The 51,204-nt window shown below is 57.1% G+C and overlaps 3 protein-coding genes across 3 annotated transcripts; all 3 read left to right on the forward strand.

Annotated features, from left to right (window-relative positions):
• Positions 1-4,601: 4,601 nt before the first annotated feature.
• On the forward strand, positions 4,602-23,864 carry GGA1 (golgi associated, gamma adaptin ear containing, ARF binding protein 1). The gene is made up of 17 exons (XM_052639946.1): positions 4,602-4,958; positions 8,801-8,885; positions 10,152-10,227; positions 11,130-11,228; positions 12,227-12,350; positions 12,766-12,866; positions 13,709-13,789; positions 14,874-15,014; positions 15,095-15,176; positions 16,231-16,338; positions 16,984-17,136; positions 19,921-19,979; positions 20,417-20,583; positions 21,034-21,227; positions 22,264-22,433; positions 22,674-22,784; positions 22,881-23,864. The coding sequence occupies exons 1-17, from the start codon at positions 4,916-4,918 to the stop codon at positions 22,989-22,991; spliced, it is 1,905 nt and encodes a 634-aa protein (XP_052495906.1). The 5' UTR covers positions 4,602-4,915; the 3' UTR covers positions 22,992-23,864.
• Positions 23,865-29,679: 5,815 nt separating this feature from the next.
• SH3BP1 (SH3 domain binding protein 1) lies at positions 29,680-42,503 on the forward strand. Its single transcript, XM_052640495.1, has 18 exons — positions 29,680-29,865; positions 30,944-30,986; positions 31,219-31,323; positions 32,480-32,556; positions 33,002-33,113; positions 33,215-33,291; positions 33,789-33,927; positions 34,414-34,482; positions 34,637-34,727; positions 35,109-35,254; positions 36,024-36,135; positions 37,048-37,129; positions 37,215-37,295; positions 37,849-37,965; positions 38,515-38,612; positions 38,926-39,091; positions 40,289-40,383; positions 41,781-42,503. Exons 1-18 carry the CDS (start codon positions 29,807-29,809, stop codon positions 42,191-42,193), a joined length of 2,082 nt encoding a protein of 693 aa, XP_052496455.1. The 5' UTR covers positions 29,680-29,806; the 3' UTR covers positions 42,194-42,503.
• A 2,032-nt stretch (positions 42,504-44,535) lies between these two features.
• PDXP (pyridoxal phosphatase) lies at positions 44,536-50,267 on the forward strand. Its single transcript, XM_052640481.1, has 2 exons — positions 44,536-45,120; positions 48,950-50,267. The coding sequence occupies exons 1-2, from the start codon at positions 44,547-44,549 to the stop codon at positions 49,264-49,266; spliced, it is 891 nt and encodes a 296-aa protein (XP_052496441.1). The 5' UTR covers positions 44,536-44,546; the 3' UTR covers positions 49,267-50,267.
• The last annotated feature ends 937 nt before the right edge of the window (positions 50,268-51,204 follow it).

Raw genomic sequence — 51,204 nt, forward strand, 5'->3', positions numbered from 1 at the left:
AAAGCAGAAGTAGATGTTTTTCTGAAACTCTCTTGCTTTTTCCATGATCCAGCAGATGTTGGCAATTTGATCTCTGGTTCCTCTGCCTTTTCTAAATCCAACTTGGACATCTGGAAGTTCATGGTTCACATACTGTTGAAGCCTGGCTTGGAGAATTTTGAGCATTACTTTACTAGTGTGTGAGATGAGTGCAATTGTGCGGTAGTTTGAACATTGTTTGGCATTGCCTTTCTTTGGGATTAGAATGAAAACTGACCTTTTCCAGTCCTGTGGCCACTGTTGAGTTTTCCAAATTTGCTGGCATACTGAGTGCAGCACTTTCACAGCATCATCTTTTAGGATTTGAAATAGCTCCACTGGAATTCCATCACCTCCATGAGCTTTGTTTGTAGTGATGCTTTCTAGGGCCCACTTGACTTCACACTCCAGGATGTCTGGCTCTAGGTGAGTGATCACACCATTGTGATTATCTGGGTTGTGAAGATCTTTTTTGTACAGTTCTTCTGTGTATTCTTGCCACCTCTTCTTAATATCTTCTGCTTCTGTTAGGTCTATACCATTTCTGTCCTTTATTGTGGCCATCTTTGCCTTAAATTTTCCCAAGTTATCTCTAATTTTCTTGAAGAGATCTCTAGACTTTCCCATTCTATTTTTTCCCTCTATTTCTTTGCATTGATCACTGAGGAAGGCTTCTTATATCTCCTTGCTATTCTTTGGAACTCTGCATTCAAATGGGAATATCTTCTCTCCTTTGCCTTTCACTTCTCTTCTATTCACAGCTATTTTTAAGGCCTCCTCAGACAACCATTTTGCTTTATTGCATTTCTTTTCCTTGGGTATGATCTTGATCCTTGCCTCCTGTACAATGTCTTAAACCTCCGTCCATAGTTCTTCAGGCACTCTGTCTATCAGATCTAATGCCTTGAATCTATTTGTCACTTCTACTGCATAATCGTAAGGGATTTGATTTAGGTCATACCTGAATGGTCTAGCGGTTTTCCCTACTTTCTTCAATTTGAGTCTGAATTTGGCAATAAGGACTTCATGGTCTGTGCCACAGTCAGCTCCCAGTCTTGTTTTTGCTGACTGTATAGAACTTCTCCATCTTTGGCTGCAAAGAATATAATCAGTCTTATTTTGGTATTGACCATCTGGTGATGTCCATGTGTAGAGTCTTCTCTTGTGTTGTTGGAAGAGGGTGTTTACTCTGACCAGTGTGTTCTCTTGGCAAAACTCTATTAGCCTTTGCCCTGCTTCATTCTGTACTCCAAGGCCAAATTTGCCTATTATTCCAGGTATTTCTTGACTTCTTACTTTTGCATTCCAGCCCCCTATAATGAAAAGGCTATCTTTTCATTACTGGTTGGGGCATAGACTTGCCTTGGAAATGAACAGAGATCATTCTGTTGTTTTTGAGATTGCATCCAAGTACTGCATTTCAGACTCTTTTGTTGACTATGATGGCTACTCCATTTCTTCTAAGGGATTCTTGCCCACAGTAGTAAATATAATGGTCATTTGAGTTAAATTCACCCATTCTACACCCTCCTGTAAAAACCAGTTCTTTCTACCTGCTAGTAAAGGGTATGGGTTTAGAGGGATGAGAGCAGGGATGGGGCTGCTCAGACCTTTCAGTCCCCAGTCCCTTATTCTCCAATCTTGTTGGCACACAACTGAGTCACACAGCAAGTGTGACCCTATCTGGTATATCTGAGCTCTGAGCTGGGAGATGCTGATGTTACCAAGAGCTGGGGCAGGGGGCTGTAGGGAACCAGAGTCTCACTAAGTTGCAGCTGATTGTCCACACTGCAAAGTCAGACCATCGGGATGGGTCTGTGTTACCCTAGACAGGCACATCTTGGATCTAAGGTCCTTGAGGAACCAGAGCAGACAAAGGGGGTTCAGGGAATAGGAGGTGAACTGAGCATCAGTTCAGTTCAGTTCAGTCGCTCAGTCGTGTCCGACTCTTTGCGACCCCCATGAATCACAGCACGCCAGGCCTCCCTGTCCATCACCAACTCCTGGAGTTCACTCAGATTCATGTCCATCGAGTCAGTGATGCCATCCAGCCATCTCATCCTCTGTCGTCCCCTTCTCCTCCTGCCCCCAATCCCTCCCAACATCAAAGTCTTTTCCAATGAGTCAACTCTTCGCATGAGGTGGCCAAAGTACTGGAACTGGAACTGAGCATACGATAAGGCTAACTTTGGAGTGCAGATTCCTGGGCCACACACCCAGAGTCCTACTTAAACTGCCCAGGAGCCTGAATTCTGCATTAGCTCCTCAGGGGATTTTGACACAGGTAGTCACCTCAGGGAAAGCAACAGTTGGGTTAGTTATGGCTGCTTCATGGACAACTCAGGCCTACTTGTCCATCCACTCCTAGGGGTTCCCCAGGTCACTCAGAGGAACACATTTGCAAATGGCAAAGATGAGGACAGCTGCCAAAGGCCCAGTTCCTGCATTTCCTGTTTCCTGTGTTGGTCCTCCTTCCTTTCACCATCCTCAGATCCTTCCTTCCACACCTTCTATGCTGACTCCCCCTCCCCCAAGTCTGGGCCCAGGCCTTACCTTCACAGTCACTTCCTGTCTCCCTCCCCAACCCTTGCTCTCTAGGACTTAGTGAGGCAAGCCTAGAGCCTTCATTAAAGGTAGGATCTGTTTTCCCTCACACACACACACACACACACACACACACACAAGGCAACACACACTCCCTGGGCAATGTAGAGCACGTTCCTGCACCCTTCCATCCATAAAGCTTATGAATAATAGTTTCAACTCATTCACTTATTCAATGGGTGTTGATTGAACACCTATGTGTCAGCTACTCTTTCAAGCCTTGAGGATACACGGGTGAACCACATAGCTGAGATTCCTCATCCTCACAGAGCTTACATTCCAGTGGGGGGAAAAGACAGAAAACACAACGAGAAAAAGGAAATAGACAGTGGAAATAAATGCTAAGGAGAAAAGTTCAGCAGAGAAAGTGGTACTGGAGAGCATGTACTGGGGATTCACTTTGCAGACACCCATCCATTGAATTCTCACAACCAAGTTTCAGATGAGAAGCCTGAGATCTAGGGAGTCTATGTTACTTGTCCTAGGTTACACAGTTTAGAAAGCAATCAAGTCAGAATTTGAACCTTGATCAGATCTATGCCATCTTTAAAAAGTGAGTCTTGACAGCGTGTATATACCGTTAACTCAATGTGGTAAGTGCGGTTGCATTTTATTTCTGTAATAATTCATTTCAGTAATAAAAGAAACAAAGGAAAAGAGCTCTAAGCACATTTTATGTTACAGCTTTTATTGAGGAATGGAATAAACATACGTATCATTTTCCTGTACAATTTTAATGGCCTGTGGGGGAGAATCTTAAAAAACATCCCAGTCTGCTGAATGGTTGAGTTCAGGGGAAAAACTGACCCAGCACATGCCTCGCAACTCCCTGATGAGGTCACCGTGGTTCGGCAAGGTGAATCGAGGTCGCTTGCCAGGGCGACGGCCAAGCAGAACCGGAATCGCCAGATTCCGTTTCGATCTCCGCTTTAACCCTCCAAAGACCGGGAGGCTTGAGTGGATACCATGGGTCAGTTCCCCGACCGGCCGCCAGGGGGCGACGGACCCGGATGACCCTGGAAACCGGGCTCCCTCCGGCCGCGGGTGGGAAAAAACAGATGAATAGCGTCTGTGATGGAGAAACGGCGGAAAAGGCACCGAGCCTAGGAAGTCTATTCATTCCGCCCTCCTTGATTTCAGTCCAGCACCGGTCACTGTCTTTCTCTCACTGTTGCGCCTGGATCTCTCTAAAACAAAAGCCTGACTTTGTCATCACCACTCGTTGAAACTCTTTAACGACACCCCCAGCATAGTTTACAAGAAAAAAAGCTAAACGCAGGACCTGCGTGATCTTGCCCCAACCTATTTGCAGGCCAACAACTTCTGGAGCCGTATTAAACTATTCTGAATTATTTGACCTCATCATCCTCTTTCTATCCTGTGAGTCCTGAAATGTTTGGTTCCCCCCACCTGGGGTACCTTTCCACACCAGGTTTACTGGGAGAATTCTATCTTTCAGCTAAACATCACCTTCTCTGTGGAAACCTCCTGACAAGACACCCCCCAATCCCTTATCCCCGCCCCAGTTTGGGGTAGGGAGTCCCTCCTGTGTTGCCGTTATCCCTGGGCTTCCCCCATCTTGTTGTGTAATATCTGGCCTTGTCTTTCTGTTTCAGCGCCTGTCCCAGAGCAAGACGAATAGAGTGCATGAACTGACTGCAGAATGAATGCAGGAGATAGCACAGGGTTCAGTCTCGGCCACTTGTGTGATCTCAGACAAACTATCTGGTTCACGTTGTCAGAAATAGCAAATCATTAAACAGTACGTAAAAACAGTGCTTGGAACACTGTAAGCACTCAAACGTCATTTTCACAGCGGCCAAGCTGCCATTGCCCTTTTAAGGACCCCTTCCCCACTTTTGCAGCTAAGCGGAATATCCGCTCAGGGATCCGGAAGTGACCTCAGAGCCCCTCAGAAACATGGCCCCCGAACGTTCTTCCGGAAGCGGTCATAGGCATCTCCGTGACGCACAGCGATTTAGAGCGTCCCGCAGGGTTTCCATGGTGCAGCCCTCAGTCCCGAGTACCTCGGCTTTCTCTCGTTCCCGAGCGCTCTGAACAAGGCAGGAGGCGAGTCGCTCTCGCGACGTTGACGCCGCTTGGAGGGGTTGGGAGAACAGGTGACGCTCTAGGAAAGCCCGCCTTCATCTCTATGGTGCCGAATGCTCTTGCGCGCCGCTCCAGCTTGTCGGGACGGACGTTGCCCCTTTAATCGGCGGAGGGCGGTGCCAAGGAGGTCCCGCGAGAGCGGCGGGGGGCGGGGGGCGGTGCCGAGGCTGGGGGCCTGTGGCCGATGGAGCCCGCGATGGAGCCGGAGACTCTGGAGGCGCGAATCAGTGAGTGTCCGGGAGGGGCGCGGGCCGGACCGGAACCGGAACCGGGGGCATTAGGCGGTCCCCTTCCCGACGGGGGCGGGGTACAGGGCGCCCCCTCCTCACGCTCCGCCCCCGGCCCGGTAAGGGGCGGTGTCCCAAAACCCGTACCTCAGACCCTGGGGTGAAGGAGGGAAACCCTCACCAGCTGCATGGACCCGCAGTGGGAGCAAGTGCCTCCCATCCTTCCGATTCCTGGGCCTCGACCCCCGGGGCCGAGTGAGCTGCCCCCAGCTCGGTGCCCAGAACGCCCGGGATGGAGAGCGCAGCCTACAACCTCCTCGGGCCCAGAGTTATCCGCGGAGCGGACACCCAAGTCATTCCCTGGACGCTCGGCTAGCGTCCCCGAGGGCTGCACCACACACCCAGGAGGGAGGGACCCTGTTCCCATTAAAGCCCCGAATCCTCCACTTTCTGGCGGTGCCTGATGGGACTCCCTCCTGTCTGTTCCTTGAGCTTGCAACTCATATTCGGCTGTTTTCCCACCCAGGAAGGCAGGACCCATTAACTCATGGAACGCCCCCAAGTTCTGGCCACATAGAAACCCCTGAACTCCACAGGCTTGGGAGGGTCCCGTCTCAAACTCCAGAAGTAATTTCAAGTACTGTATCACTACCCTCAGTCCAGTCCCTCAGATTTCTGCACCCCCACCACAAACTCTTTTTCTGCCTCTCACCGAGTTTCCTCCAAAGGCCCGTGCATCCCTCCCTGTGTCACCTCAGACCCAGCTTCCCTCTCCTTCGGCTTCTGAGTGCTGGCCCCCCCATGGTCCATCTGACCTCCCTGTCTCACACTGCAGAAGACCCTCGCCTCTCATAACCCACTCTGGACTCGGCTTCTCAGAGCACGGCTTGCTTCTCCCTGGCCTAGTGACAGCTCTTCCTTTCCACTCACGTCTGCACCAGGGCTGCAGGGAAGCCTCTGGGTCCACCCTCAGCTCAGCACTTTGGTCCCAGGCACACCAGGGAGCCACCCAGGGTGATTTGGGATTATGGACAACCCCTTTTAAGCCAGTCTTGTGCAGCGTTGAATCTGGAGGTTGGTCTCAGAACCGCACCATCTCCAGGGATGTTTCACAGTCAGTCTGGCCAGTGGAGGGGGAGGGCATGGAAAGGAAGCACTCAGCGGCGATCGAGTCAGTTCTGGAATGCCACAAGTGTCAGGTCTCCACCATCACTTGGGGGTGGGGGATGGGCAGGGCCCTGACTGACAGATCTGACCAGAGGCAGGCCTTGAGCCATGGGTGATACAGAATTGTGTCAGGGTTAGCAACAGTGGACGTTCTCTGAGAGGCCAGGGAGTTTCGTCTCAGCAGGAGGCTGAACTCTGATTGGAGCTGAGGGTGTTTTCTCTTTTTCTTCCTGTTGGTACCCTGGCAAAATTGTAAGCTCTTTCCTTGCAGTGATTGGGGGTGAAGAGTAGCTTTTGTTGGGTAAAATATGACATTGTCACCACTGTAAAGTGACAAAGTGGAGTCACGTCCTGTTGTGAAACACCGCCTTCCCTGGGTGTTCTGCGCTGAGGCCTGATGGGGGAAGTGCTCCCCCCAGGTAGAGCTAAGAGGGCTGGGAGTTGAGGGCCAGGCCCAGACAGGTTGGTCAGATCTCCTTGGACCCAGAGGCCCTTGCTCTGAACCAGATACAGAGAAGATGTCCCGTGATGCCACTGCTTCATCCTCCCTGGCTTCTGACTTAGGAGCAGACTCTGGAACTCACTCAGACTCACGTGTCTCTTGACACTTTAAGAGACTTCCTGTTTTAGGTTCCCCCAGCTGGGTGTCACTGAGTAGGCAATATGCAGCCCCATGCCCCATGCTATCTTTCTAACTGCAGACTGATGTTACCCAGGCTCTGTCCGTGTTGCAGGACTGGGAGGCAGAGTTGATGGCTGGGGGGGTGGGGGGAGGGCAGCTATTTCTGGCATTCCTGAGTGGTCAGCAGGGGCTTCGTTTCTCCCAGGGACTGCAGGGCTCTGCAGGGCTCCAAGAACAGAGACGTGTGCACAGGGAAAATGCTTCATTCAGGTCTCCGCTCAGCTGGACCTCTGAGGGCCATCCCAGAGAGCAGCAACCCCCACAAACACACATATGCTGTCTGTACCGTCTCTCTGCTCTGAGTTTCTTTTCCTTTTTTTTTTTTTTTTAATGCTCTGTTTTTCTTAACAGCACTCTGCAGCAGTGTACAGCACCCTGTGTGGTGGCTTGTCTGAGCAGTCAGTGTTTCCTATGCTGAGCCGTTGAGTTCCAGGAGGATGGGGGTTTTGTTCACTGCCACAGCCCCACACTCAAAATATTTATTGAATAAATATGAATTGAATGATTGGTTGCCAGGCTCTGAGACCCTAGGGCACCAGGCCTCCCGCCACAGCACAGGACCCCAAATAGGCAGGCGCCACACGCCGAGTCCCCAACCTGCCCCTGGCCACAGCTCCTGTGTCCCACCTCCTGGGCTGTTCCCTCCACAGCCCCCGCTCAGTCCTCAGGCTGGGGTGGAACTGACCGGGATAGGCTGGGAAGTGACAGAGATCCAGCTCTGGCTGCCCCCACCGCTCCCCCGGGTAGAGTATGTTGTCATCCCAAATCATTCCTTATTTTGCCGCAACTTTACAAATGGGGAAATGGAGGTTCGGGAACGTTCTGACTGACTTAACAGGTTTTTTTTGTGTGTGTGTTTTTTCCTTTTATTGAAGGATAGCTGATTTACAGTGTTGTGATCATTTCTGCTGTTCGGCACAGTGACTCAGTTCTACACATACATACATTCTTTTTTATATTCCTTTTCATTATGGTTTATCCCAGGATATTGAATGTCCTTTCCTGTGCTCTACAGTAGGATCTTGTTTATCTTTAATTGTTGTTTGACCAACACTGGCGGGGGGGTGGTCAGGCGGTTCTGTCTGGCCTTGTTTACCACCCCTTCCTGTTGGCCCTTTCCTACCCACTACCCACTCTGGATGTGAATTGCCCCGGAACCTCTCCCTGCCAGCCTGCCACCGAGCCCGTGTCCATTCACTCGTTTACTGGGGGAGACCGATGGGACGCGACGCAGTAGCAGACTTGGGCCTGCAGCGAGGGTCAGGTCTGGGGGGACACAGGCGCACGCTGCCCCGGCAGTGCTGCCCCCGGGCAGGCATGACCTTGGATAAGGAGGAGGCATACCTGAGCTGTGCTCCTCACCACGCCCCTCCATGCCTTGCCCTGCGCTGTTATCCACAGCTTTTCTCACATGCAGCCCTTGAGCTGTTCCAAGCCATGTTATCCCCAGCCTGGTACTCCCTCTTGTGCTGCCCCTTCCGGGCAGCCTCCCCTGAGTCCCTTCCCCTGGTTCCCAGTTCCCATGACCCTTTTGCCTCCCTCTGTCACCTTGTACTAAGAACCTAGCTGCCCTTGGCCCACTTCCCAGCTGCGAAGCTCCTTGTGTTTGGAACCGTGGCTGTTTTTCCCATACCTCTAGATCTCCTCTGAGAGTGAATTCCGTGAGAATTACGGGGACATTTTAGGAGCAGAATCAGAGGAGGTGTGGTTGGATAGGCGGAGAGGCTTACAGCAGAAGTGACAGTAAGGGAACAGGCCCTGAGCACTCTCCCTCGACGTGGGGCCCTTTGCGGAGAAGCTGCGAGGGGATGCCAGAGGCCAGCAGGTCCTCTGTGCTGTGACCTGCTGGACGTCAGTGCTGGGTGCTTAGGGCCATTGGGTTAGGGAGTCAAGGATAGGCCTTTCCGTGTGCTCAGAGGTACCCCAGGGCAGGAACTGAAAGAGGCAGGGGTATCCTTTTGCCAGGTTGCACTAGCCCTCTGTTCTCCTCCAGACAGAGCCACAAACCCCCTGAACAAGGAGCTGAACTGGGCCAGCATCAACGGCTTCTGTGAGCAGCTCAACGAGGACTTTGAGGGGTAGGTGACTTCCCTGTCCTTTGCTCATGTGCTCAGCACCTGCCATGCACCCTCCAGACCTGGCCTTGGGCAGAGATGAGGGTGGGTTGAGACCCAGTTTGCATTCTTAATGAGCAGCAGGCACTCTCTACCACCCTCTGAGGTAGGCCTTACTGGACCCATTTTACAGGTGAAGAAACTGAGGCTCAGGGAACTCAGCAGTTGCCCTAAGATCTCACAGACCTGATGAGGCTCAAGGCTCCCTGACTCGTGCCCAGGCTTGTTTGGGGAGGACCTGCCAGAGAACTGCATGCTCCCCAGTTGGGGTACCCTCTGCTCAAGGCAGAGCCTGAACTGCCTGCATGAAACCCACACGGTGTACTTGTCAAAACTGTCCATTGGTGGTGCGTCCAGGCTTGGACTAGACCACTCGGCAGGGAGCTTGAGGGGGACGTTGTTAGTGGGCTCCCAGGTGGTGCTGAAGTTCGAGGAGCGCAGCCCAGCATGCTTCACCTCCGCTGCACCCCTCATAAGTGCAGGCGCTCCGCTCAGGATGCCGTGTGGACCATGACGTGCGTGGTCCCCAGACCAGCTGCTCGGGCCCGATCCCATCCCTTCAGTTAGGGGGTGGCCTGGGCGAGTACTGGATGCCTCTGACTCTCCATCTCTGCAACTGTAAAGTGGGCGTGATAGTGCTGCCTGCCTCAGGGGGCTCTTAGGAGCTTAGGCAGGAAAATGGAGGTGAGTTGCCTTGCACATGGAGCACTCAGTATGTGTTAGCTGTTGCTGTCACTGGTGACAGTTAGGATCTGGTAGGTGATGTCACCATTCTCCCAGCAGAATGTTCTGGGCACATTGTCGCGTTCTGCTCCCTGGCTGGGCCCCTGTAGACCGTGGGCATGTCTGTGTTAGGATCTGGTAGGTGATGTCACCATTCTCCCAGCAGAATGTTCTGGGCACATTGCCGCGTTCTGCGCCCTGGCTGGGCCCCTGTTTCGGTACTTGTCTCTATAGCCACCCAAGGGTACGCGAGTCATAGTTCTCAGTACAGCCAGCCAAGGAGCTGAGCTTGTGCCTTTCAGAGGCTGCCGCCCTGTGCACCCTGCCAGGACCTGCCCTGTTGTGCCAGAGTCTCTGCCCCCAGTCAGTCCGAAGAGGGAGCTGGGCCTTTGCACGTGCCCTGCAGGAGCCTCTGCAGACTTCAGGTCTCGGGGGAAGAGTGGCGGCACTCTCACGGTGCCTGGGGCTCTGTGACTAGTCTGGCTCTTTGCTCTTCCTCTCCCCCAGGCCTCCACTTGCCACCCGGCTGTTGGCCCACAAGATCCAGTCCCCGCAGGAGTGGGAGGCAGTCCAGGCCCTGACGGTGAGGAGAAGGAGAAACAGTGCCATCTGTCCCCTGACCATGTGGATGGCACCAGGGGTGGGGTGGGGGGGAGACTGAGGTTTTTTGGGTCCCGTCAGGCTCCTCCTTAGAGCCCAAGGGAATTGTGCCAAGATGGCCTAGAATAAGGGTGTGTGCCAGCCTTTGAGCACCCCATGGCAACCAGTGAACCAGCTGGCTGGCCTCCCATCCCAGACCCTGCACAGGTAGACCTCTTGCAGGAAGGAAGCCCTCGGTCATCTGGTCTGGGGATTCCCAGCTCCAGCTGTCCCTCAGATCTTCTGGAGGCTGACTCAGGGCCCCACTCCAGACCTGCTGACCAGCACACCTGCAGTGTGTGCATCCAGGAATCTTCGTGTTTATAGAGCTCCTGGATGCATTGTGGGGCCTGACAAGGCCAGCCTGTCGATGGCCTCCAGACACGGCAACACCAGGCACCCTGTTAATAGTTTGGTGTTTGTTTTAACATGTTAGGGTTTCGGTGTTTTTTTCCTCTCCTCACATGTTAGTTCTCTGATTTCACGTATGTATGGCTTAGGATAAGGCTGAGGTTGATGGTGCCTATTTACGTTTCCAAAAAACGTAAGGAAAATAGTAAGAAAATAATTTGCAAGTGGTACTCAGATGTGGCCAGGCCATGAAGGGACTAAGTTAGTGATGTGAGTTGGGTGTCACCAGGCTCTCAGAGTGGCCCAGCCCTGTCTTCCAGGGGTGGTGATCAATCTCAGGGGTCTCTGAACCTCAGAATCCCTTTTTTTTCTCAAATCATTTTCTCCCTTCTCACGGCTGGTCTCTGGACTTCTGGGCCCTGGCTGAGGTGTAGGAGAGAGGCTGCCTCCCCTGACCCACCCAGGGGCCCCCGTACCTCACACCTTCCCCCCCAGGTGCTGGAAACATGCATGAAGAGCTGCGGCAAAAGGTTCCACGACGAGGTGGGCAAGTTCCGCTTCCTCAACGAGCTCATCAAGGTTGTGTCTCCCAAGGTGGGTGTCTCTGCCACATGCTCAGACCTGTGCTGCCATGGGGGGGTTGAGCAGTGAGGATCCCAGATCGAAGGAGGAAGGTGACTGCCCTCCTCCTGACCTGGCACAAACACAGACCCTTTCTCGAGGGTCTTCACATAGCTGAATTCAGGACAGCTGGGCTTCTAGGAGGAATGTTCCAGGCTGCCCGGTGGCTGGCTGACTGGAGCAGCTCGGCACTTAGGGAGGAATGACCGCAATGAAAGACAGCTTCCCCAGTGTGGGCTGCTCAGGTCTGCGCTCTCTCCCTGCAGACCTAGCCATGGCAGGTCTGGGCACCAGGGCGGGGTGCCCTGGTGCCCCACCTAGGTGTGTAGTGGAGGGTCTCCCTGTCCCCACTTACAAGAGTGGCCTCCTGAGGCCTCGGATCTGAGGCCCCAGAGTCCTCCCGTAGGGCACGAACAGGTTTGGAGCCCCTTGTTGGGTAGGTGAGAGCCCACCCCTTTCGCCCGTCCTCACTCAGGCCCATCCCTTGGCCCGAGCAGCTGAATGACCCAGCAGCTGTTCTCAGGAGTAGATCAGTGTGAAAGCTAGTTCCCTCAGCCGAGTGTACTGCTGGGAAACTGAATGGGGCCTGGGGCCAAACGGTCTCACGCCTGCTCCTTCCCTGGTCAGCCAGGAGCCTGGTGGCTCCTCCTTCCTGAGGTCACAAGGTTAGGGCTTCCATGAGCCGACTGTGAGTAGATGCTGGGCTCTGGGCCTTTCAGCTCTGCATCCCCAGTGTGGTCCCGCTGCTGTCACCTTACTGAACAGGTGGGGGACTGGGACGCCCAGGGCCGGCTCAGCTTGGGAGCGGCAGGGCCTGGAGCTCTGCCAGGCTGGTCGGGTGGGACATGAGGGTCCTGCAGGCTGAGGTTTCAGAGGGAGTCCTGGGGAGGCAGCCAGGTTTGGGCTGGGGTTGGGGCTGCAGTGAGTGAGGCCAGCCAATGCAAAGCCTCCTCTCCCCTCCATCCCTGAAGTACCTAGGTTCTCGGACATCAGACAAGGTGAAGAACAAGATCCTGGAGCTTCTCTACAGCTGGACGGTTGGCCTCCCCGAGGAGGTGAAGATTGCAGAGGCCTACCAGATGCTGAAGAAGCAGGGTGAGGCCCCAGAGGTGGGGGTGACCGCCCCCTCTGCTCTGCCCTGAGGCTCCAGCGGCTTCAGGGCCCTGGCAGCAAGATCACGGGTGTGCCCTTTAACTGCTCAAGACCGCAGAGTCAGTGGTCTTTATGGCTCTGCCTGAGGCCAGATGGGCTGGAGGGAACATGGGTTTGAGTCAGCCTTCCCTTCAGAGAGTGGCCCCCCATGGAATGGTCTCAAAATAGAGGCTCCTAACTACGCCCTCTGTCGGCTGCTATTTGGCATGGTGGTTCAGGAGCAAGCCTTGAGCCCTCAAAGGCAGCACCAGAGCGCTGGAGAAAGCCTGTCCTCCACGCTCCCTCCTACCCTTGCCTGCCCCCCATACCCCGTCCCACCCCAGCCCCGAGACAGTCTCCCCACCACCCTCTGCTGCAGGGATCGTGAAGGCCGACCCCAAGCTGCCAGATGACGCCACCTTTCCTGTTCCTCCACCACGGCCAAAGAATGTGATCTTTGAAGATGAGGAGAAATCCAAGGTGAAGCTTCAGGGAGGGCCAGAGGAGGACCCCAGGCCCCTTGAGGGTCAGTGGATCCCAGCCCCTGGCGGTGCTGTCCCTGGATCGGAGGCTCACAGTGAGCGCGGCTGCGTGGCGAGTGCAGGCACCAGGTGTTAAGCCCTTACACGTGCTGATGCTGCCAGCGCGGTGCCGTCACTTGGTACACACAGGCCTGAGCCTGGTGGCCGGGGGGTTGGTCTGAGGGCATTTCATAGCTTGATCAGCAAGTTGCCTATCTTTATGTCTGTGACTCTCTCAGCAGTAATATTGCTAGCTTTTTGTTAAAGAAGCATGTGCTCATGGGCAAGAACTTAAAACAGCCCAGAGGTAAGATAAAAAAAAGCTCTTCTCTACCCAGTCTAGTCCCAGAGGATAACTGCTGTTGAGTTTCCTGTACTTCCTTCCAGAAGAATTCTCTAGCAATATTAATGTAATTTTTCACACCATTTGTGGAGAACCTATTTCTGCTGGGCACTGTGGAAAGCACTTATTTGCAGTGTGTCACTTGTTCATGGCTGCCACATAAGATTAAGATGTCAGTAGATTCTTTAAAAAAAAAATAGGATTCATTTATTTTATTTCATCAGCCTCTCGGCATGTGGCATCTTAGCTCCCTGACCAGGGATCGAACCCACACCCCATGCAGCGGAAGAGTGGAGTCTTAATCCCTGGACAGCCAGGGACGTCCCCACTCTGAGTAGATCCTTGCCACACGATGGAGAGCTTAGTGACTTATTCATGTCCCGCCTCCAGGAAAAGGAGCCAGCACAGGACCCCAGGCCCAGAGAGTGCCGTCCCAGCGTGTCCCTCTGTCTCCACAGATGCTGGCCCGCCTGCTGAAGAGCTCCCACCCCGAGGACCTCCGAGCAGCCAACAAACTCATCAAGGAGATGGTGCAGGAGGTGATAGCTGAGCCCAGGGCTCAGGGAGGTGGCGGGAGGGGATGTTGAGCTGGGCCACCGAGGGGAGCTGTGTGTATGTGTGGAACTCTGCGGTGACCCAGCTAAAGGGCTGTGACAGCACAGAAAGGGCTGACCGAGTCAGGGGACCCTGTGGGCAGAGCCAGGGTCAGTAAGCGCAGAAGAAAGCATTTCCCAGCACCCGAGCTGACCTGCGCTGGCTTCTGTGAGACTGACTACCTCTTCTATAAAAGTTAGAAGGAAATTAGCTCTTACTGTACTGAAGATAGAGTATGTATACAGGGAAGGAAGAATATACGTGTATTTCATAAGGACGTATACCTGTGTTGGGGGGCATGCTGAAATCTTTTTTATTGATAAGGGTAAGTCATTAAAAGTATGCAGTCCAGATACACAGAGGCAGACGTTCTGGGCTATTTTAGGGTAAGCTGTGTGCTCTGACAACCCAGAGAAAGTCAGGGCAGCCCCTTTCAAGGAGGGCGACTGTGTCAGACAGCACAGCACAAGCCCGCCTTTCATTCCACAAGGGAGTAACGTGCGGGGTGAGCAGAGCAGGTGCAGGATAGCAGGGTCCCTTCTGCAGCAGCCTTTTAAGGCCGTGAGCTCCCCGCCACTTGCCGCACACTGACAGACACCTCACGGGGTCCCGGCTCTAGTTTCTCTGTTGGTGACCACTCAGGTTCCCTTTCCCTCTCAAGTACAGGCACTTCCTTTCAAGGGACAGACACAAGGAGCGGGAGGGTCGTGGAGAGCCACAGGTGTGGATCTAGGCCCCAGGCCTCCAGCATCACCTGGCAAATGTGCTGGACTCACAGATTCCTGGGCCACCCCTGCAGATTCTGCTGAGCTTGTGCGTCTAGGGTGTTGGCGAGAGGAGAGGAAAAGTGAACACAGGGTTGGCCAAGGGCTTCTTGGACCAGAGTGCCCTGTCTGGGGCCCGAGGGGCTCTTTGCAGGGGCTGATCCCACACCCAGCGGGCGCCCTCCAGGGTGGTGGGGGGCAGCATCCTGGCTCAGGTCCGGGCCTGACCTGGGCTCTCCGGGGCTGTTTGCCAATGCCTCCCCAGGACCAGAAGCGAATGGAGAAGATCTCGAAGCGGGCAAGCGCCATCGAGGAGGTGAACAACAACGTGAAGCTGCTGACTGAGATGGTGATGAACCACAGCCAGGGCGGCGCGGCGGCCCGGAGCAGCGAGGACCTCATGAAGGTGCGCCCGCCCCCACCTGGCTCCCCACCCCCACCCCAGTGCCCCCGCCGGCCCTGACCTGCTCGACCTGCTGCCCCCAGGAATTGTACCAGCGCTGTGAGCGCATGCGGCCCACCCTTTTCCGACTGGCCAGTGACACGGAGGACAATGACGAGGCCTTAGGTGAGCTGCAGTTAGAAGGAGCTACCACTAGGGGCCCCCCCTTCTCCAGCAGTGATCTTGGGTTTCTCCACTTTGAGGAAGAAGGAAGTGAAGCTGAGGGGCTGACCCTGAGAGACTATGGGCCAAGCCCCTCCTTGGCAGACATCTCATTTACTGCCTGTAAGCTGCACAGGAGGGGGAATTGTTCCTTTTTCACAGCTGGGGTTCAGGGAGGGAAGTGGCCTGTCCAGATCAGGGAGCAGAGTGGTGGCAGGGCCAGGGAGGACCAGAGGCGCTCCCTCCAGACGCTGCCTCCTGGTAAGGGTGAGCTTGAAACCACGAGCAAGTCCCTCAGGCCTGAGCGCCTCCAGAGCTGGGCCCCGTGGCCACACGTAAGGGTCTCATCCTTGTTCTATGTCACCACACGAGCCACGCCTCCCCGGCAGTGGTCTAGGTATCATCTCAGCCTCCATTCGTGGAGTTCCTTGAGCGCCTCCCACGTGCCAAGTTCCTGGTGCACCCAGGAGGCTCGCCCCTCAGCTCCCCCTCAGCCCTGGCCCCGGAGGACCTGGTTTGTGGAGACACTGTTCTAGGCCCGGGGCTATGGCAGTGACCAAAGTAAATAGAGCCAAATCCCCCAGGAGCTCTTCCCCCTGAGAGGAGACAAGGAACTGGGGCTGTGGGCCTGGCAGTCTGTTGGGCGGCGGTAAGGGGCATGGAGGAGCGCAGGGAAGGACCTGGGGTGTGGGGCTGGGGTGAGGGAGGGCCTCCCTGAGGTGACGTGCGTAAAGACTGGAAAGCAGGAAAGAGTGAAGCCCTGTGGAGATCCAGGGTCTCCAGACAGCAGGGCCAGTGTGTGGGCCTGGAGGCCAGGGCCCGCATCTGTGTTGAGGGGCTGGCAGGGGCAGCCAGGGAACTGGATGAGGGCCACGAAGTGCCTGAGGCAAAGGAGTCAGGAAGGGCTGCCCCCAAGCCCCGCCCCTCCCACGAGGCCTGGGATGCATGTGGGGCACCCCTCCCCACCAGAGGCCCCCACAGTCCTTCAGCCCAGCCCCTCCCCTCCTGCCTGTTCCAGCGGAGATCCTGCAAGCCAACGACAACCTTACCCAGGTCATCAACCTGTACAAGCAGCTGGTGCGGGGCGAGGAGGTCAACGGCGACGCCACCGCCGCCTCCATCCCCGGTGAGGAGGTGGCGGGAGAACTGGGAGGGCCCATCGGCCAGAATCCAGGGTGGGGCACTGGTCCCAGAGCTCAGTGGCCCCTTAAGATGGGGGAGCCCCCCACTGGGTGAGCTGGGGGAGGAGTCTGTGCCAAGCCTGCAGCTGCAGGGGAGGAAGTCTGGATGCGGGGTGGAGGGGAGGGGGCTGAGGGTCTGGCAAGGACAGGCTGGAGAAAGAGGGCCTCCCTTTCATTTGACAAATCTGACGCCTGTTGTACGGGCCTGGATGACATCCCAAGGCTTAGTTTAATTATCAGAAGTGCACAGGGAGGGCTTGACACATAAACATTACAGCTCAGCTCCACTCCGGGTAAAGCGACAGCCAGGGGAGGCTAGAATGGGCCCTGTTGGGAGAGGCTGGGGGGACACTACCCGGAAAGAGCGGAGTCTAAGAGGGGCCTTAAAGGACGAGAGGCAATCCGCCAAGTATGAGGGAAGCAGGAAGTACGTTCTGTGCAGAAGGGACACCACGTGCCAAAGAAGGGGCCTGGCAAGCAGATCCCAGCCAAGGGTGATGTGGCCAGGTGGGGAGCTTGCTGCTCCCCAACCCCAGGGACTCTGCGTGTTCTCCACCCAGGGCTGGCCTGACTCTCCTTTCCCACCCCAGGGAGCACCTCGGCCCTTTTGGACCTCTCAGGCCTGGATCTCCCTCCGACAGGCACCACCTACCCAGCTGTGCCCACCCGCCCTGGCGACCAGGCCAGCCCGGAGCAGCCCAGCACCTCGGTTTCCCTGCTTGATGATGAGCTCATGTCTCTGGGTGAGGAAGGGGCTGGGGCCGGGCCCGGAGGCTCAGCTGCAGGTGGGGGTGACACCCCTGGCACATAAGGCAGCTTTCAGAGTGTGGTCAGGTCAGCCTGTTCCTCCTCCTCCTGTGAGTCCTCTGGAGGATGGGGGATGGGCATCAGGCCCATTTCATAGCTGAGGAGGCTGAGGCCCAGAGAAAACAAGGAGATCCTGCCAGGTCCTACTGTCAAGGGTGAGGCTGGCCCCACCTCTGATAAGCCAGCCACACCTAGGCTCTGGTGGCCTAAGGGAAAACAAAGGGACTTCGCTACAGCAGGTTAGAGCCTAGAATTGGGGAGCTACCCAGGCAAAAATCAGTAATCTCCTTGCCCCTGAGAGGAAGAGGAGGGGAGCTCTAGGCTCTGAGCACCAGAAGCTCCAGGGAAGCTGAGCTCTGTGACTCCCGCTGGTCCCAGACCAGGCCTGCAGTCACTACGGGATGGGTTGGGGCTCCTGAGCCTGGCGGGGAAACGGGCTCACCCTGGGGCAGAGCAGGGCACGCAGCCGGGCACACAGTTTTCGAGTTCCCAGCTTCCAGGGGCAACCACCGCATCTGAGAGCGTCAAAGCACCAGAGCCTAGCAGCCACCTCCTCACGGTGGCCCTGAAGTTATGGCAAAATTGAGGTAGGTGGTCGGGCTCTGTCACAGGAAACCTTTCCCTGTCACAGGCGCCTCAGAGGATACGTTAGGAAAGTGACTTGGAAGCCTAGTCAGACTGAGTTCTCCCGAGTTGGTTCTGAGGTAAAACCCATACCTGACAGACTCCAAGAAGCGACAGAGGGCTGGGGTCCCAGCGGGGGCACCCCTGACACACCATGCTGCTATCTTAGCCCCACTCCCCTCAGCCCAGGACACAGTGAGGCCAGCACCCCTGGTTTACAGATGCCAGAGCCAGGCTCCAAAAGCTGAGCCACTTGCCCAAAGGGCCATGGGCTTTGGGCAAGACCCTCCGATTCTGAAGCCTCCCCGGGAGCCTCTCTGCTGCTCTGACTCGGCCATCAGCCAGGACAGGGAAGCGAGGACTTGGAGTGCGGAGGGGGACGAGGGGGACAGCAGACCAGGTCGGGGTCCCCTCTGCAGGCCGGTCAGCCAGCACTCCTTCCCTGGGAGGCTCTGACCACAGTGCGTCCTGAGGCCTGCATTGGAATCCCACCACCTGCCCCCTTTGCCTTTGGAGCCGGGGGAGACTCCGAGAGAACCGAGCCCACGCTGGGCAGCAGCTACCTGACCTGGCAGCGGGCATGTGAGCCCAGCCCCCACCCCACCCCCAGCCAGCGGCTGCGGAGAAGCCACCTCCCTGTGAAAGGCTGTGTGCTCCGCACTTCCTGTCCACCCCCCCCCACCCCGTCACTTCAGCAGAGCCCTGAGCCTCCAGCTTCCTCTGCTTGCTGCTCAAAGTGAAGAAAATGTGGGAACCAGAACCCGACGTGGCAGGGCAGCAGCCGCCCAGCTCCCCCAGCTCAGGGCAGTGGAGGAAGCCTGGGACCACAAAGGGGGCTCCTCCTGAGCGGTTCTCTGTGGCAGGAAGGGCGCGGGGTGGGGGTGGGGCGGGCAGCGCAGGCTTCCCGCCTGCCCGGGAGGGCGCCCGGCGCCTCTGCGTCTGAATTGTCCGATTCATTAGCGACAGCAGTCCTCAGAGGCAGATGCTGCTGTTGTCTCCGGAGGCGCAGGAAGGTTGTCACCAGCCTGAGGTCACAGCTGAGTGGCAGAGCTGTGTCTGAACGCCAGTCTTCGGGCCTTGCTCTGCTCACGTCCAGACTCTGGGGTTTCCAGTGGTGTGACCGTGGGCAGGTTGCTTAACCCCTCTGAGCACCTGCTTCCTCATCCCTAAGGGAGGCGTGAGAAGCCCACACCCACCTTTGAAGATCGCCTGAGGATTGAGGCCCGTGTCTGTAGTGCCTGCCTCGGGTGTGGGAGCTGATAGTCTCCACTGTGGGCCTTGGTCTCAGGCATGCCCAGACGAGGAGGCCCCGCAGTTGCAGCCTCCCTCACCTCTGCCCGTCAGGTAGCACGTCAGCCCGGTCGTGTCCAACTCTGTGACTGCCCTTGGACTGCAGCATGCCAGGCCTCACTCTTATTCAGGCTTTGCTACAAACAAGACAGAGGTCAGACTGCCTGGTGACCTACCCCCCTCTACTGATGAGCAGGCAATGAGCAGGTCCTTCCAGAGGGACCACTGCCCTCTTTGCCCCCGTCAGCCAAGCTTTCGGCACATGTCCGGGCAGACAAGGCCTTTCATGTCTGCCCTGGCCATCATCCGCATGCTGTGCTCAGGGCCCCTGCGGCCCAGCCCAGGGTTGCTCAGAGTCTAGGTCAGGCCTGGGCCCAGCGCCCTTCTGATGCTCAGAGGGTATCTGTCGAGTCAGTCATTGGGTGGGCACAGGATGCTGACTCCTGCCGCCTGGATCTGTGAGAAAACAGCCCTCACATAGTGTCTCCCACCCCCCGCGCCAGCTCCCACCTGCCCACTGTCAAACAAAGGCGACCTCAACCCTGCCCTTAGTGGTTGAATTGGCCTCTGAGCAGCAAGAGAGGAAGCGTGTTTGGGCCAGGGAATAGGCCCTTGGGATCTTCAGTTTCTGCTTCTCTCCACTGAGATGGGGAGGGGGGTTGTCGCCTTTGCGCTGAGCCTCTTGGATGAGGGGGCGCAGGGGGAGGGTGGAAGCCAGGAAACCCTGGCCTGACACAGAGTCCCCCCAGCTCTCTTGCCTCTGCTCACAAACCCAGCTCCTTTACCTCTGTCTCACTTCCTTGTAGGCCTCAGCGACCCCACACCCCTCTCTGGCTTGGATGGTGCTGGGTGGAACAGCTTCCAGGTAGGGGTGGGGCAGGGCACCTGAGACAGGCAGCCTGAGGAGGCAGGGACGGGAGAGGTGGGCAGGAGGGCCCACGGCAGGGGTGGTGGGGGTGGGGAGCACCCATCCTTGGATGGAGGGAGGTGGGCAGGCCTCTCCTCACTTTCAGCACTTTTCCCTGGGGTCTCAGCCTTGGGTTGAGCTGGGGGCTCCCCGTTCCTTTCTTGTGACTTTGAGGTTCTTGAAATGGGATGTTTTCTCGAGTGGAACCCCAGATCAGACTTGGCCACCAGTGGCCTTGGAGTCAGGGGCTCAGGCCCGCGGGGATGTCGTCTGCACCTCTGCTGCCGCTTCCCCAGATACCACCTGCCAGGAGGGGAGGGGGCCCCAGGGCAGCACCAGGTGCCCGACACCTTTCAGCGCAGCCTCACCCCCTGCACCCTTTGTACACCTGACAGTCGTCCGATGGCACGGAAGCCCCAGCCCTGACTCCGGCCCCCAGTGTGGACAGTCGGCCCCCAGCGCAGACACCCCCACCCGCGAGCAGTGGTCTGGATGACCTCGACCTCTTGGGGAAGACCCTCCTGCAGCAGTCGCTGCCCCCGGAGTCCCAGCAAGTGCGGTGGTGAGGGTCCGCCCTGCCCAGACCCTCCTCTGCCCCGGGCCCAGCAGAAAGAGGCCCGGTGCTGGTTTGCTCAGTGAATGGCATGGCCAGAACACCACCGCATGCCAAGTGCTGCCCAGGGCTCGAGGGACACAGCAGTAACCAGGGCAGACGCAGGGCCCATCCAGCAGGGCATGGAGCGTATGAGAGATGGGTCCATGCCCCACCCACACACCCTCCCCCAGGCCTGCTGGCCCCTAAGAAAGACCCAGAGAGCTGCCAGGAAGGAGGGCGCTGAACCCAAATGGGTGGGGGAGCACGAGGTGCCTGCTCCAAGACGAGGAGGCCAAGGCCAGAGAGATGAGGTGTCTGAGCCAGCCGTCAGGGACCACGAGGACCCCAGCCACTCCTGTGCCCCTCATCTTCTGGGCCCTGGAGATTCACCTCTCAATGCACCATCCCCCCAATAAGGGAGAAGCAGCAGCCAGCCCCCCGGCTCACACTCCGGGACCTGCAGAATAAAAGCAGCTGCAGCTTGCCCAGCTCCAGTGCCACCGGCCTGCTCCACACCGTGTCCCCTGAGCCCCCCGGGCCTCCGCAGCAGCCCACGCCCACCGAGCTCTCGCTGGCCAACATCACTGTGCCTCTGGAGTCCATCAAACCCAGTGAGTAGGGCAGCGGCAGGGCAGCGGCCGGCCCGGCTGGGGCAGCTCCCTGCCTGCGCATCCCTCCTCCCGCTACCTTGTGCTGTTGGGAGCTAGATCGGGGGCAGCAGGTGGGAAGATGGGCTCCCCTCCCAGCCCTGCCCAACTCGGTGGGGGCTCTGGGTAAGACGCTTCCCCTTCCTAGGAGTCAGTTTCCTCACCGGTCCTGGAGTGTCACAGAACTGCATTCGAAACTCTAGGATGGGGAATTCCTTGGCAGTCCAGTGGTTAGGGCTTGGCACTTTGACTACCAAGGACCCAGGTTTGATCTAAGACCCCACCAGCCATGCAGCATGGCCAAAAGAATAAATAAACTCCAGGGTGGCTCCAGGGGACTTCTCATGGGTGGCCCCTGCATCGCTCCCCGGGAAGGGCAGGGCCAGGACACGGAGGTCTGCAGGGGGGGTCTCCCCAAGACCACAGGGATAAAGACCCAGGTCCGAGCCTGTGCTTCTGCCCAGGAGCAAAAGAGGGGCCACTTACAGCACCAGACTATGACCCAGACAGAGGAAGGCTGGCCAGGCTTCTCAGCGCTGTCCATCTCGATGACAAGGGCAGTCCTTGGGAGCTGGTTAGTGGTGCCACTGTCTTGGCCTGGCGGACCCTGCACTCAGAGAAACAGAGTGACTGTACCTGGGTCACACAACGAGAGCGTGCCCACAGCTCCTGCACAGCCCTTCTACTCCAGCATGCCAGGAGCGGCCACACAGCACTGCGTGAGCCCGACTAGAACTCAGTTCCAGGGTGGGCGTCCTGCCTCCACCATCACGCTAGAAGTCCACCTGCCCATCTTGGCCCCAGACTATACCCCTGACTGCACTGCTGCCCAGGGTCAAGGCAGCACGCTGGGTCTGGGTCTTTTCATTCTTTCTCAGCAGAGCAGCGAGCACCTGGGGTCAGCCGGGTGTGAGGGGCTGATCGGATGTGCTTGGGCTCAGGCTTGGCACCCTGCCTCCGCCCCCTGCCCCCATCAACCTCTCCCCGTCTCCTCTGGCAGGCAGCATCTTGCCGGTGACCGTGTATGACCAGCATGGCTTCCGGGTCCTCTTCCACTTCGCGCGAGACCCGCTGCCTGGGCGCTCCGACGTGCTGGTGGTGGTGGTTTCCATGCTGAGCACCTCCCCCCAGCCCATTCGCAACATCGTTTTCCAGTCAGCTGTCCCCAAGGTGACGTGGGTGTGGCTCTCTCCTCAAAGCAGGGTGATTTGGGGCTGGATGTGGAGTCAGCTCTCTGGGGCAGGGGGTAGGGCCTCTGTTTCTCTCAGGGAGTCGGGGTAGAAGGGAACCCAAAGGCAGGGCCCTGGGGCCCTCAGGGTGGAGCGGACAGGAGGCTGGCTTTGTTCCTGAGGGACTGGGGACAAGAAGCCAGGGCTGGCTGTCTCCAATCTGCCCTCTGACCTTCCACAGGTCATGAAGGTGAAGCTTCAGCCACCCTCAGGCACGGAGCTGCCAGCATTTAACCCCATCGTCCACCCCTCAGCCATCACACAGGTCCTGCTCCTTGCCAACCCCCAGAAGGTGAGTGAGGGGCCCGGCTGTGACAGGGCATGGCCGTGGGGTGGGGGCAGCCTCTTCTCCCGCTCTGACCCTCTGCCTTCACCATCTCTGCTTTAGGAGAAGGTTCGCCTCCGCTACAAGCTCCTCTTCACCATGGGTGACCAGACCTACAACGAGATGGGGGATGTGGACCAGTTCCCCCCACCAGAGACCTGGGGGAGCCTCTAGAACTGAGAAGGCTGGGGAGAGGAGGGGCCGTGGCACTGGCTGCTGCCAAGCCTAGGTGGAGGCCATGGCGGCCTGGGTGTGTTCCCACAGCCATATTCCCCTGGGTCTGGTGCTTCTCCCCTCACCCCTGCAGCCCCCGCCATCCTTGCCCTCTCCCCTGCGGAGCCAAACCCGGCAGGAGGCTGGGCCTGGGTTTGCACTGGTGGGGACTGTCATCACAGGTGGGAGCCTGGAGCAGGGAGGGCCCACACAGCCCCGGAAGGACTTGCGGTCGTAGGGGAGAAGCACGGCTGTCGGGCAAGGGCCAGGGCCTGAGGCCTACTCCAGACCCCAGCCTGGGGAGGGGTCCTCCCTGCCTGTCTCTTATGCCTTATGGGAAGGCCCAGCCATAACTCGGGGCTGTGCTGGAGCCGGGACCAGCTCAGGCCTCCTCCATAGGAACCGGGTGACTGTGGGGGTGACGCCCACACCCCCAGCCCTTTGCACTCTCGGGTTTGTGGTTTGATTCTCTTAGCTTTTCTCTCTGAGTGGCCCTGTGGTCACCGTCTCAGGGGGCCAGTGTGGGGAGACCCCCCACCTGTCCCCCACTCCTCCTGGGGATCTCACTCTAGCTGCCTGGCCCCTTTGCTGTCAGGCCTCTGGGTGGGGGGACTATGGGGGTCATGTGACTGCTGGCCCAAAGGTAATGCCCCAGGCGGTGGCCCCAGCTGAGGGCTCCTGGGCTCCTGGCCAAGGGAGGTCCTACACTGGAGTTCTTGCGTGTCTCTTTCATTCATTGGGCTTTGTTCACCCATCTATCCATGGGCAGAAGTGGGGTCGGTGCGTGAGTGAGAGCAGGAGTATTTATGGAAATAAAACGTCCTTTTTCCTGGACCAGCTGCTCTTGTGGCCCTTCTGAGAGAGGGAGTCAGGAAGGATCCAGGCGTGCGAGGTCCCCAGGGGCTGCCCCACAGACTCCTCTACCTCTCCTGGGAAATCAGGCCACGGTTCCCCTCCTCGCCTCAGATCCCAGCACCGGAAGAGGCCCTGCTCGGGGGCTGTGGCCACTGCTGAGTCACCAGAGAGGACCCGCAGGGCTGTGGGGGGCCCAGCGCCATCCCAGCTGGAAGCGAGTGGCTGCTTGGGCCTGCCAGGAGCCCCAGCTGCTGCAGACACTGAAGGGGAGGCCCCTGGCCACTCACAACTTCCTCTTGCTGCGCTCAGCCCTGAAAGCACAGCTGCAGTGCAGCGCCGCCCGAGGCCCCTGCCTCAGCTTCTCCCTCTCTCCAGAGGCAGCTCCCAGGGCGCAGGCGCCACCAACCGCAGCCTCTTTCTGCAGGGGCCCCCTGCCATTCCCGGGGACAGCACACTCCCCCTGGGTTTTCCGGGTGTTTCTCTTCACTGGGAGGCTGGGGTCCCGGCCTGGGGCGTGGCTTAGAGACTGGCAGCTGAGGGAGCCAACCAACATGCAGCAGAGCCATTGAAAGGCATCCCCCTGCAGGCCTGCCTGTGGCAGGGAGCCGGCTCTGTGTGCCCTCTGCCCTCTGCTCACAGGCATCTGGGGAAGCCTGCCCGCCACTTCTCTTTCCTAGAATATGATGGGAGTTATGCTTTGAAGATGCGAGTTTTCACTTTTGTCTAACCCAGTGTTTCCCAAGTCTGAATTTGGGCGCTGAACACTGTCCCTTACATACTGTTGGGAAGGGCTGGAGGCCAGTCCAGCCTGTGTGCTCTTTTCCATCCAGCAAATGACGGCTCTTCTCTGTGCCAGCCAACACTGGACGCGCAGGGCAAGGGCTTCTCAACGGGGAGGGCGTGCTGTCGAGGGCATAGGAGAGGGAGCAAGGCCTCTGAGTCGGCATCTCCAGCTCCTCACAATCAGGAGCCTCCTGTCAGATCCGCCTGGTGTGACCACCATCCCACATCTGGGCCTGCAGACACCCTGATCTCAGGCTCCTGGCTTCCTTCCTGTTCACCTCCCTACTCTCTGGGCTGGATTCTGCCTAAACACTTAAATGATGCCTCAGAAAGAATCTCTCCTTGGAATGTTCTTTAAGAAGCATGTTATTCTTTTACATGAGACAAAACCGTGCTCCCTGTAGCATGCCCCTAGGGTCCTAGAAACTCCCTCTCGGAGCATGTGTTCCACAGGCCATGGAAGGGTTGTGGGCCTGGGCGCCAGCATGACTGCCAGCTGGGAGCCTGGGAGCTCTGGCGGGCTGTGTGACTTTGAAGAAGGTGCTTCCTTCTCTGGCCTTCAGTTTACTTGTTTGAAAAGGTGGGAGGGACCCAGTGAGCTGTAAGGCCCCTCTGAAGAATCCTTGGGCCAAAGGGCCCCCCGGCTGTCAACTTGCAGTGACCACAGGGGCAAGAAGATCTGTTCAGTCTTCTTAGACCACCCTTGATCCAGTCTACCCATCCAGCTGTCTGCCTGTCCGTCCTGCCACGTGCCTCCTGAACAGCCCCGTCCTCAGACCCCTGAGCCAGGAGCATGGCCACCAGAAGCTGGAGGTGGACGGGAGGTGCTCCACAAGCCTGCATCTGTCTGAGGGGCCAGCAGGGGTGCTCTAATCAGAAGAGAGGACCCTTTGCCTCCACCACCTGTTGCATCATTTCCAAATACGGGGTGTCAATCTAGACAGGTCCAGAGCCTCCGGAGCCCTCGGGCTGGGAGAGAGGGACACAGGAAGTGTTCTCTGCCTCCTCAAGGGTGACCCCCACCTCCACCCCAGGAGCAGTGGGACTTCCCAGGCCTCGAAGCCACACTTCCACTTCTGTTTGTGCCGCTGGAGGCAGCTGCTTTCCTAAGAGCAAGCACAGGACACTGCTCTTCCCTTCATAGCAGCCAAGAGAGACAGAGGCCGCCACTCACCCAGAGAGCCTGTCTCTGCTGTTCCCTGATGCCCCTGCCCCCATCCTCCACAGGCCTCCTGGCAGGGTTCCAGGCCAGCAAGGTAGATAAGAGGGGAGCTGGCCTAACCTGGTGCTGCACAAGGCCTGGAGCAAGCAGCCCCTCCCTCCAGCCCCGTAAAAGTAAGAAACTTGAGGCTTGGGGAGCTTATCCAGTGCCTGCGGGCACATGTTAGGGCCCAAGTGTGACCAGCAGTCCTGGGAAGTGACCACACTGACTGCACATCACCACCCTCCTCACCCCCCGGCAGGTGCTGTCCCCCAGGGCCAGGGTTGAGGACACATGCTCTCCAGGGCTGTAGGGACTGTGGTGTGTCCCTGCCCCAGCTCCACCCAGGATTTCCTGGGAAGTCCTTTTGGCTTGAGGACATTTTCGGAGCCACAGAAATGACTCCCTTCCGCCTAGCTGCTTCGGGCAGAAGCCTCCACCTGGAGGGCAGCACCAATCCGGCCACAAACACTTTGTCAAGTGTCTAAAAGGGGATGTTTTTGCTCGGTTCTGCGGCCCCACCGCTGACCCCTGCTACCACCACCTTGACGCCAGCCACTGGCCTCCCTGCCCACATCCTGCTGGAGCTTCAGCAGTGGGCGCTTCCCATGCCGTTGCAGGTTTTTGCAGACAATCTGCACTGAAGCTGCTGGGCCTCCTGAAGCAGCCACGGGGATTAAGGCGGGAGGCGGGGGCCGGCAGGGACCAGCATTTCTGGAGTCTCCAGGCAGTGCCATCTGGCGCAGCAAGAGAGCACGTGGCTGTTTTGGAGCCTGTCGGATTTGCTTCCTAACTTGGCTTCTACCATTTAGCCGCCCAGGGACGTGGGCCAGGAGCCTGGGTCTACTCACCTATAAAACCCCATGATCCCAACCTCACTGCAGAAGGTGCTAGAGTATCTGACAATAAGTGCCATTGTCCCCCTGTAGCACGATACAGAGGGCAAGGGGGCAACTAAGGCAGGAATGGGGGTTAAACGATCTTTCCATTCCTGACTTTGCAGGCTGAATAATAAACAAAGTCAGGCACGGTCTTAAGCATTTTACATATCAATTTATTTAACACAACACCCTATCAGGTAGATGCTACTATTATTCTCAAGTGAGCAAAGGCTCAGGAAGGTGAACTGCCTCAGTTCAGGTCACCCTGCTAGTGAGAGGCTGAGCCCAGCTAGTCAGCTCTGTCTATACCAGTAAACTCTGTTCCTGCTGTCTCTGGGCTGGAGATAAATGTCCATTGATGCAATGTCTTCACTTGCCATTCAAGTCAACTGTTTGTTGAGCTCCTGTGACTGTGGCACGTTGTTCAGCCCCTGAATTCGGCGTGAGCCAGACAACACGCAGGCCCTCGTCAGGAGGACACTCAGCAAGTCACTGGCTGGTGACCTCTGCAGTCCCACATATGCAGTTCTAAAACTATGATCTCAACATTCACTGATTGAAACCTCTGTGTCTGAAAGTCTCTGATGACAACATCCTTCAAAGGAACAGCTTATGCTCCACCTACAAGGGCTTCAAACCTTTATATGATTGTTGATGATCTGAGTGTGCTCAGGCTTAATTATATCCTAAAATACACCCCTTACCCAGCTAAAAAGTATGGCAGTGCCACCCAGGCTGGACACAGAAGAGCCAGGTGCCCTTCCTGCAAAAGCTCTTGGGTTTGGCTGGAGGGGAGTCTGAAGCCCAGAGGGGAGGCCCAGAGTTCAGATGGCCTGATCATGTGGCCCAGTTGTCTCCACAGCAGCTGCTGCTACAGTCCACATGGACTGAACCCTCCTTAAGCAGGAGCTGGGGGCTCAGACTCAGGCAAAACTGGGAAGGACAGAGGTACAAGCCAGGACTTGCCCTCAAGTCCCTTCAGAACAGCTGGGGAAGTGATCAAGTCCAGGCCAGTATGGTCTGGGCCAAAGGCAAGGCTGGAACAGGGTGGGGACCTGGAAGTTTCCCAGATGCCAGGACAGTGGCACCTGGTGTCACGTTGCTGCCTCGGGAGTCTTCCGTTTCCTGATTCTGCACACAGCTGGTTGCGACAACTGCAGAGACAGGGGAAACTGAGTCACCATGAAGTCCAGTGGCGAAGGTGGAGAGGCTAGAACTAGAACCCAGACATTGCAAAGAGCAGCCCCACATCTTAAGAAGCCAAGTCTACATTGGACCCTGATGTCTCTTTCCATCAAGGCATTCATCAAGCCCTGCCTTCCTCAAGAATCCCTCCTGGGGGGCCTTCCAGCTGGGAGAAGGGAAGTGGGCAAGGAAACCTAGCTTGGGATTGATCCCCTCATCCTGGCCTGAGCCTTTGATCCAACAACCTTTCAACTTCCGGCCAGGATTCCGCATTCAGCTTCCCTTTGCAGCCCCTCCACACCCCGCTAGGGCCTGCCTGCTCTCCCTTTAAAGAGCGGAGGGGCAGCCAGTGTCCAACGCATGCCCAACTGTGTGCCAGGGCCCATGCTGGGCACTGGGAATGTGTCAAGATGTCCAAATCAGAGGCTCTACTCTCAGAAGTCCCCAGTCTGCCCACTCATACACAGTAGTAGGTGCTCAAGTAACCCTCGAAGTGAATTGAAGCTCTAACAAGGCAAAGAGCAGTGAGTGAACCAGGACTCTACCTCGGGCCCCCCGCCCCCTACCCTCGGAGCTCCTGATGCCCAAGGGGTGCAGAGGTTCAGAGTAAAGAGAGCCTACTGTTGCCCAAAGGCTCTCATTTTGAGTTTACTAGCAGTTATGGAGCATCTCCCTGCAGAAGGCCATGGCAACCCACTCCAGTACTCTTGCCTGGAGAATCCCATGGACAGAGGAGGCTGGTGGGCTACATACAGTCCATTGGGTCCCAAACAGTTGGACACGACTGAAAAGTGACGCACGCATGGAGCATCTACTGTATGTCCAAGTCTGTTTTGGGTGGAGGCTCAAAGAAATAACTACTGCTGAGTTTGGGGAGGTCAGAGCATCAGCCACATCACTGCCTCACAAGGAGCTAGGGCAGGGACTGAGGAAGTCCTCCCAGTGAAGGGACTTCATAGATGGAGGAAGCTCCATGCTGAGGCCGGAAGAGGGCAGGATGGTAGAGAGCGCCTGCCGTGGCTGAAGGAAGGTGAGCACCCCCATGGAAAGGGAGATGCGAGCAGAGACGGGTGCCACAGGAGCAGGCAGGGGTATCCCGCCCACTCCGCCAGGTGGGCAGGGTCGGGACAGCTGACCCACAGGCCCCTAGAGGCAGTGAGGCCAGAATTCCAGGGACTTGTCCCAAGGCACACGGCAGCCAGGTGCCCCAGGACGCCAAAGTGGCCAGCCAATCATCTTCCAGCAGGGGCGAGGAGGCTGACCTTTGGCTCCAGGTGGCCAGGGGGTCCTTTGGGGAAATGAGTGGCAGGACAGCATCCTTTAGGGAAGCCTGGATGGACCTGTTCTTGGTATCTGACCCCTAAGCATGGAACCCTGTGTCTCCTTTAAGAGGGTGCTGAGGTTATTTATACCTTGGCCCCGCAGGCCAGTGGGTGGGGCAGGAACCCAGGAAGCCAAGCTGGGCAGGCGCGGCGGCTGGAACGGGCTTACCTGCTTCCCGCCACCGGGGCTGGGCGGGGCGGAGAGGGGAGGAGGGGCCGCGCACACAACCTGTGAATCGCCGGCCGGCCGGCGGACCCACACTCGCCAGCACCGGCGGGGGACGAGGAGGGGCCTGGAGGGGCCCGGAAGACGCGAAAAGAGCGAGAAAACAAACTTGGGAGAGAGGAGTGACCTGGGGGCCGGGGGCGGAGTCGCCAGCGGGGGAGGAGAGAGCGAGCCGCAGCGAGAGCGCGGCTGGCCCAGGAAGCGAGGAGCACCGCCCACCCATCCGGGGCGAGAGAGGCGCCGCAGGCCGAGGCAGGCTGGGCCGGGGGCTGCCGGGCCCTCGACCCCCACCGTGACCCCGCGGCCTCCAGCCTGCCCCCAAGATGATGAAGAGGCAGCTGCATCGCATGCGGCAGCTGGCCCACACGGGCAGCCTGGGACGGTGAGTGTCAACTCTTTCCTCCCAGCCCCATCCTCACCCTGGCAGGACCCTGGGGAGGCCAAGGACAGCTGGACAGCCACCTTATGACTGGCCACCTCTCCTCCTTCCCCCGAAGGCCACCCCCACCTCCAAAGCAGGAGGAGCAGGCCTTGGCCTTTGGGGCAGGGGAACCCCCAGCTCTCATTGAAGGGTGGGTGGAGGACCAAGGATATTGGGTCTTCTCTGTCTCTAGGAGCCCTGGAGTGGATGGTCCTCCCTGACCTCACTTGTCCCCTCTGTACAATGGGGATGTTAACCATCCCTGGTTGCCTAGGGGAGGTGATGGTCGCTTAGGGACCCAGACCTAGGGGGAACAGAAGACACCGGGTCCAGGCAGTGATGGAAGGAGGGGCTTGCCCTTGTCCTGCCCTGCGCCTCTTCCTGCCACCGCCAGCCGCGAGGCCTCCTGCTTCTCTGTCTTGCTTCTGCTTTTCGTAGCCTCAGGTGGAAACATCCCCAAGTCCACAAACCTCTGGGCTGGTGGGATGGAGGCCGGAAATATAGGGAGCTCCCAGAGCCTGCCTTCTCTCCTCTTACCCCTGCACTGGGCCCAGGGAAGGGGTCTGGGTGTCCACAGACCCGCACAGACACCTGTGCAAGCGTGGGCAGCTAGGCCACCTTTCTCTGAGCCGCAGTGTCCACCCATGTCCTGGGCCCCTGCCGGCCACCACAGTCCAGAGTCCTGTGTGACCAGCAGCTTGGGAGTCTGAGCTTGCACACTTCCCGTTCTTGGGGCCAGCCCAACCCTCCTCTCCCTGGGTCAGCAGAAGAGAGACTCCTCCAGTCACCGCTTCAGTTTCGTCCGCCCTGTCTCAGGACACAGCCCTGGGTGGAGGAGGAAAAAGCCCAGTATCCCATTCCCATCCCCACGGAATGTGTTCCGACTGGGATCGAGTGGGCGGGCCACCCAGGGCGGCCTGACTGGGAGGGGCACTGGGAGGAACAGGGGTTCAGGTGCCCTGATTGGGGAGGGGGGCAGGAGGAGGCAGGGGGTTTCCTAACTTGGGCCCACTCAGCAGAACCTCTCTCCCCACCACAGCACCCCGGAGACTGCAGAGTTCCTGGGTGAGGACCTGCAGCAGGTACGTGCCTGGGCCGGCAGCGGGTGGCAGGGCAGGTCCGTACAGGCTGTCCGCGGAGGCCCGGGAGGGGATGCCAGTGGGGGCCCCCGAGTTGAGTCATTCCCACGCTGTTGGCCATGGGATCCCCGGGAGGAGCGAGAGAAAGATAGTTTCTGCTCTGGGAGAGAAGAGGGCAGTGGGGCACGGGGGATGACAACCCCCCATGATCTGTAACCCCTGGACCCCCTCCCAGGTGGAGCAGCGGCTGGAGCCAGCTAAGCGAGCAGCGCACAATGTCCACAAACGGCTGCAGGCCTGTCTGCAGGGTCAGAGCGGGGCGGACATGGACAAACGGGTGGTAAGTGGGCGTCCCAGGGAGGAGGGGCCTGGGCAGGACATCTTGGTCCAGTGGGACAGTGAGGTAGGGGCTGGGGTCGCCCTGCTAGTCTGAGTCTGGCACCAAGGGGGTGGAGGTTGCTGTGTCCCAAGGCCCTTCCGGCCCCTCACTCATGAGGTCCTATTTCTTCCCCTCCCCTTCTTGACCCCGCCCCCTCAGGGCCAATCCTCTGCACCAGAGCCAGGCCCCTGACCACCTGAACGTCTCTGTCCAGTCAGCACCCAGAGCAGGTGCTCTCAATTCCGCAGCCTGTGAGGGCTTCTTGAAGGAAGCGGCATTTGAACTGGATTTTGTGTTACTCACTAGTATTAACCAGTAGCCAGTATTTATGGACTGATTACGGCTAGTCTGTTGCTAAGATATGTCTATGCCTTGCCTCACTGAACGCTGACAACAGCCATGGGAGGAGGCTGCCTTTATTAGCACTGTCTGCAGGAGGAAATGGAGATAGAGGTAGAGGGACTCGTCCAAGGTCACACAGCTAGTACGTGGCAGAACCGAAATTTGAACTCTGGCCTCCCTGATCTAAACTGGTGCTCTCCACAACACTAGCTAGGGACGTGGGAGGCATGTTTTATAATCAGACAACCATTCAGTATGGCCAGAGCAATAGGGAGCCATGGAGGGTTTCGAATTCCTCAGAAGCTAGGTCAGCTGAGGCCCTGTGGCAGGGGTAAGGGTCTACTCCAAGGCTGTCTTCCTGGCTCCCCACTCTCCCCTAACTGTGCACGGACCTCAGGCAAGCTCCAGGCACCCTGTTCTTAGTGTTCCATTCAGTGATGGGACTTGGTCTTTCCTTTTTGCCCATTCAAGTGGCTTCTGGGAGGGGGCAAGGGGGCCTCAGGTGGGTCGGGGCTCTGTGCTTTGTCACGCGGAGATGTCACCTCCACTGTGCCTTGTCATTATCTTGCTTCTACTCTCACCTGTGACCGTGGCCCTCCTGGGTTCCTGCCACTCGTGTCCAAGCCCAAGGCCTTGTTGGGGTTCTGCCACCAAGAGACTTGCCATGTGCTCAGACCGGTGGAGTGGGGGCTGGGAGGGTGGGGAAGGGTTGAGGGAAGCCCAGCAGGCATGCGTGTGTACTCACACTCACGGCCACCCCTGCTTCTCCCTGCAGAAGAAGCTTCCCCTCATGGCTCTGTCCACCACGATGGCCGAGAGTTTCAAGGAGTTGGACCCCGATTCCAGCATGGGGTGAGCATGGACAGGGCCTTCAGCCCTCACCTGGAGATGCTGAGGAGGGATCTGGGCTGGGAGAGGGTCTCGATCAGAGAGGGCACCCACTGTGGAAGGCTGACCAGGGTGGGAAGAAGGCCCGGGCTGGGAACAGTGTCCAGAGGTCAGTGAGGGCAGCCAGGCCTGGGAGGGCATTGGGCTCGGTGAAGATGAAGGAGAGACAGAACAGATAGGAGGTCGGGACTTCCCTGATAGTCCACTGGTTAAGACTCCATACGGCCCGTGCAAGAAGTGCAGGTTCGATCCCTAGTCTGAGAACTAAGATCCCACGTGCCATGCACATAATCAAAAGAATTTTTTAAAAAGAGACAGGAGGTGATAGGGAGGGAAGAGGCCCTCAGTCTCTCCAGAGAGGGGGTGAGGGGCTGTGGAAGCCCGGGCCCACTGGGTGCTGTGTCCACAGGAAGGCCTTGGAGATGAGCTGTGCCATTCAGAACCAGCTGGCCCGCATCCTGGCCGAGTTTGAGATGACCCTGGAGAGGGACGTACTGCAACCACTCAACCGGCTGAGCGAGGTGACCCCTCCACACACACCTTCTGCCCCCAGCTCCCCCAGCCCCCACCTCTGCAGTCCGCTGAACCCCCACCCCCACCTCCTACCCACGCCTGCCCCCAGGAGGAGCTGCCAGCCATCCTCAAGCACAAGAAAAGCCTGCAGAAGCTGGTGTCTGACTGGAACACGCTTAAGAGCAGGTGGGAGCCACAGCCTCTAGGGGGGTGGTTCACGCCTAGGTCAGCCCATGGATGTGGCCGCAGAGCTTCGAGACCACCCCCCCCCCCGACAACTAGGAGGATGCTGCAAGGTCCTTAGGGGTATAGTGTGTTTCCTTGTGCACACACCTGGGGCTTAGGAAGACATATGGTAATGGTGCATGCGATGGGGCTTCTCTGCACATGCTTGTGCCAGCTGGAGGTAACCTCAAAACCTGGGAGAGCCATCAACAACCCTCCAAGAACCCTGGAGGGCCCCCACCCTCCACTCTGGAGGTGGATGGCTAGGATCACCGAGCCCGCCACCAGGGGGGCGCCCCAAAGCACTGCTCATGCCGAGCCGAGACCCCAGACCTGTGCCGCCCTGGGATTTGCGTCTATCAACCCCCAGAATCCTATGGGGTCGGGCCGATGGAGGGGCACTTAGCTCTGGTTGTGCCATGGGGACAGTGACCATCCCACCTTGGGATGATCCTCAGGCTGAGTCAGGCAGCTAAGAACTCCGGCAGCAGTCAGGGCCTGGGCGGCGGCCCAGGCAGCCACACCACCACAGCCAACAAGGTGGAGACGCTGAAGGAGGAAGAGGAGGAGCTGAAGAGGAAAGTGGAGCAGTGCAAGGTGAGGGGCACTGGCAGCTTCCTGGGGGTGGGGGTGGCGGGGTGGGCGCTGTCCCCACTGCACAGGCCGTGTGGCTAGGAAGCAGCTGAGCCAGGATTTGAATCCGGGCTGCCAGGCTCTGGGGTCTGTGTACTCAGCCGTTACCTGGTAGCTGCTTCTGTCTGTATCATACCCATAACACCTGGGCAGCAGGGGACGGGGAGGAGGGCAGGAGGGGAGAATCTTGGCGTGTTGGCTGAGTGAATGAGTGAAGGGTGAGTGAATGAGAGAGTGGTGAGGGTATGTGGACACAGAGGAGAGGAACAGGAGAGCCCCTCAAGAGCTTGAAGGGGTTCCCGTGGGCTGGCCCAGGAGCAAACCTTGGCAGAGCGAGAGTAGAGTGGACTCCGACCCTCCCATACAACTTGGGCAAACCTCTACCCGCTCCAAGGTCCCCCCGCAGGCCCCAGCCTCCCTGGTACAAGCCCTGCTCTCTTTGTCCCCAAGGACGAGTACTTGGCCGACCTGTACCACTTCGCCACTAAGGAGGACACCTATGCCAACTACTTCATCCACGTGAGTCCAAGACCAGGCTCCAGCCGCCCGGAGCTCGGGGGCCACTGAGATCCCCTGCAAGGTGGTGGGAGGGAAGGGTCTGCGTTTGTGGCCCCTGGAGGAGACTCAGCTTCCCTCACTTCCGGGGGTGGGGGGTGCCCCCTTGTCCCCACAGCTCATGGAGATTCAGGCCGATTACCATCGCAAGTCTCTGAGCTCGCTGGACACGGCCCTGGCTGAGCTGAGGGAGAACCACAGCCAAACAGGTGGGGACCTGACCCCCACCCCTGTCCCCCACCCTGCTCAGGGCCTGTTAAGAAGCTTGCACTCCATCCCGAAAGGCACTGGGGAGCCCGGAATGAGTTCTATCCAGGGGAGGGCTCAGTGAGATTTGTGATGGAGAGATTGCTCTGGCGGCTGCATGCAGAATAGAATTAAGGGGCAGGATGGAGACCTGTCAGGAGGCAGAAGGGAAGTGACGGAGGCCCAGGCTGGGGTGGAGGCAGTGGAGGTGGGTGGTTTGGAGAGATGTGTGGGATGGTTTCAGGATGTGTCCTGTGGGTGGTCAGGAGGGAGGTGGAAGCCCCCTGACCTGGCTGCTCAGAGGTGGGAGGACCCTGGGCCGCTGATCTGTCTCGTCCCTGCAGACCCCTCCCCTTCGATGACGGCCGCCCCCTTCTCCAGGGTGTATGGGGTGCCTCTGGGAATCCACCTGCGAGAGCTGGGCCGGGACATCGCCCTGCCTATCGAGGCCTGCGTCATGATGCTGCTCTCTGAGGGCATGAAGGAAGAGGTGGGGCTCGCTGGGGCAGGTGGGGAAGGAGCACGGGCCCCTCATCCGGTCCCACCCCTCCCACCCATGCCTGTGCTGGGGTGTAATCCCACCATTAGCGCCCAGGTGCCAAGAGAAGGCGTGGCCTCCTGCACTTGAACTGACGCCACCTCCCCCTTAGTGATGCTCACATGGGCCAGGCCCTGTGCTACCAACCCTATGCACTGCTTGCCCCGTTGCATTACCCCAGTAAACCTTGCAGGGAGCCCTCCATTTTTGCAAGCCTTACCTCTTGCACAATTGGCTCCATTTTGCAAGAGGCAGACAGAGGCCAGTGGGTAGGCGTGCCCAGTGGCAGGTGAGAAGATTGGTGGAGAAGCCGGGGAAGCCACGTCAGTCGCCCTCACCCATCCCTGCGCACCTCGGTCCTGCTAGCACATCGGCTGCTTTCCTGAGGGCAGGCCTTTAGGAGGTGGATCATGCTTCAGAGACAGACCTAGGCTTCAGGACAGTCCTGCGGGGCCTCTTGTCTCTCCTCCACTCCCGTCCAGTCTCCAGTCTTCTCGTGATTTTCCCAGCTCCTCCCAGGCTTCACGTTTTGCTCAGAATCCTAGACCTTGAGAGTCGAGAGGAGCCACGGACACAGTAGTGTTCGCTCTGCCCACCAGCCCATGGGGCCCCCGAGGCCCCCTTCCCCTGGGCCGTGAGTGGATCAGCGCCTCCTAGGCAGGGGGTCCTGCCCCCACCCTGACCCCTCTGTGACTCCCACTCGCCCCCTCTTGCCCCTCAGGGCCTCTTCCGTCTGGCCGCTGGAGCGTCGGTGCTGAAGCGTCTCAAGCAGACCATGGCCTCAGACCCCCGCAGCCTGCAGGAGTTCTGCTCTGACCCCCACGCTGTGGCAGGTACCTGCACCTAGGAGCCCTGGGTGGAGAGCCTTCCCCCAGGGCCCTCCCCTGAAGCTGCCTGAAACGGACCCACAATAGTTTAGCTTAAGGCCTGATACTCTGCCAAGAAGACACCTGAGGAGGCATAGGGGTCCTTAACGTGGGGTCCATCGTCAGCCCCCTGAAACACGTGTACATTTTTCTGGGGACAAGATCACTAGTCTTCATCGTTTTCTCGAGAGCTTGTGACCCAAAGAAACGATTCAGTTCAGTTCAGTTCAGTCACTCAGTCATGTTTGGTTCCTGCGACCCCATAGGCTGCAGCATGCCAGGCCTCCCTGGTGCTGCTAAGTTGCTTCAGTCGTGTCTGACTCTGTGAGACCCCATAGACGGCAGCCCACCAGGCTCCCCTGTCCCTGGGATTCTCCAGGCAAGAACACTGGAGTGGGTTGCCATTTCCTTCTCCAATGTGTGAAAGTGAAAATTGAAAGTGAAGTCGCTCAGTGGTGTCCAACTCTTCGTGACCCCATGGACTGCAGCCTACCAGGCTCCTCCGCCCATGGAATTTTCCAGGCAAGAGTACTGGAGTGGGTTGCCATTGCCTTCTCCAGGCCTCCCTATCCATTGCCAACTCCCAGAGTTTACTCAAACTCATGTCCATTGAGTTGGTGATGCCATCCAGCCATCTCATCCTCTGTTGTCCCCTTCTCCTCCTGCCTTCAATCTTTCCCAGCATCAGGGTCTTTTCAAATGAGTCAGTTCTCCGCATCAGGTGGCCAAAGTATTGGAGTTTCAGCTTCAGCATCGGGGTTAGACCTAGACATGTTAGTATGAACAAGAGCTACAGGTTCCTAACATGGAGAGAGCCAGGCACTGGGGGTAAAGGTAGGGGCTTTGGGGGCTGAATCTAAGTCCCTGCCACCACTCTAGGTGCCCTTAAGTCCTACCTGCGGGAGCTGCCAGAGCCCCTGATGACCTTTGACCTCTATGATGATTGGATGAGGGCAGCCAGGTGAGGATGAGGGGCATGTGCTGGGGAGGACTAGGCTGCAGATAGGCCGTCCAGGACAGCTCACCCGGTCTTTCCTCCTCCCCAGCCTGAAGGAGCCAGGAGCCCGACTGGAGGCCCTCCAGGAAGTGTGCAGCCGTCTGCCCCACGAGAACCTCAGCAACCTCAGGTAAATACCCAGCCCACCCCCCACCCCACCACCCCCACCACCCCCTCTGCCCTGGCCTCCCCAGCCAAAGCCCAGCTGGCCCTTCAGGGCCCTGGGCTGAGGTCCTCCCGCCTTGTACTAGGCAATATTTCTGAAAATACCTCTTTGATGTATTAGCCATGTGTTTTTAATACTAGATGTTGAACTGAATATATAGCTTGAACCCTGAAGCCATCCCACCCAGTGGCTTTGGATCGCTCCTCTGCCACTCTGTTATCCTGGGCTAGCAATTTAACGCTCTGTGCCTTGGCGCCCTCACGTGGAAGACATGGAACATAACAGTCCCAGTTCTGTAGGGCGGCTGGGGGTACGCAACTTAGCACCCACCATGGAGGTGGTGTTCAGTAGGTCAGCTAGCGTAACTAGTGAAAAAAATGTTTAAATGTCCCATATGGTGTCTTTGCTGCTCTTTGGAAACCCTGGGCTGGGAAGGTCGCAGGCCTTGGGGGCATCCATGGGTATTCATGGCCTAAGATATCCGGCCGCTGGTCCAAGCCTCCTTCCCACCCCCCAGGTATCTGATGAAGTTCCTAGCGCAGCTGGCCGAGGAGCAGGAAGTGAACAAGATGACACCCAGCAACATTGCCATTGTCCTGGGGCCCAACCTGCTGTGGCCCCCTGAGAAAGAAGGGTGAGGGGCTGTGGGTTGGGGGAAGGTGGCAGTCTTGCCCCCCATTTCAACATCTGCTTATTTTCCCCCTGGGCCCCAGTTTCTCCATCCTTGGAGTGGGTTGAGCAGCTTCTGTTGTCAAGGCTGCTGTGAGGATCATGGGATCATGGACCCCACCGGGCTTCAGAGATAGACATTCTGGGTAATGGCTTTAATGGGGTGCTTGGTGGCCTGTTGCAGGAGCCAGAGATCTGGTTCCAGCCTCACCCCTCCAACCTTCCAGGGATGAACCTTATAAAGTCACTCTGGACCTTCATTTCTTTATTTGTAAGTTGGAGAGAAACTAGACAAACATTGAGAATTTTTGCTTTGGGAATTTGATGAGATAATAAATAGAGAAATGTGTTATAAACTGTAAAATGCGGTGATACGTGAGGGGTTGTAATTCACCTGGCCACAGATGACAAAAGGATTGATCTTTGTGTCCCTGCCACCCACCACAGGCCCAGAGAGTTGGGGTCACTAGATTTTGCTAAATGATGACTCACTTTGGCTCTCTTTTTGTCCCAGGGACCTGGCCCAGTTGGATGCAGCCTCGGTCTCATCCATCCAGGTGGTAGGCGTGGTCGAGGCTCTGATACAGAACACTGACACCCTCTTTCCTGGAGGTAAAACTTCCGTCTTTATGAACGATCCACTCAACTTGGCGCCCTCCAGACTCAGTTTCAGTCCCTGGCAGCCCCGCAAACTCACCAGGAGGCCTGGAGGAAGTGGCTTCTCCCCCGTAGCCTCAGTTTCTCATCTGTAAAATGGGGATGATTGTGCCTGCTTTGTGGGATTGCCGTGAGGCCCACCTGGGAGTGGGAAGGTGAAACAAAGTCTAGATAACATCAGGAGAAAGGGAAAGTGGTCCTGACGCCTGCCAAGGTGGGGAGGCCGGTGGAAGCTCTGAAAGTTCATACCTGCTCCCTCTGTCTGCAGATATCAACTTCAACGTGTCGGGCCTGTTCTCAGCGCCTGCCCCCCAGGACAAGGTCAGCGACAGGCCAGCTTCTGAGGAGCTTCCATCGATTCCCACACCTACCCCAGCCACTGTCCCGGCTCTCGGTCTGGCCCCTACCCTGGCCTCAGTGGCTACCAAGGAAAGGTAAGGACTGATGGGTATGAAGGGCCCCGTCCTGACCCCAAGATGCCCAGCCAGAGGCACTATCTCTCAGGGCTTCCAAGAGCATTTTAGGAAATATCGTTATTATATTTTCCTCCCAAATAGCAGGTTTCCCAGTTTGGAGTGGGTGAGACTCAGGCATATTCTTCTCAGCCTCTGATATGTTCCCTGCTGTGTTCCATAGCTCTTTACTGAGCACCTACTCTGTGCCAGGCACTGACTCAGGCCCTGAAGATTTAGGGAACTGAGCATTTTGGAGTTTGTAAATACCATACTTTCCAGTCTTCTCTTTGGTCCTTTAAACCGGAAGAAGGGCTGCGTGGTGCCGTACTGTCTCCTTAGCCAGTGGGTGTTGTTCAGTTATCACAGACTGCTCGGGCCCAGAACATGAATATCCTTAGATGAAGAAGACAGACACGTGCTGCCCTTAGGGCTTGCATTCCACGGGGTGGGAGACAGAATCAACCAGAACACCGATATAATGTCAGCCAGTGATGTGTGCTACGAAGAACAGTAGAACAGGGCTGGATGGTCGAGTAGGGAACAGGGATCAAGAAAGTGGGGGTCAGGAAGGGCCTCCCCAAGGAGTGGCCAATAAAGCAGAGCCAGGAATGAGCCATAGCCTCCTCCTCTGCTTCTCATCCGCTCTGTGGCTTCCAGTAGTCGAAACATCCCATAAAGATCACATGGAGGCTGGGACTTCCCTAGTAGTCCCGTGGTTAAGAATCCACCTTGCAATGCAGGGGACATGGGTTCAATCCCTGGTCGGGGAACTAAGATCCCACATGCCAGAGTTGACTGAGCCTGCGAGCCACAACTCGAGAGTCCGTGCACCACAGTGAAAGATCCCGAGTACCACAGCTAAGATCCGACCCAGCCAAATCAATTACTTTTAAAAGCAGGTCGCATGGAGGCTGAGAGCTGAGACTTTCTGCCCCCCATCCTGGCCACATGGGGGACCATGGACACTGTCACAGTAGCACACAGCAGCCGGGGCTCAGTGGACTCAAACTCTGGCCAATGCTAGAGGATCTTGTCAGACCCCAGGCCTGGCCACAAGGTGGTGGTGAACAGCTCCAGGAGGACCGAGACTCAGCCTGTTGGCTGGGAGTCTCCCCGGATGCCTGGAGACCTCTGGGAGATGCCATGGCTGACCTTGACCTTCTCCTTCCCTTGCAGGGCAGAGTCCGAGGCACCCCACAGACCAACCTCCCCCAAGGTCAGTCGGAGCCCCCCGGAGGCAGCCGCCCCAGCAGAGGAGATGGCTCGGAGGAGTGAGTTGGCCGTGGGAAGAGAAGGGGCAGAGGGTGGGCAGGGAGAGGGATCAACAATCCCATACTGCCCCATGTTTTCAGACAGTCAGGGGAGGCATGGAATCGAGGGGGCTAAGGGCCTGGGTTTGCTGCCTGACACTCTGGGATCAGATTCCAGCTCTGTGACCTTGGACAGATGACTTCACCTGTCTGTGACTCAGCTTCTTCCTCTGTGTAATGAGACAATAACCGCACCTACCTTGAAGCTGTTTAGAGAATTAAATGGGGCTACCTGGTCCATACTCAGCACCCAGTAAATGCTCCATAAAAATCAATGACTGTGAGTGTTGAGGGCAGTGGAGTCCAGTCCCTCAAGAAGTCCCAGGATCACGGAGTACAGAGGGAAGTGGGGTCTTCAAAGCACAGTGAATGAAGGGGTGGCAGTGCTGGTGGTCAGCTGGTCTCCTTCCGTGCCTCTGGTACAATTACATGTTGAAGTGGCCTAAAGTCAGGCAGGTGAGAAGGTCAAGGGTTCATGTGAAGAATCTGCCAGGGTGACTAGGACACTTGAAAGGCCCAGCCCAGGAGGCGCTAGAGTTTTCCACCTGGATGGCAGTGGATGGAGGAGAAAGCTCTGGACCGGCTGGAGCTGGCAGGTCGCACAGGGACCTTCTTACAGCAGGGGGCATCTAGCCACTTTTCCCAGAAGGGGTGGGGACAGATGGGATGTTAGCTCACCAGAGGACAAGATAAAGGACTGTCACCTGGGCTCATCCTCACGGCAGCCCTGGGAAGTCAAAGTCGTCACCCCATCTCAGCGATGAAGCAACTGAGGCTCCCGGGGGGCAAGTCCCCCAGTGGGTGGAGGCAGAGCTTGGAGCAGAGCCCAGCTGTCCTGGCCCCACCCAGCCCCTCGGCTGCCTTGCGAGGCTGGACCGTGCAGACAACTCTGAGGTGGGGCAGCCCTAGTGGGCTTCTGAGCGAGGGGTGAGGAGGACCCAGCTGGCCGGTGGGACAGGCGGCATTTCTTTATTCAACAAATATGTACTGAGTGCCTACTCTGTGCCACCCATGTGCTGTGCCAGCCAGCTGGACAGAAGATGGCCTCACTTAGTTTGCGTTCTAGTCAGGGAGACAAGAAGTAAGGGAGCAAAATTAAAACTGACAAGATCATTCCAGAGGACAAAGTCCCCAATGAAGAAATTATGACTGGAAGATATGACAGTAACTGGGGCCGGGTCAGGGAGGGGCCTTCGAGCTGAGGACAGATGTGGACAGAGGCCTGAATGGTGAGCAGCCAGTGTGGACCCTGTTCCCTGCAGAAGGGACAGCAGATAAAAGTTCTTGTGGTGGCATCAAGCTTGGGGGTTTGCCCCAGGCAGTATAGACACCTAACCACCCCTTTCCTTCCTCCACAGCCAAGCGCCCAGCACCCGCCAGGCCCACCATGCCGCCCCCCCAGGTTTCGGGCACCCGCAGCTCCCCTCCAGCGCCACTGCCACCCCCTGGCTCTGGCAGCCCTGTGACCCCTCGGGCTCTGCCCCGCCGTCTGGTTGGCAGCAGCCTCCGGGCCCCCACGGTGCCACCCCCGTTGCCCCCCGTTGCCCCCCAGCCTGCCCGGCGTCAGAGCCGGCACTCACCAGCTTCCCCCAGCCCGGCCTCCCCAGGTCCAGCCTCTCTCAGCCCAGTCGCTCTGAGCTCGCCTGCACATGTGGACCTGGGGGCGGCCACTGAGGAAGGAGAGGGCCCTGAGGCTGCAGGCAGGGCCCCCACTGCCCCAGTCATCCCCCCTCAGGCCCGGCCCAGGAGTCTCGCCTCAGAGACCAACTGAGCCCACAGCTCCTCCCCGACACCCCTCAGCACCCCTTTCCTCCCACCTCGTCCGCCCAGGACACAGCCCTCACCCCTCCCAAGGGGGCGGGAGCCTCCAGCCTTTGCCTAAAGTGCCTTGGTGCCCGCTGGGTCGGCCCCCAGGGCAAGAAGGACTCAGGACAGTCCTCCATTTCCAGACCTTTTCCTCTTGGATCACCCTGGGCCTCAGGGGCCCCTCAGCCACCTCCCTGCTGTCTGGCAGGATCCCAGGGGAGCCGCCGGAAGGAAGCAGAGGCTTGCCTGCTCCCACAGGACTTTTTTTTTTTTCTCTTGCCAACATTTTTTTTTTTTTGTAAGGCTGGCAAATAAATTATTTTGGACAAAACTGGAGCAGCTACCCAAATGATAGTTCTATTTTCTGTCCTTGAAATAAAGAAGCCACTTTAATAAATGGGGAAAAAATTACTTATTCTTTGCCTGCTTTCTTTTTTCTTGTCTGAAATAGTAACAGCCAACATTTTTAGCGCTTACTCTTTACTACACATTGTACTTTTCTACGCATGAGTTCATTTAATCCTCTTTCGGGGAAGTAAATCCCATTACCTCTTTAACAGGTGAGGAGACTGAAACTCAGAAAGTGACCAAGGTCACATGGCAAGTGAGGCATGGACCTGGCCCAGGTCTGCTTGATTCCAGAGCCTGTCCCTCACATCCTGAGCAACTGGAGTTTCCTTTTCTTCAAATGTGAAATTACCTTAACAGCTTCCACCACAGAGATGTTGTGAGGATTAAATGAGACACTTGTAAAGCCCGAAGCACTGCCCTTGCACACAGAAGTGCCCTGCAAGTGATGGCTGCCATCACTGTTTTCCCCCACCTGTGGTCTCTGTTCCCAGGGAAGGCTTCCCAGAGAGCAAGGATGAACCTGTCCTCAAACATTCCCTGACATGCTCTGTGCCAGACTCTAGGCGAGGTCCCAACTCAGCCCAATGCCCAGGGAGAAGGGCAGGAGAACTGACAATTAGAATCATGTATCATAGGAGTTTCCTGGTCCAGTGGCTAGGACTCCGATTTCACTGCCAAGGATGCAGGTTCAATCCCTGATTGGGGAACTAAGATCCTGCAAGCTGTGTGACAGGGAAAAGAAGAAAAATTTAAGTGTCATGGCACCAGGAACCCATGAGAGCCCACTTAGGAGCAAGCCGTTTAACCCACTTCCTGAAGGGGGCAGTATTGGAGGGGCCAGTCTTTCGGGAGCTGGCCAGGGAGAGGAAGAAGGAAGAACATTCCAAGTGAAGGAGACCACCTATGCAAAGGTCGGGAGCAAAAGCCAGGGCAATGAGAAACAAAATATAAGCCCCAGAGGCTGACGGTGTGCCTTTTCTCGGGTCTTTGAAGCTCCAGTTGCTCCTGGGGGTCAGACCAGTCTTCAGAGTCTTCTCAGAGGTTGGCAGACAGCCTTAGAATTGTGACACATTCCTCACCAAGCAGGGACCAAGCTGCCTCTAGCCCAGCGTCTCCCCATTCTGGCCTCACGGTAGAACCCCCGGGTGATTAAAAAACAAATCAAAAAAAGCCAGGGCTCACCCAAAGGAATTAAAATCAGAATTTCTGGGGCCCTATCACACGTTTTATAAGGCATCGAACTATACACTTAAGATCCACACATCTTACTGTATGTAAATTATATAATTAAAAAAAAAAAAACGTTTCCTTGGGAACTCTACTGCGCAGACAGGGTGGAAAACCAAAGGTCCAGGCCAAGGGCTCCAGCGTCTGAGGGGACACCATGTGCCTCTCTCCCCAGTCACAACCACACTGCATCCCAGGACTTCTTCCCAGGGCTCCGCTCGGAACTGGAGCATCTAGGGTTAGGAAGGCAGTGAGAGTTGACCCAAAGATAACATCTCCTTTAGTATTTGTTTTCCTCCTAGCAACCATCTGTCTTAAGCTTGCGATTGGCTGAGGAACGAGGAACTGGCCTTATTTTTCCATTCGTAACTCCTTATTGGTCAAAAAGGTCAATCCCTCTCCCGGCAGGCGGCGAGTCGGAGCTGAAGCTCTGCGGCTACTGGTCCAGAGGAGCTAAGAGGCGGGACGAAGGACCAGGCTAGGTCTTCATTGGTCCCCCTTCCCTTGGTGGCGCTCGAGATTCCGCCCTTTTCGCCAGGCTCCTGTAGCTCCCAGCCCCCCGACCGCTCCTCTCCGAGACTCTCCCTCCCATTGGCTGCAGATCAGGTCGTGGCCCCGCCCCCTGGCCCTTCCGGCGCGCCGATTGGCGGGTGCCCGCGACAAGCCTTCTGCGGGCGAGCGCGCTGTGCCCGCGGGAAGAGAGCGGGGCGGCTCCGGTGTGCGGGCAGCCAGCCGGCTGCATGGCGCGCTGCGAGCGGCTGCGCGGCGCGGCCCTGCGCGACGTGGTGGGCCGGGCGCAGGGGGTCTTGTTCGACTGCGACGGGGTGCTGTGGAACGGCGAGTGCGCAGTGCCGGGCGCCCCCGAGCTGCTGGAGAGACTGGCTCAGGCTGGCAAGGCGGCGCTCTTCGTGAGCAACAACAGCCGGCGCGCGCGGCCCGAGCTGGCCCTCCGCTTCGCACGTCTCGGCTTCGGGGGGCTGCGCTCCGAGCAGCTCTTCAGCTCCGCGCTGTGCGCCGCGCGCTTGCTGCGCCAGCGCCTGCTCGGACCTCCGGACACTCAGGGCGCGGTGTTCGTGCTGGGCGGTGAAGGGCTGCGGGCCGAGCTGCGCGCCGCCGGGCTGCGCCTGGCGGGGGACCCCAGCGAGGACCCGGGCGCGGCCCCGCGCGTGCGCGCCGTGCTTGTGGGCTACGACGAGCACTTCTCCTTCGCCAAGCTGAGCGAGGCCTGCGCGCACTTGCGCGACCCCGACTGCCTGCTGGTGGCCACCGACCGCGACCCGTGGCACCCGCTCAGCGACGGCAGCCGGACCCCCGGTGAGCGCGGGGAAACAGCTGGGGTGGGGGGCGGCGCTTTCAGCTCCATGCCTGGGGGTGAGGGCTGGGGAAGGGGCGTCTCCAGGCGATAGGAGGGGGACTGGAGGGATGTGCGGGCGGTTCCCACCCAGCAACAGCCCAGCATGTTTTCATGGCCACATCTGGTATTTCTTGCAGCTTTCTTGCAGCTGCCACCCTGTGAGGGGCAGAAGTGGGGTCCGGTTGGACAGATGAGGACACTGTGGCTCGGGGAGTCACAGGTGCAATCCAGGACCCCGACTCCCAACCCTAGCCTTCCTGAACCAGCCTCCATGACTCCTGTCATTTTCTCCACCCGCCATCGGAGTGAGGTGGGAGAGCTGGGGACAAAGCTTGCCCTCCCCCCCGCCGAGGGTTGGAACAGGAGTTTCTGGCGGCAGATTGAAGGCAGGTGTGCGGAGAGAACGGGCGGTGGATGGAGTTTGACCTGAGTTCCCAGCTGCAGGGCTCTGTAATCTTGTTAAATTACATAACCGTGGAGCATTTCCTCTCTGGGGGTAAAATGGGAATACTAACCATGTCAGTTTTAGTTTCGCTGAGGAGAGAGTGATCAGGGCAAGCGCTTGCTCTGTAATAGGTGCTCAGATGATGTAAATTGTATCTGAGCCCTCTCCTGTTACAGAGCTTTATGAAGCACCTTGGTGTATTATTTAGTTTCAGAATTATTCTGGAGGTGGAAGTTATTCTTCCAAGTTAAAGCAACTAAGGCTAAGAGAAGGGGCGTGAGCTACCCAAAATCAAGAAGACCTGAACTTGGCTCTTGAGACCACCTTATCCCCAGCCTCTAGACCACACCCCCACATCCAAGGCACTCTTCGCTGCTGTCCTCTGGGAATTTCCCATCTGCAGAGGAGGCGGGAGCAAAGGAGGCTCCTACATCTTGGAGGGTTCACAGTAGACAAGAGCAGAGGGTAGCAAAGGCTAACCGACAGCAGGGACAACCCGTCAGTCGGCTGAGGGAGAGATCTCCATCACTTTCTCCCTGCTGGCGACTGACTGTATTGATTCCAGATCCTAGGAGGGCAGGGTGAAATTGATGGAGTAGATAGAGTATTATGATGGGTGGCAGGGAGGGCCTAGGGCTGAGGAGACCTGGGAAGGCTTCCTGGAGGATGCATCTTGCAGGACAGGGCTCTCAGGAATGGAACAGGGCTTGGGCCATGGCAGAATCAGTTCCAAGCTGGGAATCTTAATAGTTCTAGGCCTATCTTGGCTTTGCCGCAGACCTGCTTGCTGCATGACCACTTCAATGTCCCCATAAATCCAAGGGGAGAGCACTGCTCAGGGCTCCCAGCTGCCAGCGGCTCCTGCCTGCCTGAGGCCATGCTGTGAAAAGTGAGTTTCTCCAAAGGCCTCAAAGCTCAGGTGAAGGCTGTGGGTTCAGAAGCTCGCCCAAGGGCCCAGGAGGGATGGTGCTGGGGAGAGACCAGGTCCTGCCCACATGTGCCCCTTGAATCTTCAGCAGCCACTTGGCTATGCCCAGCAGCTCTGCTGGTCATTCCCACAGCCAAGAGGGGGAGACAGAGCTCAGGAAATACACCACTGCTGTCCTGTTTGAGCACGACTGAATCGTACAGCTTTGTAAGTGGATAACATTTAATTTAATTTAATTTAATTTATTTTTTTTTGTAAGTGGATAACATTTTAAATAAAGACCCCAGTATGCATAAAATCTGAAATAATGTGAATTTCACCCCAGTTTCCCTCCCATCCCCATGTGTCTGCTTAATTGTGTGTTTATCTTGTTACCACGTGGCAGCCACTTGAGGCGGCAAATAGAAAGGCCTGCTGTCTTAGGAATACGTCACCAGCAGAATATGCAGGACTCTTGCCTGACAGGATGTTGAGAAGACTGGGATGTGATGGTCTGAGGGCAAAGTTGCGTTCAGACGCCCCTGCTGGGATGTTTGCTGCCCCAGAATACGGATCTCTGTTTCCTTCACTGCTCTGTCCCTGGCGCCTGGCACATAGTTGGGCCTCAGTAATACTGGCTGAGTGAGCTGGGACACGAGGGGCCGAGAGTGATAGGCTCAGACCTGGTAGGAAAGGAAGACCCTAACAGAGCGATGGTCCTGGAGCCGAGAAAATCCCTTTAGCCCTTCCCATTCTGGAAGGAATTTCTAATCAAAGGGCAAATGGCTTTTCCTTCTGACTCAGTTCTTAGGAAACTGAGTGGGCAAGTTCTAGGTCAGAAGTCAAGGAGACCTGCCCCACAGGGTCACTCTGGGCCAGCGCTGCCTTGATCCCAGGGAAGTTCCTCATCCTCATCACACTTGCTGTTTTTGCACCTTCTGTGCCTTTGGCTTAATCACGTTGAATGTCATTCATTGTGAGAGGGGAGACAGGAGGCCCAGAGTGTTTGGGGTCAGACCAGTGGTACACTGATAAATCTTTAAGAACCCGAAGAGCCTTGATTTACACTTTTGCCAATTTCTTTGGTGTTCGTACTCCCCCCGGTGGCCAATTTCAGCCTACCAACATGAGGTCACTTCCCATCATGGGCTTGGGAAGGAAGTAAGTACACATCATTCTGTAATATTTTCATCATTACGGGTGTAAATAACCTCAAGAGCATAGATAATGGTAAAGTAATTAGGCACTGATGAGTTTTGAGAATTTATTACCTTTGTTTTAAACATTTTATTTTATTTAAGTTCATATGAGTTGACTTTAAACAGTGGCTTTAACTACCAGCTCACAGAATTCCTGAAAAGGAAACATTCAGCATTCCAGAGCCAGTACAGGCCTGCCCTCGTGTGTCTGAGTCAGACTTACCTGAATGCATCTCCTTTATCTGCCACTTACTAAGCTGAGGAACCCTGGACAAGTTACTTAACAACACTGAACGTCAGCTTTCTCATCTGTAAAATGGGTATTCACGAGCTCCTGCACAGCCCCTGGCACTTTAGAATGTGCTTAGTAAATTGTGATTATCATCATCATTTGTTCAAGGACATTAGTGTAAAGGTAGAACATTCTGGCACAAAGACGTACCGCTGGGACGGGCACAGTGGACTCATTGTATGGGGCAGGATGGTACTGGGCTGAGAATCAGAACCGTCCTTTTCTCAACAGCCCTCCTATTGTTCAGTACTTGGGTGTGTTCCACAATTCTGCTTATTATAGTTACTGCAGCCACGGACATCTTCAAGCATGTAGCTTTTGTCTCCAGTCTGAATTCTCGCCTTGTGATCACTCCCAGCGGAGGCAGACTGGGTCAGAGGTGCAAACATTTCTGTGCCCTGCTGTGTTCCAAAAGAGCTGGTGCCAATTTCCGATGCCAGAACACATTGTTGTAGCAATAACCACAACTGCTGTTGGTTAAATGCTTTTCCATTTCCAAAGCACTTGCCCCTGTGGTGCCCACAGCACCTCTTTAAAGGCAGGCATCACTTGGATCCCTCTTTCCAGTGAGTCCAAGGAAACTCAGAGAGGTTGGCTTGCCCAGAGATGTATGGCTGCCAGGGTGAAATAGCAAACCACAGGCAGGACTGACTGAGCCAGGCCTGGTTATGTGCAGTGGCTCCATATTCGAGATGGGAAAACTGAGGCACAGGGAGGTTAATAGCTTGCCCAAGAAAAGTGGAGATGGGATGTGAATGCAGGCAGCTGGTTGCAGAATCTATGCCCTTAACCCCCAAACTAAGACTGGGAAGCAGGCGGCCTTTTCACTCATTTCAGCCTGATTTAACCCCCGTGCCAAGCTGCCTCTGAGGATTCCAGTTCCCAGGCCTGGATGGATGCCTTTCCTGCTGCCTCCCGCACTGACCAAGTGTCCGTGTCCTTGCAGGCACCGGGAGTTTGGCTGCCGCCGTGGAGACAGCCTCGGGCCGCCAGGCCCTGGTGGTGGGCAAGCCCAGCCCCTACATGTTCGAGTGCATCACAGAGCACTTCAGCGTGGACCCCAGCCGCACGCTGATGGTGGGTGACCGCCTGGAGACTGACATCCTCTTCGGCCACCGCTGTGGCATGACCACCGTGCTCACACTCACGGGCGTCTCCCGCCTGGAGGAGGCCCAGGCCTACCTGGCAGCCGGCCAGCACGACCTCGTGCCCCATTACTACGTGGAGAGCATCGCGGACTTGATGGAGGGGTTGGAGGACTGAGCCCACTGACACAAGCGCAGCCACTACCCTCCCTTACCCTGTTCCCGTAGGTGGAGGTGATGGGCCTAGAGCTGCACTAAGGGCTACCGGCTCCTGCACCCCAGTTTCTACCCGGGTGGGACTGGAACCCAGGAAAGGAGTCAAGGTCCCCACACCCACTCCCAGCAGTGGCTGGGCACTCTTTGGTATCCCAGAAGGTGCCCCCTCCCCTCTTACTGGTTCACCCCGGCCTGACCCAGCCAGGTGGCCTTATATCCTGCCCTGTGACCTCCCCTTGTTTCAGTCTGGGCCCTGCTGCCTCGTGAAGATCTCCCCAACCCTGAGCACCTAATTCCCCACTTCTGCCCTGGGGCCCCTAGAGCTCTTCCTGGGTCCTGGCCTGGGGTGCCTGTTGACCAATCAGAGGTCTAGGTAACCAGGAATCATTATTGCCCTGAGCCCTGAATGGACCAATCAGAAGGCTAAGTGATAGTGATGCATTGCTGTTGGGTCCTGAGTGGACTGGTTGGAAGTGACAGTGACCCTCTCAGGTCCTAGGTCCTGGGTAGACCAATCAGGACCCCAGGTAGTAATGAGCCATTCATCTCTTGGATCCTAAATAGAACAATCTAGAAGTCTGAGAGACGGTGGCCTCTCGACTATCTGGGTCTGACTGGACCAGCCAGGGGTCTAGATTTCTGTCCGTAAAGAAGAGTCCAAGTCCTGAAGACGCCTCTCCTCCACAAAGGGGGCCCTTAGTGACTCGGGAGGCTTCTGTAGTGAGGGCCCCACCCCTCCCTGCTCATGGTATCAGACCAGTGCTGATGGTGGCCACAGCTTGGGAGTGGGGCTTTTGTGCCCCCGCCTTGCTATCAGTGTTTGCTGTGCCACCTCTCTCCCGTGCCCACCCCAGTTATTTATTATCGTGTGCCACTGATGGTGGGGGTGGGGGCTGAGCCTTCCCCCGCCTCCTCCACCCCTGTTGTAACTAGTCCTCCCGTACTTAATAAAGTGCGAGTAGGAGTGTCTGTGTGGGTTCAAGTCTGTGTCCAGGGTGGGACGGGGGGGAGGAGCCCCTGCCTGAGCCTGTTCTCCCCAAAACTGGCCCATTCCCTCTGTGAAATGATCCACCCCAGTTCCAGCATGTTCTCTGTGTAGAGTGGTACCTTAGCTTAATAGCACTTTATGCCTCACTGAGTCTTTTTATTTTTTAAAAAAAATTTTGGCCATGCCACATGGCATGTGGAATCTAGTTCCCCGACCAGGGGTTGAACCTCCACCCCCTGCACTGGAAGTGCAGAGTCTTAACCACTGGACCACCAGGGAGCGTCCTCCTCACTAAGTCTTTATATAACAATATGTTTCAGTCCTTCGGAAAATCCAGCAAGCTTGCATTACTCATTCCACTTCACTCCTTGGGGAACGAGGATCAAAAAGGTGATGTTAGCTTACAGAAGGGCACACACCTAGAAAGTGTGACCACCTGAGTGGGGCTGAAACTTGTGTTGACTCTGAGAGGCTGCAGCCCCGCTCTATAGAGACTGAAGGGGGAGACAGGTCCTCGCCCTCCTCCAGGAGCTCAGGGTAGATGCAGTGCACACCCCTCCACGGGATTTCACGCATCCTTCACACCTGGGCTGCTGCTGTGACTGTCTGCCCTGCTGGCCTTGAGCTTTCCCAGGGCCTCCTGCAGAGCAGGTGCCCAGCCAGAAGCTGGTTGATGGGCAGGCCTGACTGTCACTGACACTTATCACTTGAGCTTGCACAAGCCCCTTGCCTGCTCAGCCTGTTTCCTCATCTGTAAAGTGAGGGATGGGACTTCGAGGTCTGGAAAATTCTCTTCAGTGTGGTTCCTCTTGGGAAGATGGAGTGCTTGACTGAGTCTGGCTGCATCAGGAGGTAGGAGCAAATGTGCTTTTCTGGTGACTTTTGGTTAAGGCATAAAGGAGTTTATTGGCT

This window comes from Budorcas taxicolor, chromosome 5, assembly GCF_023091745.1.
Source record: "Budorcas taxicolor isolate Tak-1 chromosome 5, Takin1.1, whole genome shotgun sequence".
Classification (NCBI taxonomy): Eukaryota; Metazoa; Chordata; class Mammalia; order Artiodactyla; family Bovidae; genus Budorcas; species Budorcas taxicolor.

Bases quoted from the DNA above. Each gene is read 5' to 3' on its own strand.
- GGA1 (XM_052639946.1), top strand. From the start codon at position 4,916: ATGGAGCCCGCGATGGAGCCGGAGACTCTGGAGGCGCGAATCA. The intron at 10,228-11,129 runs GTGAGGAGAAGG...CTTCCCCCCCAG, and splicing joins AGGCAGTCCAGGCCCTGACG to GTGCTGGAAACATGCATGAA. The intron at 17,137-19,920 runs GTGAGGAAGGGG...ACTTCCTTGTAG, and splicing joins TGATGAGCTCATGTCTCTGG to GCCTCAGCGACCCCACACCC.
- SH3BP1 (XM_052640495.1), top strand. From the start codon at position 29,807: ATGATGAAGAGGCAGCTGCATCGCATGCGGCAGCTGGCCCACACGGGC. The intron at 29,866-30,943 runs GTGAGTGTCAAC...TCCCCACCACAG, and splicing joins CACACGGGCAGCCTGGGACG to CACCCCGGAGACTGCAGAGT. The intron at 34,728-35,108 runs GTGGGGACCTGA...TCGTCCCTGCAG, and splicing joins GGAGAACCACAGCCAAACAG to ACCCCTCCCCTTCGATGACG.
- PDXP (XM_052640481.1), top strand. From the start codon at position 44,547: ATGGCGCGCTGCGAGCGGCTGCGCGGCGCGGCCCTGCGCGACGTGGTG. The intron at 45,121-48,949 runs GTGAGCGCGGGG...GTGTCCTTGCAG, and splicing joins CGACGGCAGCCGGACCCCCG to GCACCGGGAGTTTGGCTGCC.